Genomic DNA, 71586 nt, shown 5'->3' with positions numbered 1-71586 from the left:
TAGCCACGTGCGGTTTTCTCTACATTTTGACTATAACCTAGAAGATCAATTGAAGTAAAATAGACTAATTTGATGATGAGGATCCTCCTTCTCCTACAGACTATGAAGTGGTTAATGAATAATTCAGACCTGTTCCTAGTTTAAGGTTCTTCTGCCCTCTCCCTTATAATGGATAGGCTTATTTATCAACATTTTAAAATATAGATACACTTTTTTTCCCTTCATTTATTTTCTGAGGGTACATGTCAACTGCTGGCCAGCGATCTGTTCACCTTGAAATGCCCTCTGATGTGATTTTGAGTGAGCTGATTAGCCAGAGTGGAGAGTTGGCTGGTCAAGTGCTTGAACTGGTCCCAGAGGGATTGGGGGGGGGTGACAGAATTTGGGGGCTTAGACCTTTGCAGGTGAAAGAATTTAATTTTGTCAGCTCCCCCTCAGAGTTAATAAGCCCTGGGGGTTTGGTTAATAGTAAGCAAATCATAAAAGACTCATTTTAAAACTATAATACCAATTTAATTAGTAGTCCTATGATTGCTGAGTAAACAAGAAATGAGAGCAAAGGGATTTGGCGAACTTTTTGAATTTTCACTTCACCATAGAGTATGTTTTTCTTGTGCTTGGAGTGCTTGGGTCTGCTTTAGCTAGCGCGTCTTTTTTGCAGGGATTGTGGAATCAACACTAATGCTATTTCCTTTGTCTCCCCTTCTTTCATTCTCTATTTGGACAACCATCCAAGTAAAGGCAAACACTATCTAGAATATGTTATTAGATTGCATTGTATTTTTCACTAATTGTCATGTTAGTTTCAAGGTTAAATCTTAGCGGCCAACCTAGTTGGGAACAACAGTTGGGACCTGCCTCGTGTAAGAACCTGCACAGCTTTTACTCTGCCTGCTGCCGTATTTGGGGCCTTCGCAATCAGGAGCAGCCACCCCAGCCCCACCTCAGCTTAACAGCCCACCCTGTCTCTACCTGGGGGACTTCAATGTGCCTTGTAACAGTAGCTCAGATGATTGGAAGTCAAGACATCTATCTATTCATTGGTCTGAATTTATATCTGTCTCAGTCTTCACAGATGTGTTAAGGATTTTTTATATTTTTATATTTTTTATTTTTGATCAAACATTATTTTTTAATTATAGCTGACATACAGTATCATATTAGTTTTGGGTACACAGCATAGTGATTGGATATTTATATAACTTATGAAGTGATCACCCCGATAACTCTAGTACCCACCTGATAACATATATAGTTACTACAATAGTATTAACTATATTTTCTATGCTGTACTTTAGATCCCCATGACTATTTTTATTTATTTATTTTTTTAACTTTTTTTAAATTAATTTCTTTATTGATTAAGGTATCACATATTTGTTCTCATCTCCCCATTCCCATCCCAAACCCCTCCCCACGCATGCCCCCACCCCCCCCGTTGTCCGTGACCACTGGTTAGGCTTATATGCATGCATACAAGTCCTTTGGTTGATCTCTCCCCCTTACCCCCACCCTCCCCTACCTTCCCTCTGAGGTTTGACAGTCTGATTGATGCTTCCCTGTCTCTGGGTCTGTTATTGTTCATCAGTTTATGTTGTTCATTATTTCCCCTAGATGAGTGAGATCATGTGATACTAGAAATACACTTATAAGAACCGAAAATGAGACAAACAATAATGGTTATGCTGAGAGGCAAATGAATCAGTCTGTAGTGAGTTTCTTTCTGGGCCAACAGTTCTTTTGAGTCCCAAATTCAATGTCAAACAGTTCCTTGTGTGTACATGTCAGCAATGATATTTCAGTTCTGGATGGTGGACAAATGGTGGTAATGCAGGTCCGACCCTCTCTGGTTTGGTCCTGGGCAACCTGCAGCGACACACAGCTGCTGACTGCTAGTATGGCAAGGCATCGTCAGCATCTTCCATCTCTGGACTGTTTCTCTTCTGTCTTCATGGCTGGAGCAGTCCTGTCAATTCCTCTCTGTTGCAGGAATCCACATGGTCTTAGAGTTGTTTCCTGAAAATATACAAACATATTCTCGACCAAAAGTTAATAAAGGAATCTTTTCTATAAATTTGACTTGGGATCCTTTTTCATTTTTTGCCCAAACGATTTTCCTTTGGCTTATTTTGACACCGTGTGTGTTTTTCATGGGTGTCTTGCTGTTAGCATTACCAATGAAAGTTAATTTTCTAAAGTAAAAATTTTCTAGATGTAATTTACTTACAGGATATTTTTCCTTACATGATATTCTTCTACTGCCCCCCCTTTTTTTATTTAAATATTAGGAGGCTTTTGGAAATTTTATAATGTAGTCTTGATAGCTTTTAAATTTTAATTTTTTGCACTAAAATATGACCGCTTTAGGTTCATTACATGTTACACAATTTTACCATGAGATGAACTACCAATAAAAATTTTAGTTAACACTTTAGGAACAGCTTTTTGTCTAGTACCATTAATTTTTCTAGAATATTCGCTTATTTCACTTAGCCAATTTAAATTATTCTGAGAACTTGACTACTATTTTACTGTCAAATTTAATACTCTAACAACAATCGTATTTTACCCTGTAAATATTAGTGGAAAGGATTATTTGCCTTCTTGAGTAGGCCCTGAGCATTCCTGGTGCTAGGTTGGATTTAGATATCAAAAACCCACTTCCCCATACCATCTAGAATTGGCCATTAGGTGAAGTTAGAGTTTTGGCTTCTAGAGTCGCACAAAGCTCACCCATCCCCACCTACGAGGGGGAGAAATGCAAACAAGAGAAAATGGAAGGCTCTTTTATCCAGTTGGCAGGTTTTTTTTGGGTTTCCCTCTGTCCCCTGCAGCCCTCATACAACTTGAGTGGCAACGGGTATGAGGTTGCAGGCCACTTGGGTGGGCCTGTGTGGCCATGCCTGTGAAGGATAAGCAGGGACCAGGGAATGGCCTGGTAGAAGGTGATGTTGGACAGACTCTGAGAGAGTAATCGAGACACTGAAGCAAGTTAGTAGGGGTAAGAGGCATTGTAGAGCCTGAGTTCTAATGGGAACTGGGCCCTGGAGGGTTCCAGATGCCTTGCTTTCCCCAAATCCCCCCCCCCCCCCACACACAAGAAGGATGAGATATACAGTAGTTCTCAGGGGAAATAGAAGAAGCTGCTCAATTTGGAGGTGATGAGCCCAGGGAATCCAGCTTTTTCAAGCCCTACCTGGCAACTGCAAGGGCATTGGGAGCCATCCCTACATATCTTATATATCCTGTTTGTTTCACATGGCCTGGGAATTTCCGCCATCTCGCGCTGAGGCCCAGCTAAAAGTGTTTGGTTATATTTGTTGTTGCTACTGTTGATTTTATTGGGTCCTTGGTACCTCTTCAGGGAAGGATGAGAGAGCTCTCTGGGCACTAAGCCCTCAGGGCAGGATTGTCTGTTTTGACAATGTGTGAAAACCAGAGTGAGCAAAGGTGAAAGGGGACCGAGCACGGCCTGAGAGCAGGAGTAGAGCAGTGTCTACTGCGTGGATTAGCTCACGAAGATGAGCCAAAACACAGCGTGGGGTTAGATTGTGGAGGCTCTTGAATGCTCTCCTGAGAAGCGTGAGTTTTCCTGTAACAAGGACATAAACCTTTCTGGTAATTTATGGCTGTGACTCATGGAGTTCTCTGCTTCATGAGGTGGGTAAACCCATTGCCACTAGGGTGTCCATGTGAAAGCTCACTGACCATCAGTGAGGTTGTATTGGGGGGGCGGGGCTTCATAGTGGGTTTGAGATGGGAATGCATGGCCTTCGAAGTCCGTTCTAATAACAAGTCTATGTGAAGGAATTAGTGAGAGTTCTGAGTGATAGAGTGACAGGATGAAAAGGTATACACTGGAGGAGGAAAATCCACAGGCTTAGAGACTACTTAGAAAGTTAGTGTTGTTGTCCAGTCAGTAGGGTAAAGGTTACCTGTGTCTGTCCTTCTGTAGTTATTGCAGATCTTTGAGTCTGTATGCACACATGTATTTATTAACCTAGGATCCATAAACTGTTGGCGTCTATGAGGAAAATTCAGAAAAAGTGTGATATTGGCTAGAAAAAATTGAAACCTTATTTATATAAATTTCTGATTGAAATTTAGTATTTCTTTAAATCACAAATGTAGTTATTAATAGTACCTATGACTTTGCCACCAATAGAAATCAGAGGTATTTTCATATACATCTTATTGATGAATATATTCTTTATGCTCATCACTACTTTAAAGTTATGGTAGTTATTAGATTCAGTGCTAGATTTTGTAATTAACAAGGATGCACACATACTACTGTACTGCAATTTAAAAAATGTTTTAATAGTTGTCATTTCAATGTAATTGACTTTCTTTGTAATCTTATGTATTTAATTTTGTGCACAGTGAAGTTAAGAACCTGGGTAAAGTGACAGAATAGCCCCCAGGCCAGCATGGATTGGCTGCAATCTAATGGAATAAAGAAAGAAAACAGTAGCCATCCCTGAGATTGGTTAGCAGTGGACGGAATTAAAAAGGAAGTTGTAGTGTTGGCCGTTCGGATTGAAGACTTACAGTCGTATGGACAGGACTTTCCTTGGAGTAGGAAAGAGTGTTGCAAAGACTTACCCTGGAGACAGAGAGCATATGGGTCACTCTGACCCAGGTGACACTGGATTTCTGGTGGAGTTCATCACTACACTGAAATTACTATTTATACTTAGGTGTTTGTCCCCTTGGTTCCTGAGAGTCCATCTCTGAGCTTCTAGACCAGCCGTGGGCAAACTTTTTGAGGGCCACAATGGGTTCTTAAACTGGACGGAGGGCCGGAACAAAAGCATGGATGGAGTGTTTGTGTGAACTAATATAAATTCAAAGTAAAGGAGCAGAGGGGAGAGCAAGAGAACCCAAAAGAACAGCTGGATCCGGCCTTCGGGCCGTAGTTTGCCCACGGCTGTTCTAGACGAAACAATGGGTCTGAGCCTCCACAGTTGACTTTGGACATTGGTCGGCCTGTGTGAATTGGTGAATTCACCTAGGGAACGCCTCTAAGGGTGAGGGCCAGCTGGCTCCACCTGGCGACACTGACCTCAGCAACCATACAGTGTCAACAGTAGCCCTGAGCTGGCGCGGTGCTGCTGGTTTAGGAGTGAGATAGGAATGCAACAGACAATGGCAAGCAGGTGGATGCCAGAGGGACTGTCATCACTGCTGTGCATACGAAAAAGAAGTGGCAAGTCAACTACTCTTCAGCAGTGATCAGAACCAGAGAAGTGGAATCACAGTTAAAGTTGGGAGGCAGATGTCAACCAGGGTGACATGAATTAATTTCCAGGCACAGAGGAAGGAAGCAGGTGGGGAGAAAGCCAGTGAAAGCACAATAAAGGGCACTTATAAATAATCTTAGGGGAAGACAAATAAATTAAGATCAAGGTCATATAGAAACATTAGTTTAGGAAGATGAAAAATACAGGGGTAATCCAGAAGAAATAATGTCCTATCTTCTGAACAGGAAGGTGAAAGCAGGAGGGCCAGGAATAAATAGTTCACAAAAGAAATGAAAGTTAAATATTTAACTCAGGTCTCTAAGCATAAGTAGAAAATGAAACAAGGAGTCAGTAAGGTGTGAATATGGATATACAAATATTCAAGCTATAATGAGGGTTACGCAAGAATTAAATGAAATTTTAAGGGCACAATTAAGATAATTCTGTTACTTTAAAACCAGTGATATAAATTCTATTTCTAAAACATTTCCCCCATTTCTTATTTTCTGTTTCCACAGCTACCAACTGAATTAAAACCTTCACTGCTAATTATGCAGCCTTTTGCGAATATGTCCTAGCTGGTCTCCTTTTTGTTAATCCATTTTCCATATAATCTTTTTCATGAATTACTGCCAAATTAATCTTCTTAATGCATACCTCTGATTACATCACATCCCTCTTCAAAAGCTTTCCCTCACTAACCATGGCCGGTCCAATAAAATTGAATGTCCTTTACCTGACATTCAGAGATGGCCAAGAATTGGTTCCACGCCATCTTCTTATTGCTGTGGTCCTTCAAACATCAGCTGACGTCTGGACAGATCCTGGACATGCCACCCCTGGTCCTTACCCCTTCCTCATTTCTTCTCCCTCACACAGCTTCCCAGAGGCCTTTTAGGGTGTGAAAGACAACGTCCAATCAAGGGGTGAGACTTCAGAGAGGAGGATGTTTTGGGCACCTTGCCAAGTGGTGAGGTAGGCCGGGATCACAGAGGGAAAAGGCCACGTGAGAGACAGTTTTGTAGGCAGATGGTGACATTAGGAATGGAAAGTGAGTGAGAGAGAAGAACCGAGATTGAGCCGAGAATTTCCGGCTGGGAGGTTGCTACATGATAAAATAATTCACTTGTGCAGTTAGAAATATGAGCACAAGTGACTAATAGCCATGCGCCCATGTCCAGATGGCAGCTGGGAATGAGAGTGGGGAGATGGCGCTTGGGAGAAATCAGGCTGGAGACAGAGATTCTGGGTCCCGAGCACGCAGGTCGGATCCGAGCATTTGGAGGACACCAGCTGACATGAGCAAGTCTGAGGCTAGAACTCTGGGCAAACTAAGGTTTAGTGGATGATAAAGCAAGAGGCGACCTCCCGGCAGGTGGCCATCTCCTCCAAAGGGCTTGGTGCCTGTCGCATCACCTCTGCTGGCATCTGAGTTGCTTGCACTCACCCTGTCTTTCCTGGAGCCAGTAGTGCCTGGAGAGCAGAGGCAACGCCAGCTGACTGTGTGCATCCCCCGTCCCTCGTGCAGGGCCTGGCACAGAGGATGCCCCCACAGCAGTGAGTGAAGGATTCAATAACCGAATGACGAGTCACCTCCCGTTGCAGCGAAGTCTTGCTTTTTCTCAGTGAATCGACTCTTGCGTCGTCTTCTACACTCGACTCTCAGTGTTCCTGATCGCAGCGCAGCAGACTGACGCCGTCTTCCTGTGCTCTCCATTGCTTGTGTCAGACTAAACCAGACCGCGTCTGCGCGCCAATGTCCTTGCTCACCCCTGGCCAGTACCTTTGTTCTGCTGCCCACGGGCCTGGGCTTACCTTCCGTCTGGCCCCTGGTGTGTTCCGTGGGCCTCTGTCTGGCCATGAGGACTTATTTGCCTGAGGATTTATTTCTGCATCTTTGAGTTGAGACGGAAATCCAGAACTCTTTACCTGGGATTCAGCAGGATGGGCAGCGAAGCCTCCCTCTGGACATTTAATCGCCTCCATAATGTGCATTCCAGGGACAATCTCGCCTGCCGCACGTGGCCCAGGACAGATTTGGCAACTGGAACAAACGGTTGTCTTTTTTCTTTTTTGTGAAAAAAATGTTTTACTTGGAATTTTTAGACGAATCTTTGTGTCTTCAGCATCAGAAGAACAATTTCTTCTTCCTGATCACACACCCTGGATCAGTGTGGGTCACAGACTAAGAGATTCTCATTCCCTAGGAGCTTATCAGAAATGGAAATGGGAGGGCCCCACCCAGACATACTAAGTCTGTAATTCTTGTGGTGGCCGATAATCCGTGTTTTAACAAGGCCTCCGGGGATTCTGATGTGCTGTCAAGTCTGAAAACCATTGTCTTAGATGCATCGCATGCTCAGGAGTGAGGCTGGCCGAGGAGTCCAGGGGCCTGGATTCTTTAGCAGCTCTGCCACGTCCTGGCTGGACAACTTACTTAACCGCCCTGGACCTTAACCTCTTTTCTCTATAAGAAACTTTTTGAGTCATTCGATCACACATTGGAGTCATGGTATTCCGTGGCTCTGGGGACACTTGGGAAGACAACAGTTCCCATTTCCGTGGTGTCAGTTTACAAGGCAGCGCTCCAGGGCTGGTTCGGCACATGAAAAGGCGAGGCCTGCTGGTGGCCAGGCGCGGGGCTCTCTGTAGGTCCCGCTAACCTTGCTCAGAAACAGTCCATTTGACCAGGTGTCTGTGAGGCAGATGACAACCTCCCAGCCTCCTCGCCAAAGTTCTGTGTGGCCAGACGCTAAGCAAATGACCTGTGACCTGCGGGTTCTCCTGAACCCGTATAGAAAGAACTGTTTGCAGGTATTAGCAGCTTAGCAAGACTGATACCCAAACAATGATCAGCCCAGATTTCAACAGGCAAAAGCATTGCCCAAACAGTGGCTTCGCGCTGGTGTGTTTTAGTTACTTATGAGTTCAGCCGAGGAGCTTGCTGGTTGTATTCTCAATTTGAAGAGTTTACACGACAAGGTCATGCTGACGAGTGCTGATTCTTCCAGGGAAGGAAATTTGCCCTTAGCTGCCTGCACAGACAAGGCATTCCCTCGGAACACGGCTCAGCTTCTGTTCTCTCCGTGTGCACTCAGACCAGCATGACAGTTCTTCAGTTGGGAGAAATGTTTGCATCAGAAACAGTATTTTAAAAATATATTTTTATTGATGTCAGAGAGAAAGGAAGAGGGAGAGAGAGAAACATCAATGATGAGAGTCATTGATTGGCTTCACTCTAGTAGATGAGTCATGCGTAACCCCACTCGGCCTTCTTCCCACTGCTCAGTCTGAAACTGCTCCAGAGTCCCCGTGAAGACCAGCGGTGTTGCTGTGGCATTCAGTTCCGGAGCAGTTGTCCTGATGGCACAGCTGCGGTCGGCCCTCACCGTGTGCAGTTTCTCACCCCCGTTCTTGTGGGTGCTGTGGGGCTGAAGCCAGTGCAACGAGACGGCCAAGCTGTTTCATCTTGCGTCAGGCCCTCGCCCCAGAGTTCCTCACTGACTCCGCTTCATCTAGAGACCTCAAGGGTATCGACTTGGCACCTGTCCTTGGATCTCCATAGGGGTCTCTCTGCCCATTTTTAAAAAATGAATTTTTCTTGATTTCAGAGAGGAAGGGAGATGGAGAGAGAGATATCAACATCAATGATGAAAGAGAATCATTGATTGGCTGCCTCCTGCACGCCCCCTACTGGGGATCGAGCCCACAACCCGGGCATGTGCCCTGACCAGAATCGAACTGTGACCTGGTTCATAGGTGCTGCTCAACTGCTGAGCCACACTGTCTGGGCTCACTGCACATTTTTCAAAGAACGTTACAAATATGAGTCAGGGGACATGTCTGCTCATACTGGCCTTTTGAAATCTCTTCGTTCGCAGGGCCAGTTGAGGGAATATTGATGAAAAACTTAGGCTGGGTCTCTTGTGTGAAGGAGTTTGAATTGTTGGTGCCACCACTTTTTTAAGCCTTCCATGCACCTGCCACTTGCTTACATTGGGGCATAGCCAGATCTGTCTGCCCCTACCTGTGAGGGCTCTTAAGCAGAGAAATAACATCTCTTCGGAGAGACAAGGTGGCATGGGGGAATGCATGGAGCTGGAATCAGAAAGCACAGTTGGAGTCCAACTGTGCGGTGCACCAGCTGTTTCACCTGGATTTTCTTCCGCACCCACCCTGGGAGGCTTACGGTCCTTACCTGCTGATCAGCAACAAGAAGAGCACCTGCCTGTTAGGGAGTATAGGGCGCACTGATGGATAAGAAGCACAGTGCTTGATTGGATCCGTAACTCATCAGTGTTGGTCTAGTCCAGTGGTCGGCAAACTCCTTAGTCAACAGAGCCAAATATCAACAGTACGATTGAAATTTCTTTGGAGAGCCAAATTTTTTAAACTTAAACTTCTTCTAACGCCACTTCTTCCAAATAGACTCGCCCAGGCTGTGGTATTTTGTGGAAGAGCCACACTCAAGGGGCCAAAGAGCCGCATGTGGCTCGCGAGCTGCAGTTTGCCAACCACTGGTCTAGTCAGTGGAGATGGATGGGGAGGTTGGCAGGCCTGCCTTATTTTTTGTTCAAGCAATTTAATCTTTGGCTCTGTTTGTTGTGGATACTCTACAAATAAAATTGCAAACCCCTGGCTGTCTCTTTCCACATCCCAGCTTTTAGGATAGGAATCACCATATCAGTTTAACAGGTGTCCTCAAACTACGGCCCGCGGGCCACATGCGGCCCGCCGAGGACATTTATCCAGCCCGCCGGGTGCCGCTGCCTGTCCTGCTTAGCAGCCGACTCGTCCCGGGCCCGCAGTGCGCATAGGAATTTGTTCATAGTTTTTTTTTTAAACTATAGTCCGGCCCTCCAATGGTCTGAGGGACAGTGAACTGGCCCCCTGTTTAAAAAGTTTGAGGACCCCTGGTTTAAGATCTATTTCATTTTTACCCTGAATGCAAACATGAACATTGTCATAAAATATGGGAGTCCTGTCAAAATTTGGATATTTATTAGTTGCCTCTTGGATTATGAAACAGGTAGAAAGAAGTGTGATTATCAGGGCATTCGGCGACGTCCATTCATTTAAGTGGAACCCACTGTGTCAAAGGGCCAGACAGTGTGTGGAAAGAGAGGCAGTTAGGGAATTAGGTCAAGGAGACAGAGGAGCCCTGTTGCTTCTGTTAAGCCAGGAAACATGATGGGACGTGGTGGCCCCCTCCTCCTGGCCACGTAACAGCGGGCCTTTGAATACTCGGCACGGGGGCGGGAGGGCTGGAACTGGGCCTTGCGGCCTCTTGTGAGCGACAGTGTTGTAAACTGCTTCACTCACATCTCCGGCCTGCACACGCTGTCGCTCCCAGTAACTAGGCCAAGGTGATGGTTGCGTCAGTGGCATGTAAACTCTGCCCTGGGCTGTGAGTGTCTGTGAACCCAGAAACTCACTTTTGGTGCAGACAGCGTTGTTCAAAGGAACGCGATCTCTGGCAGGTTGAGTTCATAGTGGAGACTCTGGACCCCGGGCTCCGGGGACCGAGGCGGGAGATGGCGGCATTTGGTATGTGGCTCAGTGGGTGCAACCTTTTCTAATATGATGTAGAAATTCTTTTTTTAAATGTAAAAATATTTCTTGGGCCAGAACTCCTAATATTTACCTGTTTAGAAAAAAACATGGCAAAAACATGCATAAAAAGTCAGCAATGCCTTGAAATGATTTTGTATTTCATAAATCAAATGTGTGTGTATGTGTTTGAAAAATAGTAAGTGGATGAGTAACTGATGAAACCATAGTAACGGATGAGACATCAACTTCAATCGCTTTCAGTGGCTGGGCCAAGGATGCACAGGTCCTTTGCCATCTCTACCACAGCTGGTGGTCCTGCAGGGGGCGCTCTTGAGGGTCCTGCCAGTGCCCATGTCTTGGGCAGCATGCTGGCGGGAGGCGGTTCATCAGTGAGTGAATGCACGTCTTATGTCTTACGGCGAAGGGCATTACTAGGTCTTAGCTGCGAGGAAATATTAAAGCATAAACTTGTCCTCAAACAACTAAACCCTTTTGCTGGGAGGATGGGTGAGGATTGTACATTTGAAGCCAGAGGCCTGTCATAAGAAGCTTAGCAGAGGTGAGGAGGAGATAGAGCAGGGAACTCCTCCCGAAAGGCATGCTGAGTCACCGCTCTGTGCTGGGCTTCAGCTGGCCACCAGACTGAGGCGGGGCCTGCCCAGGGCCTGGGAGCCGTCCCAGCTCGCTGCTGTGTTTAGGACCCTCAGGCACATTCACTCCGGAAACCCACTCTCCCTCTTTCTTTTTTTCAAAAATTTTTATTTATTTTTATTTATTGATTTCAGAGAGGAAGGGAGGCGGGGGGGTGGGGTGGGGGAGAAACATCAATGATAAGAGAGAATCACTGATTGGCTGCCTCCTGCATGCCCCCTACTGGGGATGGAGCCTGCAGCCTGGCATGTGCCCTTGACCGGGAATCAAACCGTGACCTCCTGGTTCATAGGTCAACGCTCCACCACTGAGCCAGGCCCCTGGGCTCCCTCTTTCTTGGAGCTGCCTCCTGGCTGTGCCCTGCAGTCCTGCGCTGGATGCTTTGCCCTGAGCAGCTTTTAGAACCAAATCAGAGCTGAGGATCCAAACCTCTGGGGCAGCCTGTGCTGGGACCGGGCTCACGGGATGGGGCTGGTGCTTTGCCTTCACTTCCTCCAGCCCAGGGGGCTTCTTGCTGCATCTGGCGTGGGTGTGCACCGGCTCACGGCTGTGAAGAGAAATGGTATTGGGAGTTGGGAGCTAGTGGGGAGTGAGGGGAGGGGGGCATCCTTGGGGCCCAGGTACTACGTTTGGTTGGAGTCCTGGCTGAGATTTGACACTTAAACCCTCAACTTGCTTGTTCTTTTGATTAAGAGCTTGGACTTTCTGGGAAAGCAGTATTAAAAACATGGTGCCAACCAGGTTGGGGGCTTTTCCGGGGATTTCACCAATAGATGAGTCCCTTTGAGAAGGATAAGCTGGCACTTGAATGCAGGAGGGTTGCAGTTTCAAGCCTCCCAGGGGCTGCAGGGGGCCCAGCGGGGTGAGCGAGAGCCGCGAGCACAGGAATGAGGTCTACGCACAGGAGCCCTGTCTCCCTCCATCAGGGCTCCGGGAACGGCTTCCTCTTAGCTCTGGGGCTGGCGTTGCTGGGTCAGCAGGCAATGGGGTGAGAGGCTCTTGGAAAACGCTCCTCTTCTCAGCAGCACTGACAACAGGACACAAAAGGCGCGTCCAGCGCTGCTGTCTCGCTGGCGCGTCCCCGGCTGGGAACCGTGTTGGGTGCTGTGGGTGTTTCTCGGGGATGCTCCCGCTCATTAGCAGGTGTGTGATGTGCTGTTTGGCGAGGACATCTCTGGCAGTCACGGCATAGTGTCAGGATGTTCCCAGTGTTTCCCGGCCTCCTTCCCCCTCCCACCCCTCACTCAGCGCCCCGTCCCCAGGGGAAGACAAGTTGGGGGTCTCCCAGAGGTGGGTGAGGGCAGCATGAAGCAGAGGAAAGAACATGGCTGTGGGGCAGGCAGACCTGAGTTCAGATCCTCCCGTACCAGCCTCGGGGTGAGTGGAGGAGCTTCCGGTTCCTCTTGGATACAACAGAGATGACAGCCCGTGCATCCGGGCTGGTGCCGAGCTCCTCCCACACCTGTGTCCGGTCTGTGACACTAAAGCTGATCCCACGGTGCTCACGCGGTGCTGCTTTGCTGAGCGCAGCTCACTGAGACACGTGGCCGCTCAGGTGCACAGACAGCTGGCCTTCGTGTATGTTCTCTCTCCGTGTTTGGAGCCCCCGTTTCTGCCCGTGACAGGAGGGGGTGGGGCAGGCTGAAACTTGCCAAAGGAAGGAAACTCTGTCTCAGAGTTGGAATCGGTAATTTCTGGGTTAACTTCCACCGCTTTGCCTTCTCTCCCTCTTTGTTTTTCCTAGGGGCAGTGTCCCTGGGCTCCACGGAGAGGTGCCACCGCCCTGTGGGTGGTCCCCTCGGGCGTGCTGGTTTCTGCTGGGCACACCCAGGTCCCCGACGCCCTGCACTGCTCTCCCCGGAGAGGCGGCCCGCTCTCACCCTTTGGGTCCATGTGCTGCACCTGCCGCGGAAGGCCGAGGCCCCTGACATCTGCCTCCACAGCGAGGTGGCCACCGCCTCTGGCCTCACCTCCTGACGGCCACGCCAAGGCTGTGGGACAACCAACGTGCTCCTCCCGAACCATTCAGGGGGCTCCTGCATGTTGCTGGGGAATCCACACGCAGGGAGGAGAGATTTCCAGAAGTCTCCAGAAGGTGGAAGGGCAGATGGAGTGGGAATGAAGACATACACTGGCTAAGCGGGGTGTGAGATAGAGGTTTCTGAGCTGGACCAGTCTCGGAGCTGACGGCCGGGGACATCCCCGGGGAGGGGCAGGGAAAGCCTAATATCAGAGAAATCCTGCCGGTTAGGTGCTGGGAGGGCTGGCGAGGCCAGCCGGGAGGCCTGGCGTGCAGGGGACCTGCAGAGGAAGCTCAGGGGCGTGGAGCCATCGGGGTCTTGGTAAGTCGACCTCCTGAGTGGAAATCCTGAGCCAAAGGTCAGAGTTAGATCTTTTCTTGGAGCCTCGCTTTCCCCAGTGCTGAGTGAGGACGGCGACACCGTTTCTGCAGGACAAGGGGAGACCCCACGGGTACTTGGTGCAGTGGGACCCGTGGTCAGCGAGCTCACCTCTCGTCACTCGCTGTCACCGGTGAGAAGGAACTAGTGCAGTCTGCTTGGGGGAGGCTGTGGCTTTGCCTTGCACTCCTAGCATCCGGAGCATGGAGATATTTACTGGACTCAGCCCCACTTCTCGCGTTTTCTTCTCTTACGAAACCACTGATGCATCTGACAACTACGGTACCTCGAATCCAGGAAACACGTTATTTATTTCCCCTTCACGTAGGTACAAGGCTACGAGATACACTTTGGTGTTCCGTTCTATCTCATTTTGCTGCTAGACGGCATGTCCATTCTGTTACTGCCCTCCCCCCACCCCCCATATTCTTCTTCCAGTGAAAATTGAGAAATAGTTGAATTTTAGTGATAAAAATGGAGCTGAAACTTTGAAATGAAGAAACTAAGGTAGTTTTGGATGGGCAATCACCAAATACGTAAACTTTCAAAACAGAGCGCCTGCGTGCCACCCAACACACTCTCCTGCCGTGTTCTCTTTAAATAGTCACCCTCTGGAGCCATGAGCTCCGTGCAGGCAGGGACCGTGTAGGAATCACGTTCTCTGTCCAGGCCGTCGCCTGGCGCCAGGCCCAGTGGAAGTCTTTCTAACGAGGGATCTGAAGGTTGGACTTGGAGAAGAGAGAAGCCCACTGAATTCACCGTGCATGTCAAGCAAATAAAAGACTAAGGGAAGTCTTAAGAAAGGTAGACGGCTCCATTGTGAAGAGCACAAGAAGGGATGAACTTGGAACAGCAGCACGAAGGATTCCAGCGAGACCTGAGGAAGGACTTCCTGGTACAGAAGCTGTGACCGGGAGTGGGTAGGAAGAACCACAGTGGCCCCTCCCTACTGTCACTGCTGGGGACTGTTCCTCTGCCCAGGAGTACGGAGCTGACCTTCAGGGGGTTTCAGTTCTCTTTACGAGTGAATGTGTTTTCCTTCGGCAAATCTTCGCTCTTCTCCCCACTCAGAGCGTGAGCCTCAGGTGAGACCTCACAGCATGCCACAGTTGATGGCTGTTCTCACGGTGGGTACCTGGAAAGCTGGGAGGCTGGAGGCTGAGTCATGGGCTTGAGCTCCCCACTCCCCGGGGCTCAGAGACTGAGCGAGCTGGGGACCTACCCTACAGTCCACAATCTGGTCTCTTTCAAAGACCGTCTGAGTGTTACAAACCCAGAGAGCAAAGAAACTTGCTTTGCACCGAAGGAAAAAGCGCACACACCAACAGCAGCTTTGCTGACCTGTAAACCCTGTGAGCCTCCGTGCTGGCTGCGCCTTGTAATAACGGATCTTTAGACAAAGAAGAATGCTAATCAGCCGGGCTTTGCCAGCCTCTGTTTGTTGCCCGTTGCTAGGTGACCGCTAAAGATTAGCCCATCATAGATCATAGGTGAGTGGAAATTTCTGTCCTGTGCTTTGTTACTAGTGATGGAAAATAGCTTAGGGCATGTGAGGTGGGGGGCGGGGCTGGGATAATCCTCTTCTACGTCTTCGGCTTTGGATGGTTTTTAAAGAGCCCCTGTCTGTCCCAACCACCCACAGACTGGGAGAGGCACTCGATGGCTCTTTGCTGTCCCGAAGTGCCCTCGCTCTTGGTCCTTCTCCTCCTGCTGTCCTCATTTCCTCAGCGAGGGCTGCATGTCTGACGACGTAGAAAGCACAAGCCAGGTCACCCAGCTGTCCCTGTGGCATAACTGCTGTAGGCCGCAGCTTACTCATCCAGACCGCGGGAGAAATAATCGGGGGTGTTTCTAGGGTGGTTGTGAGGATAAAGACAGATAACAGGATGAGAAGTGCTTAGTTAGCAGAGGGCCTGCCCACAGAAAGTGCCCAGGATGCATTGCATGCTATCGTCATCACCACCACGATCCTATGTCATGTCTCCCTGCTGTTTCGAGCATTATTATTCCAAAGGGACATGCACATTGATTTCCCTCCCTTCCAGACTGACGACAGGTCCAGCAGTTTTGGGCGGGTGCGGAGCCCTGAGGAAGGAAGGCGCAGGGCCCGGAAGCTTCACTAGCAGCGCCTGCTCCTGCGCCCACACCTGCGTGCCCACCTGCGCCCCGCCGTGGCTGGCCGGGAAGGCGGGCCACTCAGCCAGTCAGATGGGGAGGTGGACAGATCTCTTCCATGTTCCCTTGTGGCCACCCAATTTTTTGTTGTTGTTAATCCTCATCCAAGGATTTTTTTCCCCATTGATTTTTTTAAAGAGCGAGAGAGGAACATCACATGAGAGACACATCAATTGCATGCCTCGTGCATGCACCCTTACCGGGGCTGGGGATCGAACCTGCAACCCAGGCACGAGCCCTTGACCAGGAATCAAACCCTCGACGCTTGGGTGCACGGGTCGACGCTGCAGCCACTGAGCCACACTGGCCAGGGTTATCGACGCAATTATTAAACACAGTTTAGGGGGCTCGCCGTCTTGTGGCTTTAAGCGCGTCATCGATCCCCGTGTAGTGCTGCACAGAGCTGCGTTTTGATGGAGTCGACAGCGACCTGCTGCTTGCGGTTTTCACAGGGTAAACAGCGCTGTGATGAACACCCACTAGCGAACACGCGTCTTGTCACAACTGTGACGTTATCGCTGGAGGTGAAATCTTAGAAGGCGAGCCGCAGAATCGGGGTGTTGTTTGGGGAGCCGTCAGAATTGTCATCGGGTGCACCTGGTGGCAGGCGCCCCACCGCACCCCTTACCAGGGCCACGTCAGGGTTGGGGGATAAGAACTGCAGAATTTATTTCTCTCACGTTCCTTCTTCTTCTTTTATAGTTTTCCTGAGCTCACTCTGCTTCTTTCCTACCCCCTGATTTTGACTGATGGCTAAATATTTCCGGAGTGTGAGAGGGATCGGGGGGCGGGGGGGAGAAACTCCTTTTTATCCTGTCTTTATTTCTGTTTCATCCCAGTGTATGTGTGCTTCAGGCTACAATTTAATTCACATTCATAAAAAATCAGATGGATTGATGAATGGCTAGAGAAGTGGGTGGGTAGATAGAAACGTGGTAAGTGGTAAAATGAGGTGGTGGAATGTAGGTGATAGGAATATGGGTGTCCACTAAGCATTCGTTCAGATTTGCTCTATGAGGTTTCCCAGTAGAATGGGGGGGGGGGACGCCCAGTGTCACAAGATGTGCCATTCGATTAATTTCAGCAGCACTGCCTGACTTAAGGGCAATCCACCAGCAAAACGTCGGCCACACACAAAGCTGTTTAATGCACTGAGCACCCAGGACGAATGCAGCTCATGTTCTTGGTCAGAAAGCTCACACTTTCGTCCGGGAGACCAAAGTGAAGTCAGACTTTGATGGCAACAAACTTCTGCCAGTGGTTTTCTGGAAGAGTCTATTTCAAGTGCCTTTATTGTTTTTAAATGTAAGGGACTCAGAGAAAATAGCTCAATGCTGTTTTGGTTGCTTAACGTAGTGACCCTTTTTAGACACATAACTTAACCGTCAGGAGAAGGGTCTTGTCCAGTGCTGTCTCCAGCGTGGCTTAGGGAAGCGTGTGCTGGGCTGTCGCTACCCCCCGGTGGTCCCGTGTCCTTGTGGACATACATTTAACATTTACTTTACGGCCAGGAAGGAGGCACGGGCGCGTGAAAAAATCAATTTAAAGCCAGAGGAAAAAAGAAGAGGTTAATAGTTAACATTCACGGGGGTTGGCCTTATCTTCAACATTTCCCCTCTCCCCCCCTCCAGAATTTCCCGCCTGCCGCCTGCCCCCCACTGCAGCCGGGGTGGGGGTGGGCGTGGGGGGCACCCTCTGAAAACCTGGTCCTCGGGTCCTGCTGGCTCAGTGGGCTCCACTGACTAGATTCTGCTCCCACAGCCTTAGCCTGTGGCCCGTACCCGCCTCTCCACCCGCACCCTGTGCTGCGTCCAGTGCGTCATTTCCCAAACACTGGTACCCCCATCTGTGTGAGTCTCTGTCAGCTGATCCATGTTGACTTCACGTTCACGTTCATGGAATGCCCTCCCCTCGAGCACTGCTCAGGTCTCCCAGCCCTGACCCCATGTAGGTGCCCATCTCCCAGTCAGCCTTGGCATCTTCTGTCTTGGATGGCTTGTGTGTTACAGGCTGTGTTGGTTTTAGATTCAAGTGTTTGTCACGACCACCCCCACGGCCACATAGGCCCCAGGAGAGGCACACACGTTCTCCTCACTGAATCTGGGTTGGCAGAAAAAGTCAACATCTCTTCTAAGGTCAGCCCACGCCGGGCTGCGTGCGTTCTGGGTGAGCCCGTCGGCCAGGATCTCTCCTCCAAAGCGCAGCACTGTGTATAGGAGAGGCTCAGGATGGACGCAGAAGGTGTTTTCCCCCAGAGGAGCCTGCGGGTTTGTTAGACTTCCGGAGCCGGCGCATTCCCAGGCGGCCCTGCGGCATCGCACACTTACCTGCGAGAAGCCGTGAGCAAAGGGTTTGGCCTTCGCAAGTTTCTCTTGCATGCGAACTACTTCAAACTGCTTAGTTCTCTCTCCTGGCTTAGATACCTGGTTCTGGTGGACTTACTGTCTTCTGCTGCATGCATAATGCCATCTAGTGGCCGGAGAGCACATGACACTCACTCACCCCAATGCTCCTGAGGCCATGGATTTGGGGCGTGCACAGGGTTAGATACTGTGTTCTGTTACTCCATCCCCCCTGTAGTATTGCCTGAATATAGTATCCATTTGAATGTTGCATAGGAGGGGGGTCCTGGGCTCTCAGTCTGGCTAATGAGGAGGGGAACCAGCAAACACTGCGGCCACCTGTTACCAGGCGGATGTAAGGTGAGCTACGGTGCAGGCACGTCTTGCTTGAGGACAAGTTCTCCTTGACCTTGTGAACATGGAAGTAATGGGTGGTGTCTGCCTGGCTGTAGAGAAAGGCGAGGTTTTTGTCTGTGCGACTTCTTTATGGGTGGCCAGTGATGCAGGTATCATTCTGGCTTGATGTTTATTCAGTGATAGCATTGTTTTCTTTCTCTTCGACCTTTGTGTAGTTTTTCTAAGTGGGCAGGAGGTTTTGTTCTTGATTGCGTTTCCATAACCAGAGCAACCGGTCAAAAGAATACACACCAGGAGGTATAGTTTAAAGGTCAGTAGGGGAGGCACCGGGGAACCCTAGCACACACCACACCCAAAGGGAGGCAGGAGAGAAGCAGAGAAATGGGGAACCAATGGGACCGAGAGGAAACAAACACCAAGAGCGCAGGCTTAAACTCACCCACGTGAGTCACTGCTGCACGCAGACTGAAACCTCCACTAAATGTCAGACATGGTTAAAAGGGACCATAAACGCATGGAAAGGCATAGGCAGGCTGAGAGTAAAAGGACCAAAGACACACTGTGCAAACACTAAGTATAAGAAAGCTGGTGTGGCGATAGTAATGTTTAAGCGAAGTAGATTTCAATACAAGGAATATAACCAGAGATAGAGACATTACATAATGATAAAAGGGTCCATTTTTTTGGGGGGGGCACAATAATCCTAAATGTGTTTGTAGCTAATAAACACGTATGACAAGTTTCAAAGTATGGGGAGCAGAGGGAATTAAAAGGGAAATGGGCAAGCACAGCAGTTGGATTTTAACATCCCTCTTTAATAAAAAGGCAGACCAGAAAAAATCAGTAACGAAAGAGAGGATTTGAGCACCTAAAATAGTGAAACCAAGGAATTTTGGTATGTTTAAAGAAGTAAGATTTAAAGATCTGGTAGTTGTTATCTGAACCCTCACTTCTGAGTGATACTTGATAAGCAACGTTTTCTTGTACACATTTTGATGTGGTGTTGATTGAAATGTGTCTGTAGATTCGCGAAATCAACCAGAAGTTGCTCCCGTGTGCCACCTGGGGTGGGAGCCCTGGGGTCCAGCCATAGAACCCAGTCTTCATGCTTTAGGGTGTCTCAGCCGGTGTGGTAAAATATTACTGATGTGACAATATAGCACAGGCAGAACCTGTGATCTTCCCCTGTAAACTACGCTAAGCCACGCAAACAGCCTCTCAGCATTGGCCGGATGTCATGATTTCATCTCTCTGGGTCAGGGGTGCAAGCTTCCGTCAGCCACCCCGCAGGCTCCCCGTCACCTTCCGGACCGAAAGCCAGCGGCAGTTCTGTAGGGAGAGTTGGCAGACGTGGCAAACAGAAACGGAGTGCCCAGTTCCACCTGGATTTCAGATAACAGGTGGTTCTTGACCAAGGGCCATGCCTACACTAAAATCTATGGGCCTGGCCGGGTAGTTTAGTTGGTGAGTGTTGTCCCTAGATGCCAAGGTTTCGGGTTTGGTCTTTGGTTGGGCACATGCAAGAATCAACCAATGGGCCTGGCTGGTGTTGCTCAGTGGATAGTGTCAGCCTGCGGACTGAAGGGTCCAGGGTTTCGGGCTCGATCCCCAGTAAGGGGGCGTGCAGGAGGCAGCCGATGGATGATTCTCTCTCATCATTGATGTTTCTATTTCTCTCCCTCTCCCTTCTTCTGTGAAATCAATATAAACATATATTTAAAAAAATCAACCAGTGAATGTATAAGTGGGACAACAAATCAATGTGTCTCTCTCTCTGTCTCAAAATCAATAAATAAAAGCACACAAACAACACCCCCCCCCCCATTCATTACTGATCTGAAATTCAGATTTAACGGGGCCTTCTTGTGTTCTGTGCTACTTTGGAAGGGAAATGTGCTCTTCCGAGGGGCTGCTGAGCTGGATGGAAGCAGTTTAAATGCCAAACAGGCGCCTGCCTTCAGGGTGCCACCTCCCCCTCTAACCTCCAGCGACATCCCCTGTCCAATATGCCGGAGCAGTGAAAAGATACGGGCCAAGAGCTGCTCTAAAGGCCATTCTTTATTTAAATATTTTGATGACATGAATACAAACAGAGTCTCCCAAGGAACAAATGTGAAAACTGATACAAGTCCCCCTTTTGGGAACAGAGAAAGCCACTTAGAAAATGTGATTTACAGGGTTCCCACACCTGCCCTAGGGGGCGGGGCAAGTTTAAGACCAAGTTTTGTTTGTTCCAAGTAGTTAGATCATTTTTACATTCCACACGGTAGTGCTATTCCTGCCGCATACTTGACAAAATATAACTACTAACTCTATAATAATAAAAAGAAGCAACAATACGAAGTAGAGAGTAAAAAATTTAGATAATGGAAGAATGACCTTCACTTTGGTCATGCACTTATGGTGTCTAAACATATTTGCCTTTTACTCATAGTCAGTGGGAGCAAAAAGTATCAGTCTTGTGCATAACACAATTCAAGTCAAAATTTCTATAAATGTGCTACAAAAATAGTATGTTTAAAGATTCATTTCCCTAAGCAAAATATCTTGAACAATCACAAAATTACATATTATTTAAAATTTCTGAAAATGATTGTTTGTTGTGGAGAATATTTATATAAATTGTTGCTGATATGAACATATACTTTGAAACCTGAAATGGATTTTTTTTTTTCAAGGAGCAATAAAAATACAATCTATTTATTTGGTCAAAACACCCAAATAACTTTACAAAAAAGGGCAAGGGTGTTACCCAAATTCATGTCAGTTACATATTTAATATGTAGTAAGTCATGATTGGCTAGTCAATGACTTTGAGACCTAGAATAAAATATTAACTTCAAACTCTTATTCTATAAATTATAAGGCCTTTCGATTTTTTGAAATTAAAGAGAGTGGCTTGTAAAACCTAGTTTATGCCACAAATATTGATTTGGCACCCAGGTTAGGCACTGAGGATAAATATGAGCCCCCAAACAGGCAGTTCTTTCTATACTGTATCTGGATAGCACGGTGGTGAATTTAGCTGAACAGAGTTAGAAGATAATAGAGCCTGAGGTTTTAGAAATAGTGTATTATTACTATCAAAAGTAAAGTGATTTTATAGTTACGAATTTCCCCTGGATAACTCCACTGAATTGGAAGTATTCAATATCGTCCTGATTACTGAGACAAAGGGGAAGGAGAGTGCTATTTTTAAGGTCATACAACACACACACACACACACACACACACACACACAATCATACGCAGTTATATGCACAGAAACATGTAATGTGTTCTTAGCATGTCAGTGCTCCAGAATTCAGTCCCCTAACACAGACGGGAAGACCTCTGGTCTTCGCTGGTCGCCCAGCCTGTGTGCACCTTGGCAGAGTGAGTGTGGACCGCGTGGAAAGCAGGGAGGACAGGCTGTGGAACAGGCTGTGCAGAGGCCGACGGCTTCCGGGCTCTGCTGTGTGCTGCTGACCTGGGGGCTCCAGTGGGAATCTGGTAAGTCCCCAGAAGCCAGGTTCCTCGCTCCTCAACTTGCTTTGTGACTGTTGTGTGGCCACAACTCACTAAATCCCAGAGCATTCCTGAAGGGCCCTCCTGGACGCTGAGCCAGCCAGGGCCGCTGTCTGTCAGTGACTGCGACACTTTAACTTTGTGTACGTGCTTCTCGTCTGTGAGGCTCAGGAAAGGCAGGTCCCCTGGAACGGGAGAGTTACTGCTGCTGCTGACCTCTGGGAGACTGTGCAGGCTTCTCAGGCGTAGGGTGAGGGGTGCGCTGTGCTGACTGCCAGGCGTAGGGGTGAGGGGTGCGCTGTGCTGACTGCCCAGGCGTAGGGGTGAGGGGTGCGCTGTGCTGACTGCCCAGGTGTAGGGGTGAGGGCGGCAGGTGCCGGCTGCCCAGGCGTAGGGGTGAGGGCGGCAGGTGCCGGCTGCCCAGGCGTAGGGGTGAGGGCGGCAGGTGCCGGCTGCCCAGGCGTAGGGGTGAGGGCGGCAGGTGCTGGCTGCCCAGGCGTAGGGGTGAGGGCGGCAGGTGCTGGCTGCTCAGGCGTAGGGGTGAGGGCAGCAGGTGCTGGCTGCTCAGGCGTAGGGGTGCTGCACGGTGCTGGCTGCTCAGGTGTAGGGGTGAGGGCGGCAGGTGCTGGCTGCCCAGGCGTAGGGGTGAGGGCAGCAGGTGCCGGCTGCTCAGGCGTAGGGGTGAGGGCGGCAGGTGCTGGCTGCCCAGGCGTAGGGGTGAGGGCGGCAGGTGCTGGCTGCCCAGGCGTAGGGGTGAGGGCGGCAGGTGCCGGCTGCCCAGGCGTAGGGGTGGGGGCGGCAGGTGCTGGCTGCCCAGGCGTAGGGGTGAGGGTGGCAGGTGCTGGCTGCTCAGGCGTAGGGGTGGGGGCGGCAGGTGCCGGCTGCCCAGGCGTAGGGGTGAGGGCGGCAGGTGCCGGCTGCTCAGGCGTAGGGGTGAGGGCGGCAGGTGCCGGCTGCTCAGGCGTAGGGGTGAGGGCGGCAGGTGCCGGCTGCTCAGGCGTAGGGGTGAGGGCGGCAGGTGCTGGCTGCTCAGGCGTAGGAGTGCTGCACGGTGCTGCGCTTGGAGACCCTGGTGGACGCGGTGGTTACAGTGCAGCCAGACTCCTCGGAGCTGAAACTGGGCGGAGGGCCTGGGATTCCAGCTCCAGAAACGACAGTCCTGGCCGTCACGGCCGTTTCGGCGGCCACCGGGGCGCTGGACTGCAGGGTGGAAGCGGGTGTCAGCACCCTCTCGGTCACGGTCACACTCCGCCCGCCTGCTGTGCTGGCCTGGGCCCGAGCAGGCTGCGCGCCCGAGCTGGGGGCCAGGAAGCTCTCTCGCTCACTCACCATCACGTAGTGTCCATCTGGCAGGTGCGGGGTGCCTTCTAGGGCACCGGACAGGCCCCTGCTAGGCTGTATGACCCTCTCCGTGACCGTGATGTTACCTTCATTAGCATAGTGCTGATTAGCATAGTGCTGATTAGCATAGTGCTGATCCACCACGGCAGAGGCTGGTGCGTACACCCGCTCGGTCACAATGAGGCCCTGAGGCTGTCGGGGACCCAGGACCACCGCCGGGGGCGGCCCACTGGGGCCTGTGGCAAAGGACGTTTCTGTCACGATGACATTTCCGGCAGCCAACGCGTCAGGGAGCTGGGCAGCTGCCTTCTGACCCTGCTTAGCAGACACAGACTTCTCGGTGACTATTTCCTGAGTGATTTCCTCTGCATTTGCTCCGAGCAAAGGTGTGGGAACTTGAAAGCTACCACCCGAGGAGGAGAAGGAACTCTCTGAATGAACCCTCGTTTGCTCGGAGAGTGAGTGGGAAGCGGTTTCTCTCCCGGGTGTCGGCCTCTGCTCCACTTCCAGGTCCACATCTATTTGTCGGCCCAAGCAAACTTCAGCCAGGGTCTTGAATTTTAATCCTAAGTCATCCAAGAAGTGGTCGTCCAGCTCTCCTTCAATAAAACTGCAACAGCCAATGGAACCGTGGAGCGATTCCGTGTCTTCCTGAGAATACATCAGGAGGCAGTCTTTGCCTATGTGACTGTCATCTTCCTCAGTGTAACAGGCGGCTTTCTAAAAGGGAAATAGAAACAGGCGTAGGATTAGTGACACCACCTCATGTAAGGACAAGACTATCTATATTCCTGCCCAAAATACGTAACTGGAGCGAATTGCAAGGAAGCATTAGATACCCACACTGAAGGACATCCGACAACACGTTGGCCTGTATTCTTAAAAAATATTAGTATTGTGAGCCCAGTCGCCATGGCTCAGTGATGGAGTGTTGACACATGAACCAGGAGGTCGTGATTCAATTCCCAGTCAGGGCACCTGCCTGGGTTGCAGGCTCGATCCCCAGTAGGGGGCGTGCAGGAGGCAGCTGATCAATGATTCTTTCATCATTAATGTTTCTATCTCTCCATCCCTCTCCTTTCCTCTCTGAAATCAATAAAAAAATATATTAAAACAATATATTGAAAAAAAAAAAAAAAGACTGGGGTCATTGGTGATCACTATGTAAGTCAGCTGACGGACTGGTTCAGTGGGTTGCATCTCTCTTCCCTCGTTACCTGTCTGCAATCTCTTTAAAAAAAGAAACGACAAAGTGCCATCCAGATCCAAGGCAATAATTAGCCTAATCACACGTTTTTCTCTCCTACCTACCTCAGTGAAATAGCTTCCTAAGAATTCCTCACTCACTGCACCGGCAGCCGCGCGAGCTCCGGCCATGTCTCTGAAAGTCCCCGTGGCCCTGGTGGTCCTGATGGTTTCGCCGCCTTGGAGGGCTCCTGCTGTCCCGGTGACCTGGGTGGTGCCCCCGGAGAGATGGCTCCTGTGTTCCTCCCACCGTCCGTCCATCTCGGACATGTCATGCTGCACTCTGGTGAAGGAAGCGGAGCTGCCTCCTTTCACGGTGGTCTCCTTGGCTGCCAGGCCTCCCGCTCCGCTGCCCACGGCCATACTCTCTCTGTGATCCGCTGTCAGCAGCGATGGCACCACCTGTGAGGGCCAATGCAGTTGAGAACTGAGTCGGAGGGGTGAAGGGTCTGTCCGGGTGGTAGGATCTGAGCTACATGGGCACACACAATAAGCTCTTTCCACAGAAACGAATTCGGAAAACGATTTTGGGTTGAATAACTTTTCTTTGAGTCTTCTGAAGACCCCCCTTCTACCTTCCTATTTTTTTAGATGATTATAATCCAAGGAGAAAACAAAAGTTACTTAAATACTAGAGGACCGGTGCACGAAATTCATGCATGGGTAGGGTCCCTAGGCCTGGCCGGCGATCAGGGCCGATCGGGGCCTTCCAGCTACTGGCCGGGGCCTCCCTTCCCTGGCTGCTGGCTGCTGGCCAGGGTCTTCCTTTGTTCCTTTGTTCCATGCCACCCCCTGGTGGTCAGTGCATGTCACAGCGAGTGGTCGAACTCCTGAGGGGACACTGCATATTATATAGTCATGGCTCATTTACTCGGTTGGCACCAGTTGCATTCCAACTTTCCTCGAGTTTAAAGCCTTCTTTATGATGATAGAACGGTTATTTTTCGTCTAGCTGGACACATGGTCATCGCAAATACAGATTCTATTTAAGCCTCCATTGCTGGTAGAGAGTGCCACCCGACTACGGCTGGTGAATGGGAGTTCAGGCAGATACGGAGGATGTGTCTTATGGGAATGTTTTTCAGGGGCAGGTCTTCACCTTTCTCCTGTCTGCTTTTGGGAATGTGGGGACAGCAGTTAGTGTCTGGAGCATGGACGGCAGGGGATGGAGCGCGTCTGTGGAGGGACAATAAGGAAAAAGGAGCCGGCCGCCACATGGGATCAACATGTTGGTCCTGGACCGCCCACATGTATACTTAAGCCACTGTTCTGAGTTCTCGGACACTTGATGCTAAATCATATCCTATTAGACATGAAGCTCACTGCAGACGGTGATGAGACTCAGGGTGAAGAAGACTCAATGAAGAGATAACAGGAGATGCTATTAAGTAGGTAGAATAGTGGGTTTCGCAATCTTTTACAACTGTAATGGGTTCCTCTGCCCACCCTACGTACTGAGGAAATGAAAATGCAGGAACATCTGGTTGTGAAAACGGCCCGTTTAATACTAGTAGTAAGAAATATTTTCATCCTAAATCTCTACACACTCTTGTTCTCTCTAACCTTTGTTCTGCATTCCCCGTGTCACGACCTGACCCCTTTTCGACATTCTCTGTAACCCAGGAGCTGCCACAGTACAGCAAAGCCCCCTCAACTCTGCCCTGGCAACGAACACAAGTAGGTTTCATTCAAAGGCATGCGAATGAAAGCTGTGAGGACCGCGTTACTCTCTCGTGACCTAACAAGTTAGAAACACTTCCCAACGGCCCTTTAAATCGGAAAAGACAAGTTTCATGCTTATCCCAGGATCTGACCTTGTCTTCGGGTGGTGCCCCTTCGTTATTCCAAGGGTGCAGCATCTCTACAGTGCCAGGGATGGGCGCAAAGCCTTTGGCGCCTTCCCCACAGTGCCACATCAGCAGCAGAAGCGGCACGACTGCACAGAAACAAAATCAAGCACAAAAACGTTAGCCCCACCTTAATTTCAAACGTGTCATATAATTTTGGAATTTGCATATATCACTTCCTGGAATTCAGTCTTCACTTATTTACAGCCCTACTGTTTCTTTTTCTTTTTTCACCCTGATCCAATCTCGCCGAGCTTGTGGTGGGAGAGGCACACCACGGTCTACAGGTGGGACGTGGGGTCCTGCAGACTCAGGGGCCTTGTCCATCAGGAGGCGGCTGTGTCTGGTTACTGAGTGGAACACCAAGACTGAATACAATAGTATCTAAATCATCAAAACCAACTTAAAGACTTCAATTTTTTAACCATTTTCATCTCTATTTTTATTTATTTTTATTTTTATTAAGTCCTCACTCAAGGATATTTTTCCATTGATTTTTTAGAGAGAGTGGAAGAGAGAGGGAGACAGAGAAACATTGATGTGAGAGAAACACATGGATTGGTTGCCTTCTGCACGTGCCCTGACCAGGGCCTGGGCCGGGGAGGATCCTGTAACAGAGGTATATGCCCTTGACCAGAATCGAACCCAAGACCCTTTGGTTCTCAAGCCAACGCTCTATCTACTGAGCCAAACTGGTTAGGCCACTTTCATTTCTAATATGAGAATATCCACTATGCAAAAAAAAAGTGTTAAAAAAATCAAAAGCTCCCAAGGGTAGAAACATTTTAACATGCTCAAATATTCTAGCACAGTGGTCAGCAAACTCATTAGTCAACAGCGCCAAATACCAACAGTACAACGATTGAAATTTATTTTGAGAGCCAAATTTTTTAAACTTCTAACGCCACATCTTCAAAATAGACTCGCCCAGGCCATAGTATTTTGTGGAAGAGCCACACTCAAGGGGCCAAAGAGCCGCATGTGGCTCGAGAGCCGCAGTTTGCCGACCACGGTTCTAGCACATTGGAATTTCTATAGTACTTCACCACTTCCTCCTAGAGTAGAATTGGGCAAAAGGCAGACTCAAAAGGGATTGGAGGTTCAAATCTACCTTTGGGTTACCCGAGTACTACTTTCAAAAACAATTCTGCATTAAAACCTTTAGGATAGATCTAGAACTCAGTACAATTTCAGAGCTCCCCCCTTAAATCTCATTCTACCTCCAGGAGGAAGCGAAGGCCAATGTTGGCCTCTCGATCAAGGTAGTGAAGACTTCACACCTGTGCACAGTACACCAGAACTGGGTGTTACTGCCACTCCCATTTGGCAGCTTCCAATGACGAAATGACGACTCCCTAGACATTTTTTATGTTAACAGTTGACAGCACAGTCACTGTAGCTACTGTGAGCAATAAAAAGAGTGAAATCAGCCAGGGGCAGTTCCAACATTTGTGCGAATTCAACAAATATTTGTCAAGGGTGTACCGGGTGCCAAGTGCCACAGTAGGCCCCTGGGAATGTGAGAGGCGGTGCAGGGAATCCCCAGCTCCAGTACCTCCCTCCCGGCTTGGGGCACTGCGGGAAGTCACTGTTACGTGTCTGTACCATAAAGCAGAGACGACGGTACGAAGCACACTGTAAACTGTTGAGTGATGTGCACCTACTGATGGCTTCGCCAAGCTCTCCCTGTCACTGAAATAGCGGGGCTGCCTCGGAGATGACCCTCTGCCCACATTCAGGGGTCAAGGGTAGTCGTCTTCCACGTGACCCGAGACTGCAGCCCTTTGTTCTCTCATGAAAGAAACCCTGAGGTCTTGGAGGACATGCAAGGCAGGCAGGACGGGTCCTCACTGTTGGGAGGCACAGAAGTCTCAGTTCTGTAGGCCCTGGTGAAGGGCAGGCCACCCAGAGGGTGTGGGGGGGTGAAGGGTAAGCCACCCAGAGGGTGTGGGAGGTGAAGGGTAAGCCACCCAGAGGGTGTGGGGGGGTGAAGGGCAAGCCACCCAGAGGGTGTAGGGAGATGAAGGGTAAGCCACCCAGAGGGTGTGAGAGGTGAAGGGTAAGCCACCCAGAGGGTGTGGGGGGGTGAAGGGTAAGCCACCCAGAGGGTGTGGGGAGATGAAGGGAAAGCCACCCAGAGGGTGTGGGGGGTGAAGGGTAAGCCACCCAGAGGGTGTGGGGGGTGAAGGGTAAGCCACCCAGAGGGTGTGGGGAGATGAAGGGTAAGCCACCCAGAGGGTGTGGGGAGATGAAGGGTAAGCCACCCAGAGGGTGTGGGAGGTGAAGGGTAAGCCACCCAGAGGGTGTGGGAGGTGAAGGGTAAGCCACCCGGAGGGTGTGGGGGGTGAAGGGTAAGCCACCTGGAGGGTGTGGGAGATGGAGGGTAAGCCACCCGGAGGGTGTGGGGAGGTGAAGGGTAAGCCACCCAGAGGGTGTGGGAGGTGAAGGGTAAGCCACCCAGAGGGTGTGGGAGGTGAAGGGTAAGCCACCCAGAGGGTGTGGGAGATGGAGGGTAAGCCACCCAGAGGGTGTGGGAGATGGAGGGTAAGCCACCCAGAGGGTGTGGGAGATGAAGGGTAAGCCACCCAGAGGGTGTGGGGAGGTGAAGGGTAAGCCACCCAGAGGGTGTGGGAGGTGAAGGGTAAGCCACCCAGAGGGTGTGGGAGATGAAGGGTAAGCCACCCAGAGGGTGTGGGAGATGGAGTGTAAGCCACCCAGAGGGTGTGGGAGATGGAGGGTAAGCCACCCAGAGGGTGTGGGAGGTGAAGGGTAAGCCACCCAGAGGGTGTGGGAGATGGAGGGTAAGCCACCCAGAGGGTGTGGGAGATGGAGGGTAAGCCACCCAGAGGGTGTGGGGGGTGAAGGGTAAGCCACCCAGAGGGTGTGGGAGGTGAAGGGTAAGCCACCCAGAGGGTGTGGGAGATGGAGGGTAAGCCACCCAGAGGGTGTGGGGGGTGAAGGGTAAGCCACCCAGAGGGTGTGGGAGATGGAGGGTAAGCCACCCAGAGGGTGTGGGAGATGGAGGGTAAGCCACCCAGAGGGTGTGGGAGATGGAGGGTAAGCCACCCAGAGGGTGTGGGAGGTGAAGGGTAAGCCACCCAGAGGGTGTGGGGGGTGAAGGGTAAGCCACCCAGAGGGTGTGGGAGATGGAGGGTAAGCCACCCAGAGGGTGTGGGAGATGAAGGGTAAGCCACCCAGAGGGTGTGGGAGATGGAGGGTAAGCCACCCAGAGGGTGTGGGAGGTGAAGGGTAAGCCACCCAGAGGGTGTGGGGGGTGAAGGGTAAGCCACCCAGAGGGTGTGGGAGATGGAGGGTAAGCCACCCAGAGGGTGTGGGAGATGGAGGGTAAGCCACCCAGAGGGTGTGGGAGATGGAGGGTAAGCCACCCAGAGGGTGTGGGAGGTGAAGGGTAAGCCACCCAGAGGGTGTGGGGGGTGAAGGGTAAGCCACCCAGAGGGTGTGGGAGGTGAAGGGAAAGCCACCCGGAGGGTGTGGGAGATGGAGGGTAAGCCACCCAGAGGGTGTGGGAGATGGAGGATAAGCCACCCAGAGGGTGTGGGAGGTGGGCTCTGACCAGGTGAATGTGCAAAGCGAAGATGAATGAGAATAAGATGAGCTTGTGAAAGTACCTTGTATCCATAATGCAAATTCAGACAACCAATCTGTGTGAGTGCCCTCTGTGGGCAGGGCGCTGTCCTAGGTACTGGGCAGCGAAGAAGAGACCAGGCCCTTGCCTCACAGAGCTTCTCACACGGGGACACCCAACTACGCAAAGTAAGTCAGAGAAAGGCAGATGCCAGAGGATTTCACTCACATGGAATCTAAAGAACAACACAAATACACAAAACAGAAACAGACTCACAGACACAGAGACCAGCCTGCGGGTTCCCAGAGGGGAGGGAGGTTGGGGGACCTGGTGCAAAAGGTGAAGGGATTAAGAAGGACAAGTTGGTAGTCACAAAGCAGTCACAGTGATACACAGTACAGCACAGGGAATGTGGGCAATAATATCGTAATAACTGTGTGGTGCGGTGGGTACTGGAAAAATCAGGGGGAACGAGTAGTGAAGTATATGATTGTCTCCAGCCATGGGCAAACTACGGCCCGCAGGCCGGATCCGGCTGTTCTGTCCGGTTCTCTTGCTCTCCCCTCCACTCCTTTACTTTGAATTTATATTAGTTCACACAAACACTCCATCCATGCTTTTGTTCCGGCCCTCCGGTCCAGTTTAAGAACCCATTGTGGCCCTCGAGTCAGAAAGTTTGCCCACCCCTGAACCATTATGCTGTACACCTGAAGCTAATACAAAATAATTTAAACATTTAAAAAATGTTGTTTTTTTTTTTTTAAGTGGGGACCCCAACGATGTCTATGTTAAAAGTTTGCCGAAGATCATGCTCGGTAGCCTTGGTGATTTAAATCAGAAAATGATACATTTGTATACAACCAAGTTCTGAGGCGTGCCCTAATAACCTTTGGTGAATTCACCAGTGATCAATTCTTGTTTCCCTCCTCCCCCTCAGTGTTCAGTGGGGTGAGGATAACTGTAAAGGAACCCATGACTACTGTGGTAACAACTCCAGGAAAGCCCTTAATGACCGAAGGAGCCAAACGAAATACTCACGCAGCAAGAGCAGAAGAGCTAAGATGATGAGCGCGATGGCGGCGGGCCCCAGGCCCACGTAGGCGCCGCGCAGCGCTTCCACGCAGCCGCTGCCATCCAGGCACTTGCACACGGTGAGCGTCAGCACCTGCTTTTCGGAGCAGCTGAAGCCCTGATTGTCTGAGATCAGGAGCTGGATGTCACTTCGCCCGGGCTTTTGCTCGCGTTGCTGCAGCAGCACGCTGGTGCCTGTGGGGGAAGAGGCAAGAGGGCACGAAAAGGAGTGATTACCAAGGAAGGGCAAGAGGGAATTATGGAAACATTTTATTTTTAAAGTAAGTTTTTACTGATTTTAGGGAGAGAGGAAAGGAGAGAGAGATATAAACATTGATGAGAAACATCAACATTGATTGGCTGCCTCCTGCCACCCCCTGCTGGGGATTGAGCCGGCAACCTGGGCATGTGCCCTTGACGGGGTATGGAACTGGTGACTTCCTGGTGCCTGCGTTGATGCTCAACCACTGAGCCACACCGGCTGGGCTAGAAACAGTTTTTAGTGGCCAGTAATACTTAGCACCAGTTAGAAGCGTCATCCTTTCTTCATGGCTCTATTTCTTTTTACCTTTTCGGGGGAGGGAAGGTGAAACTATCCACTTTTGGAGACACCCCAGAGGTGGGCTGGCATGTTGGTATGAAAAGGGTTTCGTCTAATTTCTTGCTTAGTCCAGACACTCCGAATACGTGGGTGAAGAGCAAAGAATAGGAGTTAGACCTGCCTTACCTTTACGATGATTAGCCTTCACAAATGTGTGTGGTTTGCCAAATACTATAAACTATTTTATGTACTGGGAACATAGTGACACCCAAGTGGTGAGTTAAGTGGTACTTCTATTGAATGACCTTTATTTTAGCATTTCATAAAAAAAAAAAAAATTATCCAGGCAATTTCAAACAACTGAAAAAAGAGTGTAATTAACCCCATGGCACCTGTTACCAGCTTTAACGTTACTGAAAGCTTTGTAAAGTGATTGTGAAGAGCTGTTAAACTTTAAATGTTTACATTAGACCTGTAAATTAGGAAAAACGTGGGTATGACATTTGAAACTTTTCGAGAACGAACACTAATTGTCTAGGAAAAGTCTTCTGGGTAGGTCTCTACATTCAGAACCACCTGAAGGGCACCGGAGGCTCACGTCAAGAAGGCGGACTTACCTTCTGAGAGAGCTATGTCCAGGGTGTGGCCATAGCATAAGGCTGTCTGGCATGGAGGGTCACAGAGACCCTCCGTAGTGGGTGTCCATCATTCACCCACTTCGTGACCTTGAGCAAGCTACTGAACTTTAGTTAAATCAAGGTTTCCTCAGCTAGAACGAAGGAATAATGTTATGGAGAAAGGGTTAAATGAGAGCATGCGTCTGAAGGGCCAGCCGAGTGCCTGGCACGTGGTAAGGGATCAATCAATGTTACTTGTTTGCTCAGACGGGCAAGGCGCTCCGCAGCTGGTGAGACACAGCACATCTTCAGGAGCAATTGAGAGAACACCCCGCTATCATTAGGGCCCTCCTCTGTTGTTCCGAACGGGATACTGGACTTGAGCCAGATAAAGGACACTGTGCCCAAGGTGTGAAACCTCATTTTATAACCCTTTGAAAACTGTATTGGAAATCCTATATAATAAAAGGATAATATGCAGATTGTCCCCCCCACCGGCAGTTCGACCTGAGTTCAACCAGGGGGTGGGGCTGGCCCACCAACCGCCTGCATCCCCTCCCCCTGCCCTGCCCGGCCCAATTGCCTGATGGGGGTGGGCCGGCCAGACCACACCTGTGCACGAATTCGTGCACCAGGCCTCTAGTATAATTGATAAAAGAAACCCAGCCTCTAGCATAAAGGCTTTCCATTTGTCCTGTGTAATATTTTGATCTGTCAGCCAGCGACTGGGCTTACTTTCTTTGTGTATGATTTTCCATTCCTCTGCCATGCCAGCTGGTTTGTCAATGACGACGAAAGTGAAAGGGTCACTGTTTGGGTACCCGTCCAGGTCCCTCGCGGTCACGTTCACATACTGCACGTCATCACAGACATTCAGCACCGGGTCCACCAGCGTGGGGCAATTGTCGTTGATGTCTTCCACCGTGATCACGACAGTGCCAGTGATGGTTTTTCTAGGAGAATCTTAAAGAAAGGGAAGAAAAAAATATGTATATTCTGATTCTATTGCTGTTAACAAGCATAGTTTGAATTTTCTTGCCATTTTCATAAGAAGGTCCTAACAAATGAGGACACTTCCTATCCTAGATATTTTTCATAGTCAGATCACGTACTATCTTTTAATCCATTAAATAAGTAGAAATGTGAAGATTTCTCCACTGGAGAGATTTGGTTTTTCTGTAAGATCAAAAGAAAGGAAGGTCTGTGATGTTGGAAAATAACATCAAACCTTATATAACCAAGAAAATATCTATTTAATAACTTACCTTCTGAGATAGCTAAAATCTTTACAGTGTATGTACCATTTTGGACATATCTGGATTCAAAATCGGGATATTTTACAAGTTTAATCTCAGATGTGACAGAATCCACAGAGACCCAGTTGTCTATATCTTCCAATTTGGTATATCTGTTTAAAACAAACACAAAATCAATTTTGAATTCTGGAGAAACTGTGACTCTAATATTTACAAACTCAAGTTTAACTTTTGCTTCATTGTATAAGTTCTTGTTACAGGCATTAATTTGAACTGTTTTTAATTTCCTGAAACTATCCTAAAAGCCCCTCTCTTTACTGCATAGACCACTTCTTTTGGAACCTTCCTTGTTCCTGTAACTCAAGACATACACACGAGGGCGCCATCCTCTGCCTGCTCGGCGGGGGGTCACGATCCTGTCTCCTAGCTCTCAGTCTGCCCTCCCTGAAGTTCGGGGTAAACCTTTGGAGAATGACGTTGTTACCCAACGAGACCTGGCGGAGAAAAGTAGTCTCACATGCTATTGTTTATTGGCATCATACTGTTTATTATCAATGTTTAAATAGACCAATTTTAAACATCAGTGACTGCTTTATTTTTTTTAAAATAAATTTTCTCTTTTTTTAAAAAAATATAGTTTATTGATATTTTACAGAGAGGAAGGGAGAGGGATAGAGAGCTAGAAACATCGATGAGAGAGAAACATCGATCAGCCGCCTCCTGCACACCCCCTACTGGGGATGTGCCCGCAACCAAGGTACATGCCCTTGACCGGAATCGAACCCAGGACCCTTCAGTCCGCAGGCCGACGCTCTATCCACTGAGCCAAACTGGTTTCGGCAGTGACTACTTTAAATGGAGTACTTTAACATTTGGAATATTGTTGATTGCTAAGAGCAATAAGGCTTCTTTCAGTGAGAAATGGTTCAGAGTGAAAACATGAAGTGATTCTGGGTTTCCTCCCTCAAAGCCAGGACAATTAGTGTGGAAAGAGGTAACTTTGGGAAAGGCGAGGAGAACTTTCCTGTCATGTCTTCAGAAATGTATGTACTTTAATACCATTGAGTTTGCAAATAACTGAATCCAAACATAAGCCAATGAGTATTTGGTTCAATTAACCAGACTGATAATTTATTTCCTGTTAAGTGGCTGTTTGCTAATTTATAGCAATACTTGTTTACATTGCTATTTAAAAATTCCAATTATACACTTTAACCTGCATTTCTGCTTTTTAATATTTCTACCAGTAGGGGATGATACATTTGGATTTTCACAAGTATTTCTGAATTTCATGTCCAGAATTTTAAAGCCTGGACTTAACTGATGTCAGTGGTTTCCCACATCCATAGTTATAATAATACAGGCAGAGTCTTAGTAAGAAGGATCCCATTTCCCATGTATGTGATCTCATTTATGGAATTTTCTCTCTTCTCTGTGGTAGAAATGATAGACACCAAAGCAGGATGGCGGCTCACATGTTATGCCAAATATCGATAAACAGTGGATGCATATGGATAATCAGTAAAACAGCAAATTATGACAAAGTTAAAGAATTAATTCTGTCCCTGTCAGCATTTCTAAATAGCAACCACTAATTAGTTAGGGAAATATTAGAAAATTGTTTAATTTAGTTGTGCATTCCATCCCTTATCTGTAAAATAGTAGGTCTGAATCCATCTTTAAGCTTTTTCTCATACTGAAGTTCTGTAAGTGCATGCTAAAGAATAAAAGAAAATCCATTTGAGAAATAAGGAACGTGGTTCATTATTTTTTCCAGGCAGAACATATATTTTGACATATTTATCACCTTTAATAAAAACAGCAGCCAAAGTTAAATAGGTGGGAAATAGAAGTTCCAATACATAGCCCAGTATGATTGCAGGATAATGAACTAGAACGTGTAAGCCTCTCAGTGGGCAGCAGTGAGAAATGGTCACAGAGAGCATGCGTCCTCAGGGCTGGGGATCCCGGTAGGAACGGCCTCGTTAGGGTTGGAGCTGTGGAAATAAAGACTAGACCGCAAAACTCCCACGAAGCAGGGTGGTTCCTGCAAGTATGGTGGGCAAAACAGGGTCACCAAGGCATGGCAGAAAACACAGCGGAGGCCGTTTGTTAATATTATTTTGGGAAAAGGCAATTTGCTACTCTTGGATGATGAATTCTATTAGAAGAAGTCACCAATCTCAGCTAGTGTGGCTCAGTGGTTCGACATCGACCTATGAACCAGGAGGTCACGGATTAATCCCCGTCAGGGCACATGCCAAGGTTTCAGGTTCAATCCCCAGAGTGGGGCGTGCGGGAGGCAGCCGATCCATGATTCTCTCTCATCATTGATGTTGGTGTCTCTCCTTTTCCCTTCCTCTCTGAAATCAATAAAAATACATTTTTTAAAAAAGAAGTCACCCAAAGGAAAGAGATTGTTGCAGGGCACTCAGCATTCCTGCTGTGGCTGACCACGCACGCTGACACACTACTTTATAAAGTGCTGGTACCAGGGGCGCTAAGGTCAGATTTCCCGGCGCAAGGACAGCTCAGCAACCAAACAACCCTGCTGACAGCAGGGCCGGGTGGCAGGCGGCTTCTTTAAGTTCCACCCGAGTAACTCTACCTGGCTCCGTAGTAACCGTCCTGTAGACCCGTCTCCATGGCATGGACCTGCGGTCTAAGATGTACATTTACTCTGAACATTTTAACCTATCGTGCAAACCTAAGGTGCTGCTCTAAGGGGGCCCAGCCCAGTCCCTTCCGGAGGGCACAGTGGTGCCATCTGGTGGGCTCTCAATCCAAGTATCTGAGTAAAAGCCACCAGGACCGAGACCTACGTCAAAGGCTCCGCCATCCCTGCACCAAACAGCGTGGTTTCAATGAAGAGTCACTTCCAGGATTGACGTGCAAATGAAACTGGTTTCTCCACATTAAAATACACGCGGCAACTATTTCTTTTAACCAACCCGGTATCAAGTGGAATTTGCAATACAATTTGCTGCTTTCTTGGCTGTTTTTCAGCCTTGCTAGCCAGAACTCTCTGAGGCGAGGGACCCAGCCCTGCCTCACACTCGGGGGGGAGGGAACAGGCCAGTTGTACCTCTCAGTTGCAGGTACAACTCTGGGAAAGTTAATCTATAGGCCGTTGGGGAATTACAATGCTGGGTGGGAAGAAATGAACTGTTCACCCTTCAGTGTGATTTTGTTGTAAACAGGCATTGAGAGTGGTTTACAATGAGCACCTCTGTTCGTCACTATCTCTTACTTTACGCGGGCCACTTGTCCAGTGTCTTCGTCAAAAGCTTGAAATTTCCCAATTACTCGGCTCAGGCTTGTTTTTTCCATGCTCTCGCTGGTGCGAATGGAGATTGTGCTGCTTCTAAAGTGAATGCCTTCTTTCACATTCTTCACCTTTACTTTGATGGGGATGGATGTCGGCTTATATTTACCCTTAACTGACTTGTGGAAAGGGGCTTTATTAGTGATAATAACGCTGAAGTCAAGATGCTTCATTTCTTCATAATCTAATGCCTAGAAAGGCGAAATCAAAGGGAACTGTTCAAAAGAGAGAACTAGAACACACACACACACACACACACACACACACACACACACGCGCGCGCGCGCAGCCACGTGTGATTTTAATGTTGGATAGGACAGTTTAACACAGCAGCACTGAGTATTCCAACTCATATTGATAACATGCATTTAAAAACCTGCCAACGTGGATATTCGTAACTGTGAAGGATGATTATGAAACATCCCCAATTAATTTTTTTAAAGGTCAAGGTCATTTAAAAAACATATTAATTCTGAACAATTTGAAGTGATTTCTTTCCTTAAGGAAGTTAATGGACATTCCATATCAGTTAATATTCCTTAAACTGGTTCCATGGGTTGGTTCTGGGGAAAGGGCTACAGACATAGCACTTACCTTAATAAGGACCACAATTCCTTCATTAGTTTGATTGTCAGTTTCTATGCGGAAATAACCCCTTTCATTTCCTGACACAAATGTAAAATTTGCCAACCAATTATCCGAGCCTCTCTCATCTCCGTCGAGCACTTTTATGCGCATCACTTCTACGTTGGCTCGGTTTTCTTCAACCATCCCTTCATACTGCAAGTCAGGAACACAGGATTTTCATGTTAATACCACACACACACACACACAAGTCATACATTTTTAGGTAAAACTAACATATGAATAAGTGGATACATTGGTTATAAAAGTAGTAGTTACCCTTTGACTCTCCACCACGGGTATATTGTCATTGACATCCAAAATACGGATCTGAACTTGAGCTTGCTTGACAGGCTTATCTGTTATTTCTCCGTTGCCGTCTCTGGCTTCCACCGTCAGAGTGTAGCTGCTGTGTTTCTGCAGGGCAATGCAAATATCCCCTGGTGAGCATCAACCCTCCAAACCTGTCTTCCTGGTTTTATTCACATCGCCATCAAGGAAATGCACCACAGTGCAGTGTACTCATAAGTAAGTTTCATGATCTGCTGTTATTCATGTGAAGATGTTTATTTGCTGTCAGTGATTTTCCAGAAGGGGCATAGAAGCCTGGAGGAGTTGCTGATAGTCAGTTTCTTAAAGATGTCCTTGGTGATATTAGTCAATTTCTTAAATATGTCCTTGGTGATATTAGTCAATTTTTAAAACATGTTTGTTGGTGATATAAGTCAACTTCTTTAATATGTCATTGGAGATATTAGTCAATTTCTTAAATATGTCTGGTGATATTAGTCAATTTCTTGAAGATGTCATTGGTGATATTACTCAATTTCTTAAAGATGTCATTGGTGATATTAGTCTATTTCTTAAACATGTCATTGGTGATAGCAGTCTATTTCTTAAACATGTCATTGGTGATAGCAGTCAATTTCTTAAACATGTCATTGGTGATATTAGTCTATTTCTTAAACATGTCATTGGTGATAGCAGTCTGTTTCTTAAACATGTCATTGGTGATAGCAGTCAATTTCTTAAACATGTCATTGGTGATAGCAGTCTATTTCTTAAACATGTCATTGGTGATATTAGTCTATTTCTTAAACATGTCATTGGTGATATTAGTCTATTTCTTAAACATGTCATTGGTGATATTAGTCAATTTTTTAAACACGTTCATTGGTGATAGCAGTCAATTTCTTAAACATGTCATTGGTGATGTTATCAGGAGATGAGTCTCTCCTTAAACCAGTTTGTGCCCAGAGTGCTGTTCACAGTGCAGTTTCTCTACCTTGGAAGTGATGGTGAGAATCCAGGGACCGGTTCTTTCTACCTTACACTTCCTTGTCAGCTCATAGTTAAGCCAGAGAGACCTAGTCTCCAGGAAAAGCTGGCCAGTGAAGGCAAAACTTGGTGACCTTGACCTTTGTCCGGACATCCCGAGGGATCTGATTCTTAGAGAAGGCGCCCTAGAGAACGACATCTCAGATGTGCACCCCAAATGAACCCTGCTCTTCCCCATGGCCCCACAGCATCTCCTTCCGTGCGGCGGGGTGGAGGTCACAGGGTGGGAGCCAGCACCGTGCGTGGGGCGGCTGTGCGGGGCAGAACTTCTCAGTGGCAGGAGGACGGCAGAGGCTGCCAGCGCCTGGCTCCAGTGCTGGCGCTGTCACTTACTGTGTTGGACCCCTCACTTCCTTTGACCCCCAGCGTCCTTCTGTGTAACGTGGGGATGGGTAGTGTATGGATCTGCCTCACAGGGTTTCTAGGTGGATTAAATGGGTTCATCCTGGCCTATGTAAATGCCCGGTAAGGAACATGATGGGCTAGCCTTCCCCTACTTCAGGGACAGCAGCTTATTAAAAAGTCACACTACTCCACAATAATACTTCTCCATCCTAATTTTAGTGAAAGGTATAGAGTAGAAGTTTAAGAGTAATAAAATTCTTGAATTCTACCAAGATCTCAGGAGGAACATTGGGCACAACCCTGTCCCTCTCTGGGCAGAGTGAAATCATCTTCTAAGAGATACAAAATAGACTGACTGCACTTGGGGGATGCTTTATAGTTGATGACAACTCAGTGTTCTTAGGATCGTCACCATTTCACTCACGCACACTGTTAAAATCTTCATGTACGCAGCACTTGTAAAATCTTCCATAGCCCTTCTTTCTTTTAAAACTTTTCCTTTCGGTTAGAAATAAAAATGTGAAATGTTTGAGAGAACAGCCTTTCTAGGAAACCTACTCAGATTTTCTTCCACTTTGGGATTTACAGTAATTCTTCCCTTTACAAACAGTTCCGTACCAGGGCCGCCACCTCTACCTGTGGCCTTCCGAGGCCTATCTCTGAGTAGTGGAGGAGACCCTGGTGTTTGATTACGGAGCCGCAAACTTAGGAAGCTCTCTAGCAAACAGAACCCGGGCTGGAGAGAATCCAGAGCAGTGCTATTCTTGACAATTTTAAATGTTCTAGCAGCCACATTCAAAAAAGTGAAAAAAAAAAAAATCCTGATGTTGATATTAAAATATATTTTATCTAACCTATGGTATCCCAAATATTATTTCAAAATGTAATCAACAAAAAATTACTAAGATGGCATTTTACATTCTTTTCTTTCTTCATACTAAGTATTCCCAATTTGGTGCATCTTATATTTGTAGCACAACTCAATTTGGACCAGTCACATTTCAAGTGCCCAATGGCCACATATGACTAGTGGCTACCATATTGGACAGCACATCCCTAGGAGGGGATAATCCCAAGAGTTAGCCTATGAACTAGAAGTATACAACAAAGTAAGAAAGCTGAAAAGAGAAAGAGAGGAGAACCTGAAAGAATAAAGGAGAGTTTAAAAGATGAGCAACATAATATTCATGTACCTCTCTGTCCAAGGTGCTACTGACTGTATAAATCTCTCCCGTGTCTTTATTCAGGTAGAACATTGCGGGGTTAGCAGGCTCCTGAGATACGATTTTGTAGGAAATTTTAGAATTCATGGAATTGGGCTCATCTGCGTCCGTCGCGTTGATTTTCATCACAAGGGTATCTGGCATTAGAAACAAAGGCATCCAGAATGAAACTCAACCTTGACCACACGTGCACATATGTTATTTTAAGTATCATTTCAGCTTGTTCCAAGAAGGATTTCAGGTGCTTATCAAAACCTCAGTTTATTACCAAGATCAAAAAGCTGAACTGGACGAGGAAGTAAGTGTGAATGGATTATAGGAGTAAGAAAAACAAGGAAAGGGCAGGACCAACGTTAGTACATACAGTTCTTAGGGTGAAGTCCCCAACACTTGCCACAGGAGGGCCACAGATTTATTTATAACAGTTCTAATAAAAAAGGAGAATGAACAGGTACAAACATATGCTTATTAAAATACAGACAATTAGGAGAAGCACAGCTTCAGACTACGATCGAAGAGAAATGTCTTGCCTGGCTGGTGTGGCTCAGTGATTGAGCATGGCCCTAGGACCCATGACCCATGAGGTCACGGTTTGATTCCTGGTCAGGGCACACGCCTGGGTTGCAGGCTTGATCCCCAGTAGGGGGCATGCAGGAGGCAGCTGATTGATGATTTTCTCTCATTATTGGTATTTCTATCTCTCTGAAATCATAAAAATATATTTTTTTAAAAAAGAGAAATCTCTCCTATAAGCGTTCTGTAGAGCCTAAGACCATCGGAAAACACAGATATTTACATTATGATTCACAACAGTAGCAAAATTACAGTTATGAAGTAGCAACGAAAATAATTTTATGGTTGGGGGTCACCACAACATGAGGAACTGTATTAAAGGGTCTCGGCATTAGGAAGGTTGAGAACCACTGCCTTAACTCTTAATTTAATCACTCTATTGAATGATACTAATAAACCTGACAGTAGAAATAACATGAGTCAAAGGTCAGCAAACTACTGCCAGCAGGCAAGACCAGCCAGCCACCAGTTTTGTAAATAAAGTTTTATTGGAACACAGCCATGCCCATTTGTTTACATACTTTCTATGGCTGCTTTTCTGCTACAAGGCAGAATAGCTGATACAGAGATCCAACATGTCACATCCATCCACCATATCTGTTCTGCAGGTATAAAACATGTCATGTAAAGTCTTTTGAATGTATGACAAGAAAGCCAGTTCTAAACATAGAGCAATAGGCTTGTTACTCTTTGTCCTGTGGCTAATCCTCAGCCTCACGGAGTCACAGGAGGTCGTGTTCAGTCCCTCAGCGGGCTACAATGCCTTTGGCTATCCTATCTAATAATCTAATAAAAGAGTAATATGCAAATTGACCATCACTTCAACACACAAGATGGCTGCCCACATGTGGTCAAAGATGGCTGCCCCCATGTGGACACAAGATGGCCATGACAAGATGGCCAGCAGGGGAAGGCAGTTAGGGGTGACCAGGCCTGCAGGGGAGGGCAGTTAGGGGCAAACAGGCTGGCAGGGGAGCAGTTAGACATCAATCAGGCTGGCAGGGGAGCGGTTAGGGGGTGATCAGGCTGGCAGGCAGAAGTGGTTAGGGGCAATCAGGAAGGCAGGCAGGTGAGCAGTTGGGAGCCAGCAGTCCTGGATTGTGAGAGGGATGTAGGATCGAGCCTAAACGGGCAGTCGGACATCCCTCGAGGGGTCCCAGATTGGAGAGGGTGCAGGCTGGGCTGAGGGACACACACCTCTGTGCACGAATTTCGTGCACCGGGCCTCTAGTTCATTCATAAAAACAGTGGCCACTTACGTGCTGCGCTCAGTTCTTCAACAGACCCAACAAAGACGTCCTGGGTAAACACGGGCTCGTTGTCATTGATATCCAGAACTTTAATGCGCAGTTCTAATGGCTTCTCTAGATTGTTGCCTTTTTCATCCAAAGCATAACCAATTAGCTGAAATCATAGCACAAATAACAGAAGAGGTTAGATTTAAGCTGAGGTAATGACCTGCCATGGTATAAAATAATAATAAAACAAATCATGACAGTTACCAAAGATAAAACTTCAAACTAATAAATGTGAAATTGTTCTTACCACGAAATATGGCGTTTCTTCTCGATCAAGAATGCTGGTAACGTTCAGTTCTCCCGTGTTTTTATCGAAGGCAAACACACCATAAGGTGGCTCTGTGATGCCTTTTCCAGTGTATTTGTATGTAATTTTTATTCTTTTTTCTTCTGCAATATCAGAATGTATCTAGCATAAAAATAACAAGGGGATATTATCTCTAGATAGAGAATTTGGAAAGTTGGGGAAATTTAATAAGATTTTTTCCTTTTTTATGTACATTTTATTCTTAACGACTTCGATAATTAAAATTAGTAAGAAGAAGAGTTATTGCATATTGAACCCCAAAGAATCAATGTATTTTAGGGAAACATAACGAGAGAATGTGCGAATGACTCAGATATCTCAGAAAACCAAACCAAACCAAACCAAACCGAAAAACTCAATTGCTCACACACATACTGAGAAGTGACGCCTGGATTACAAGTCTGGATTTTAGAAGGCTTTCTCCAGACGACCTGTTGACAGGGATGGGACAGAGGGACAGGGTGAGGCAGGGACAGGGTGAGGCAGGGACAGGAACCCTTAGGACCCGACACTGCAGATATTCGTGGGGCGGGGCTCCCAGCAGAGGGAGCAGGAAGGGCGAAGGGGCGGGGCTGGAATGTGGGATGAGTTAGATCACTTAGGGATGTAGCAGAGTGGTGGATGCGGCTGATAGGAGCTGAGGTCAGTGAGGAGGTCAAGGCCAATAAATCCCAAGGGAAGCAGTTGAAAGGGTCTCACGAAGTGGGGGAACATGCTTTGATTTATCTTTTCAACCCATCACTCTGGCTGCTTTTGGGAAAATGAACTGTGGTGGGGGTCAGGGGTTGGCATGGGGGTGGCAGAGAGAGAGCAGGGACACAAGGTCAAGACTCTTTCGGGAACACAGGTCAGAGATGACACTGACTTGGACTGGGGGGTGGCAGTGGAGAGAAGTGGGCAGATCCGGGATATATTCCAGGGGTAAAACTCCTAATACTTGCTACATTTTTAAAAAGCTGGATGGAATTATGGTGCCATTTACTGAAATGGGTAGAACTTAGAGCACCTTTAGGGGGAAAAAATCAGGGGCTCAGGTTCGCACATGAGACATAACCATAAAAAAATAGGACAGTGAGAGTGCAAAGGGAGCTATTAGCTACTGGGCCAGGACGACGACATTAACGGAGACTGTCTCCAGCTGGATGGACGGGCACCTTATCTATTCGGTCTCAGCTTTTCATTTTGGAAAGTACTCCTCATGGGCAGGGGAGCAGAAAATGCCACTCCCATATGCCGCCTTGGTACAGGGTTGTTTTGAGCTGAAGGCAATTGAGAAGAAGCGGATATAAAAAAGCTCTCTGCCCTCCCCCTGTTTGTCTAAACCAGGGGTGGGCAAACTTTTTGACTCGAGGGCCACAATGGGTTCTTAAACTGGACCGGAGGGCCGGAACAAAAGCATGGATGGAGTGTTTGTGTGAACTAATATAAATTCAAAGTAAAGGAGCGGAGGGGAGAGCATGAGAACCCTCCGCTCTTTCGGCTCCGCGGGCCGGATAGAACAGCCGAACGGGCCGGATCCGGCCCGCGGGCCGTAGTTTGCCCATAGCTGGAACGCAGGACATCAATTTATAAAGGTGATCTCTCTCTCTCTCTCTCCTCTCTACCAAGGACAAAAGTTAATCGTCACTGACAACTTCAGATCCTTTTCCGTACTGAGATGGCCCAAGGACTCCACATAACAAACTTTACAACGAGTCTTTCTGCCATCCGTTTACCATGTATCTGTCTTCCCACCATTTGCTGCCCCTGCAGATTCGAGGTCCTTTCCCTTTGCCTTGTCACTTCCTAAGAATTTATTGTTCCTTTCCTAAGACGCCCAAATTCTAACCAAACCTTTGAGTTACTCATCTCTGGATACTCCCACGTATTACAGGCATAATACACACGTTAATAAACTTGTTTACTTTTCTCCTGTTAATTTTTCTTTTGTCAGTTCAACGAGTTCCCAGTCAGAGATCCTAGGAGGGTAGCAGGAAAAAGAAAATTTCCTCCCGAGCATATGAGACTTCTTTTGATTATTGTAACCTGTTACACAGAGATTCAACTGGTGCTAGGTCCCTTAACTCTTAATTTAATCAAAGCCCCAAATTATACATATCCTGGTATCTTCACCAATGACGGTGCATCTTCCAGAATGGGAAAGAGGAAGTTTTTTTAAAAAAATTAAATTTGTTGGTGATGCGATCATATAGACTTCAGGTGTGGGTTTCTATTTTTTTAAGTTAAATTTATTGGGGTGACATTGGTCAATATGGTAAGAAAGAAGATCGCAAAACTAGAGGTTCCTGCTAAAAATTAAGCTTTGCTAATTTTCAAATACATCTGCAATATTACAAACCTCATTAGGTACATTATAGAATTTTCCTGAAATTTAAAAGTAGACATACAAGTCTTCTTCCACCACATTTCCGTAATATGCATGTATTTTCTGTTCCTCTTTAGAAAGTACCTTGGCGATCGGATTCTTTTTGGACAGATCCTCTCCTTCCCGCAGACTCACGGGGGCGGTGATCCAGGCTCTCTTCTGCCGCACCAAGTGAGTATGTTTAGGAAGCGGCTCCTGTTCGTTTCTGGGGTGTGAGGTCTACAACACATTGCCAAAAAGCGAGTAAGTACCTAAGGCGTCAGGATGGTATCATGGAATTCACTAGAACTATAAGGAAACCTGTGTACATTTCAAGGCATAAATTTCCTATTTATTAACAGACTTCCTTTTTGTGGAGGAAATGTGTATGTACTTTAGCAAATTCTACAGGAGTTCAACAGATTGTCTCCAAACCAGTATAGCATCTGGGGTTTCGTTTTTATCAGAAAGAAAAGATTTCCCGGAGTGAAGAGTTTAAAAGGTTAAAGAATAATGTAGTGACCTTACAGATAAGCAAATTAAAATTAACATGAATTTTTCTTACTAATGGGAAATGAAGTTCAGTTTTTCTGTGGTAGCTTATATTTTAAAAATAAATTACTAAATGTTTTAAGACTATATATAAGTAACCTATTGATCTCAATTTGACTAAAAGTAGTGAAAGTGTCAATTAATGAATTTATTGTTTTAATGATGGGGTCAAAGTTTAAATTGCCCATATTTTGTTTTTAGAACTTTTACGTGGAAAACGATTGTATAAATTTTCAATTGTTCTTTAACAGATAATATAGGTTTTATCCAAGGAAAATTTCAATACAACTGACCTAGTGTCTTAAGATCAGAAATGATTATTCTACTAGCTTTCTCATTTTCCTAATTTTGTAGTTCTACAGAACAGGTATTTTATTTAGAAATATTTACACTGCTTATCTCTAGGTCATTAAGTTTTTCTTTGCTTTTAGTTGAAAAATTCTTCTATAACTTAAAAAATTATGTAACAAAACATTAAATAACACTGAAGTTAATAATGTAAAAGTATAAAATTTCCCTCTACATTTTCACTCACGCTTCAGAGTAGTCACTGTTAACAGCTGGATGAATGAGTATCTTCAGTGGTCTTTTCTTATGACCACAGAGTTGCACATGTATAAAGGTCTTTTCCTATAAAAATGCAGTGTACTCTGCATGGTTCCTTACCTCCAAGTGGAGTGCATTTCCAAAGGTAAAGCAGATCTGAAAAATAAAATTATTTATTTATTGTTTAATATAATCTATTACTCCAGTTTAAATATCTTTTAAATGAATAACTAGGATATTACAGACATTGACAGGAAGAAAATAGGTTTAACACCACCACTATTCTCCTCTGTCAAAGGGAAACCATTTATTTTCTCCCCTTTGCCTCCCTGCCATGTCCAGGGCTAGAGAGAGGAATCTGCACTCTTTTTGGTCCACAATGTCTTCTCCAGGAAACTCAGTGCACAACGAATATCTGAAAACCAACCCCAAACTCTCCTGCGATTTTCAGCTCTTGTTCTTGGGGAACCCATTTACCTTTCCCCAAGGCCTTTAGTGTGCAATGCCCCCAGCACACCCACTCCCATCATCCCCCCTGGGTCATACCCACGGCTACCCATATTCAGACTTCATTCCTCACCTTCCTGGGCCCCACCGACTCTTTTCTCTGGTTCTGATCCCTCACTGTCACATTTTGAACTTCATCATTTACAGAACTACACACAGCATGTTTACCCTAACATCTGGACAATGACTCCTATCCTGCCTTTTGATGTTTGCTTCACCTTTCTCCTGGCTTAATCCAAACCAGCACTTTTTTAAAAATTATTTTTTTTTATTGATTAAGGTATCACATATTTGTCCTCATCCCCCCATTCCCATCCCAAACCCCTCCCCACGCATGCCCCCACCCCCCTATTGTCCGTGACCACTGGTTAGGCTTATATGCATGCATACAAGTCTTTTGGTTGATCTCTCCCCCTTTCCCCCACCCTCCCCTACCTTCCCTCTGAGGTTTGACAGTCTGATCAATGCTTCCCTGTCTCCGGGTCTGTTTTTGTTCATCAGTTTATGTTATTCATTATTTCCCCTAGATGAGTGAGATCATGTGATACTAGAAATACACTTCTAAGAACCGAAAATGAGACCAGCAATAATGGTTATGCTGAGAGGCAAATGAATCAGCACTTTCTAATGCGGTCGCCACATGTGGCTATTTACACTTGAACTTAAATTACTTTTGATTAATAATTCATTTGCTCAACAGCCACGTGAGGTAAGTGGCTTGAGACATCACAGACACCCATCACTGCCGACCACTCGATTGGACAGCGCTGGTAGATTCCTACCAGCCATCCCAGAGACACTGTCCGTGACCAGCCAGCCCTTCTCCTTTTGATCTGCTAATATTGCTGCCTCACTTTCCCCACCTCTGTGTGCCCAGCTGTTACTCTCTTGGATCCTGACCCTGTACTGACAGCAGTGCTTGGCAGGGCCCAGGGGCCGGTCGGGTCCATCACACACCCATGCTAACACCTGCTCCTCCCAGAGGGCTGGTGTTGGTTTCCAGGGCGACGGTATATTCATGTTTTCCTCCAGAGTCCGGATGACACCCATGGTGCAGGTATTCCCTCTGTTAGCAGCCCTTTTATTCTCAAAAGTGTGCTCCTTCAGACCACCAGGTACACAGCCCTTATCTTAGTGTCTCTTATTGTATCCCTGTCATGCATATGACTCCGAACTTCATGACCTCATCTAAGCCCAGTTACCTCCAAAGGCCCCACCTCCAAAGGCCATCACTTTGGGAGTTAAGGCTTCTACATAGGAATTGGGGGGAGCACATTCAGTCCGTAACCATGAATGAGAGAATTCAGTCAGTGAGATAGCAGGAGGGTCTGGAAAAATGCCCCGCACCGATGAGAAGAGAAGCACGTGCCCAGCCTCTCTGCTCACCTGCCCCGGAGAGGGGTGAGTGAGGATGAGACTCTTGGAAAGGCTGCAGCCAGCTGTGACCACGAGGAGGAAGTTAATACAGTGGCAGAGAAGCCAAACTGAACCCGTGGCATCTCGGAGTTACAGAACTGGTCAAGTATGGAGCCGCCCCATCTCTGACCCACTTCTTAAATACTCTTTCCATTTCAATCCACTTTCAACTTTTTAAAATCTGTTTTTATTGATTTCAGAGAGGAATTGAGAAGGAAAGATGGAAACATTAATGATGAGAATCATGGATCAGCTGCCTCCTGCACGCCCCCTACTGGGGATTGAGCCCGTAACCTGGGCATGTGCCCTGACTGGGAATCAAACTGTGACCTCCTAGTTCATGGGTCGATGCTGAACCACTGAGCCACACCGGCTGGGCTATTTAATCCACCTTTAGTTGGGTCTTGTTACTTATATCTGAAAGCAATCCACCTCACAAGCCCACTTGGCATGGTTATTACACAAATTAAAAGAAATAGTACATAAATATTTTTATTGCAAATGACTGGCATGTAGCAGGCACTCAGTCAATAGAATTATGATGGTATTTCCTCCATTCCAAGACGTATTTTTCTCACCTTAAAATTTCTGAAATTTGGATTCAGTCATTCAGGCCTTTACTTTCCTGAGCTTCTACAATATGCTAAGTAATAGAATGTTCTTAGATGTTGGGGAGATAGACAAAAGTAGATAGTGATGAGAGCTGTAAAGAAAGTTAAAGCGGGGGCAGGGTGGTAGGCAGTAATGCAGGACTGAGAGGCGGCTCCCGGAAGAGGAGCGAGAGGGGTGCCAGGCAGTGCCCTGCCGGGGGCTAGCCAGGCCGCGGAGTGGGACTGATGGCAGCGCCATCGAGGTGGGTGCTGCTGGAGGAGAGTGAGTCGGGGGATGATGGCTGGGCTTTGGGGTGCTGGTGATCTTGATTCTTAACCCTTTGTAGGCCCTAAGCGTCTATAGACGCAAGCAGCAGGCCTTTGAATTAAATTCAAAATATTGTGGCCTGTGGGGATGGTTTCCGTTTTGGACGCGTGGCAATTAACTGGCTAATCTAGTCGCCGGTTACCGGGTGTGTGCCGTTTGAGAGAGTCCAGTAATTCAGTACACTTGTAATACGTGCACTTTTCTGTCGGTTATACTAACGAGCTACAAAGATTTGTGTGCGTCTTGAAGCTGAGGGGGTCTGGGGATCGACAGGATAGGTCTGCTGTTTGCTTCTTACAGCACCTGTCGCAGCAGCTTGTTTTCAGACCTTAACAAGGCAGGATGGACTGAAATATCTGCTCTGCACTCACTGCACAAAACCCGAGAGAATCGTACGAACGTTCTGGCAGCTGTGGAACTGTTTACGCCAGTGCTCGCCAGCCGGGGTCCGCGGACCGCTGGTGGTCCGGGAGGTCTGGAAGGTTGGCGACCGCTGGTTTATTGGATTGAAACCAGTTAAGATCTTAACTACTCTTTTCTAAAGTGTATATGTAATTTGGATGTGTCCTTGGAACTCTGTACCGTGCACAACACATTCTTCATTTAGAAAAGTGGTTCCTAACTGGAGATGTTGTACCCCCCCCCCCCCACCCCACACTCAGGATATTTGGTAATGTCTAGAGACATTTCTGGTTATCTGATCGGGTTGGGGGTGGGGAGGTGAGTGCCACTGGCATCGAGTGGGTAGCGACCAGAGAAGCTACAGGTCTACAATGCACAAGGCAGCTCCCCCTCCCCCCGACCCGGCCCTCTCACCCCCAAAGCATTATCTGGCTCCAAAGGGCCAAGTGCCAAGGTCGAGGAGCCCTGATTTAGACCATGGTTCTCTGGGTGGGAATGACTGCAGTAACTAGGGCCCTGATGGTGCTCCCAGCCCCGCAGGACCGTGAGGATTTATGTCAATTTCCAAGTTGGTAGCGCATTGCAGGCGATATAAACGGAACAGCTAACGCCTCCACTCCACTCCTTCCCACTTCCCTGGGGGAGATGTTCAGCTCTGTCTGCAGGACCTCCTACAGGTCACTCAAGGTGTCAAACACTGGGAGGGTGGCTGCACAGGAGGCCGCTATGGTTTCTCCCGAGTGTGAAATCTGTAACTCTCTTCTCACAAGAAACTTGGTGATGGAAAAATACCCTGTGCAGCATGCCTTTAAGACTGAAGAGGAGCCGCCGAAACCGGTTTGGCTCAGTGGATAGAGCGTCGGCCTGCGGACTGAAAGGTCCCGGGTTCGATTCCGGTCAAGGGCATGTACCTTGGTTGCGGGCACATCCTCAGTGGGAGGTGTGCAGGAGGCAGCTGATCGATGTTTCTCTCTCATCGATGTTTCTAGCTCTCCCTCTCCCTTCCTCTCTGTGAAATATCAATAAAATATATTTAAAAAAAAAAAAAAAAAGACTGAAGAGGAGCCCTGGGCGGTGTGGCTCAGTGGATAGAGCGTCGGCCTGAGGACCAAAGGGTCCTGGGTTCGATTCCGGTCAAGGGCGTGTACCTTGGTTGCAGGCTCCTCCCTGGCCCGGGCCCTGGTCAGGGCTTGTGCAGGAGGCAACCAATCGATGTGCGTCTCTCACATTGATACTTCTGTCTTTCCCTCTCTCTCCCACTCTCCCTAAAAGTCTATGGAAAAATATCCTGGGTGAGGATTAACAACAACAAGAAAACCACCAACCAAACCAAAAGACTGAAGAGGAAAAGTAATCTCTGGTCTCTGTGTCCAAAGACTGGAAGATGGATTAGATAAATCCTTCAAAAGCGTCCCCAATTTACTCAAGTTTAAAACCAGTTTCTATCCTTGAATGCTGCGTATCTTGTAAAAACTGGTTTTCCTGGTAACTGGCAAGAAAATAATTTGGTTTTGGCAGAGGCACCAGGGAAGGTCAGGCACCGCTGCCAAAATACAAGCAAGCAATGCTCTCTTTGTTCTCAAGGTCGGCACCTTTCAACGCTGCTTCCTGCTCAAAAGGCACCGTGCTGAGCGTAACACGCAGAACCCAGGAGCTCAGGAGGCAGTGGCTGCAGTTCCCCCTGGCCGGCAGACTCCGGGGAGGTTGTCTGTAAAACTTCCTGTTTTATGGCTGAACATCACAGCTCATTTAGAAAATCGCAACTTAAAAATCCACCTGATAAATGACCCACACCGAAGTAGAATTCAGACCGCAGCCACACTCAACGGCTAATTTAAACAAGTACATTTTTGTTTTCCCAGCTGCCACTTTAGGAAAGACTCAGCCAAGAAAAGCAGTGTTTTGAACTTCCAGGGTTGAACCCTGAATTTGAACTTTAGACAGCAAAACTTTAGGCGCACTGCGATAAATTACATGACTTACCACAACCTTTCGCCGGCTCTTCTGGTGCCTGGGACAATCTTAATGTGACAGCTATGACTGTGGGTGACGCATACCTCCTTTAGAATAAAGGAAATATTTCCTTTGGTAGCACTTACTGACTGAATGGATTTTAAAATACGGATTTAGCAATGCTGTGATACAGATGAGTTGTTAGATCGTGCACATTCTAACTTCAGGTTGAGTTTTGTGCAATCACGGATAGCTCCTCTTTTGTCCTGGGTATAAGGACAAAGACAAATACCGGTAAGCCAAAGGCCCAGTTTAAGGAACAGAGCTTCAGATTGTCCTTTTCACCACTAGATGGCGCTGGTCTACCAAGAAGGCAAACTCCGGGAGCTACCAGACAGTGGCCAAGAGTGGATGGACTCCCAGGTCCTCAGTGGAAACAGGCATTTTCCATTGGCCTCAAGTGAGGGGGTGGCCAAACTGAAGATGGTGAAGCCAATGGCTTTTTGACAGTGGTATGAATACTTCTGCAGGACAAACCTTCGTTTATGTTTCTTCTCTCTCTTCCTTTCTAGCATTCTAACTTGTAATGAAACTAAACTAACGATCAGGTCCCAGAAGGTCAGGCTGTAACTGATGACAAACCACTGCTGTAAACCGAGGTCACAGTGAGCTGTGATGTTCAGTGGGGGGAGGGCAAGAGACATGGTGTTGGGGGACCTGGTCTCTCTCCGGCTTGGCCCATTAATAACGTTCACTAAATCCAGTAACTGGTACACTGTGGGTGCTCACAAAATGTCAAGCCCTCTTCCCCGTACCCCTGTTCCTTCCCTTAAGCTCCCAGCCCAGGAGCCAGGTCCACCGGTTCCCTGACTATAAGCTCCCAGCCCAGGAGCCAAGTCCACGGGTTCCCTGACTGTAAGCTCCCTGCCCACGAGTCAAGTCCCGAGCACCCAGGAGTCTGGCACCTGGAGGAAGCACAGAAGCAGCTGATGGAGGTGTTAACATCAGACAAACACTTACCACCCAACCCACCCGGACGTTACGTATTTCTTGTAAACACATGAAATTCAGATGATGATTCCAGCTTTTCTAATCATACATACATGAGCTCTTACATTTTTAGAGAATACATCTGTGTCCAAGGCACTTAGCTAGTTTGGCTGTGACAAGTGGGCCCTGCGCTGGAGCCGCTGACATGAGTCGGAGAACAAGTGCACCTACATTACTCTAAGACAGTGGTCGGCAAACTCATTAGTCTGCAGAGCCAAATATCAACCGGCAAACATCAACAGGACAACGATTGAAATTTCTTTGGAGAGCCGAAAACCGACTTCTGCGCATGGGCCACGAAGTTTCAATTGCACTGTACGTGCGCGCCCGCACGTGGTGTTTTGTGGAAGAGCCACACTCAAAGGGCCAAAGAGCCACATGTGGCTCGCGAGCCGCAGTTTGCTGACCACTGCTCTAAGATGAGGAGGAAGCACTTGACTGTGTGAATGACAGCTGCCAAGACAGTTCTGGGGACCTTGGAAAGGGCAGATGCTACTTCCTGCCAGGGAAGTGAGGACAGGGTTAGGGCAGGGGCTGGCCAGAGCTTGGCCTCGGAGAGCAGGATCTGCGGCTGCACCCAAGGGAGGCTGCCACGGGGGGAGGCGGAGGGAAAGGATGGGGACTTGGAGCCTGAGGGCAGAGAACAGGAAGTCGTGTGATCTGGCTCCTAGAGCAGGCGATGGCAGCAAGTAGAAAATAAAGACAAATGGCTGGGCTAGGGATCTTCACGGATCCTGCATGGCGTGGGGAGCCACTGGCAGCTTCTGGCAGGGAATACTCGACCTTCAGCTCTAGACCCGCAGAAAGATTTCTGGCAGAGCTGGCTCAGATGGAAGGCAGGGGACAGTAGTAAGCCAGAGGGGTAACGAGGCCGGCGGTAGAGGACTGGCACCAGGATGGGTGGGTGGGTGGAGGCAAGCCTTTATGGGGCCCAGTTCAGTCCTTGGCAGTGCCCTGTGTGTAGAAGACAGAAGGGGTCAGAGGGCATATGATGCTAAGTCTGATGGCTGGAAGGATGTGATTCTCAGAGTTCAGATTATAGAAATGTTAAGCTTAGACCCTGGGGAAACCCTCTGAGTAGGAGGAGAGGCACTACAATCCCGAATAGGGGGTGTGGCCCAAAGTGGGCAAGGGCAGCGCCTCTCAGCCACTGTTGCCACCCTCCATCGCCCACCCTGCTCCCACGCGTGTCTGATATGTCTCCTCATGATGTGTGTACAGCATACGCCCCTCCTGTGCTTTATTTTCTGGTGGGTTTTACTCATGTTAGCATTAGCGGATGGTATAAATCCTAATGGCAAGCTTTGCGTATGATAAAAATCTCAATACATGAAAGAAATAATTTGAAATAAACAAAAATAATCCAATGTTATATGTGGTATACATCTGATACTTTAAGATAAACTCAACTGAGAAAACAATCTTTCATTATATGTGAACTGTATGTTTGAAAGTGTGATTAGCCGTTAAATTTTGTGGTACGTTGAAAGGAAAAAAAAACAAGCTGTGATTAAGAAATGCTCACATTGATTTAAAGCTCATCTATGATTTCAATTGAGGTTTCTGATTTTCACTACAATTTGACAGTTTTAAAAATACTAATCCCTATTTAATGAGTACTTTCCATATCAATATTTGCATGCTTCATTCATGAATAAACTATTTTGCAAACTTTAGACTGATAATTGTCATTCTTAGACCTGTCTGATAATTAGATTAATGGGACGTTTCTATCAGTACATGTTTCTGGATCTCAGCTTTGAGGATTTTAATTTAGCTCATCAGATATTTCTAATGATCAGGGAGAATTTAGACTGAATGAAGATTCGTGTTTTTTTGTAAAGTCCTTTCTCTAAGTTTCTGTTGAGTTGCCATTTCCCTATTACTTATTAATTTTTAGAAACAAAACCAAGTGTAAGATTATGCATTTCTAAAATTTCTGGATAGAACTGATTGTTCTTACAGGCTTCAATACCATCTAAGTTAAACTTGAATTTATCCTGAAATCTGTTATCCAGTTGCATATTAGAATACAGTATAACTGATGGTACTGATAATATATGAGTTGCTTTGTGTTTCCCAACAGAAGGTAAGTTGAAGTCCTAACCCCTAGTGTCTGAGAATGTGACCTTTTTAGGAATCAGGGTCTTCGGAGATTTAACCAACTTGAGGTCATTGGTGTGAGCCCAACACGATCACTGTCTTTATAAAAAGGGGACAGTTGGCTGCAGACTCAGACCTGCACAGAAGCAGGGAATAGGAAGAGACACAGGAAGGATGCTGTGTGAGGGCAGAGGCCTGAAGTGATGCATCTACAAGCAAGGAACGCCGAGAAGCCCGGAAAACCGCCCAACACGAGGAAGAGGCACAGAAGGAACCTGCGGTATGTGCCAGAGGAAGCGTGCCCCCGCCAACACCTTGACTTCAGGCTGCTGGCGTCTAGAGCTGTAACACAAGCACTTGTGCTGGGCTGAGCCACCCATTTCCAGTTCTGTGTTACAGCAGCCCCAGCAAACCAGCAGCGGCAGACGCACCTGTTCACGGTACCCTGGGCTATCACTGAATCCTCAAAGTGCAGTTCGATTTTCAAGGCAAAATTGAGGCAACAATCAGAAAATCGCTTCCTTGAGTGCCCTCCTGAGCAGTTGGGGGAAGCCTATGGATCCCTTGTCAGAATAATGTTTTTAAATGTATTTTCAAAAAGTCGAATGACAAATGAACACAATTATATCAAAATAGTTATCAGAATTTTGAAAAACCCACCATTTGTGATGCAGTAATATTATGCATTTCATCACCAGTGCATTAAATAATAAGGTCTAGGAGAAAGTTTATTAGTGATGAGAATAAATGGTACTTTGAGATAACTACAGTATGATGTCAACATTTTTGTGAATGCTCAGGTACTGTTAATGCTATTGCAATGTCTTTCCTACATTCATAATTTAAAGAAAGTCTCAGTTAGCAGTTCGTGAAAATAGGTATGTAATTTATTCCCAGCCATGTCTAAGGACCCTCTGAATTTTACCTATGGACAGGAGTAGGTAGATCCCAGGTAAAGAACTCTTGAGAAGAAAAGGTTCTCTGCTTTTATTCACAAATTCTCTCATTTTTTCATTTAGATGGAGTTGGCCTAAATGATTGTAATAACTATGTGGGTATCACCCAACATCTCCTTCTGGTGTGTCTTTCTTTTTCTTTAAATATTTTATTTTATTTTTAAAAATATTTTTTATTGATTTCAGAGAGGAAGGGAGAGGAAGAGATAGAAACATCGATGAGAGAGAATCATTGATTGGCTGCCTCCTGCACTCCCCCTACTGGGGATCGAGCCTGCAACCCAGGCATATGCCCTTGGCCGGAATCGAACCTGGGACCCTTCAGTCCGCAGGCCGACGCTCTATCCACTGAGCCAAATCGGCTAGGGCTGGTGTGACTTCCTGAACTGCAGAGGAAAGCCAAAGCTCACACATCACAGGCTCCCTTGCAGCTAAGGTTCTGAATGTGATTATTTAGACTCAGCCAATCAATACTTACATGAGATGGGGGAGAAGGCAGTGAAGCTGGCAGGCATGGATGTGGATATATTAAGTTTTTGCAGCAGCCTCGGTGCCCACCCCTAGATTCCTGGGAGCCAAGAGACAGAGTGCAAGCACATGTAGTTGGTATGGATCCTGGCAGTTGTCACATGGTCTGAGAGCGGCAGCAGTAGCATCCTAGTCATGGAAGCTTCCAGATTGCCAGAGTGGCAGTGTTTCCTGTTCACAGGAGAGGCGGCCCCTCCCTGTGTGCTTGGATCTGGCTGTATGGCTTTGAAGTCTTTACTGATAACACAAACTGTGGTCTGTTTCCTCAATCTTTCCTACACTTACGTAATCAACTTTCTGTGCTGAAATAAACCTCTTCTTGCCTTAACTAGCTAGAGTGACTTCTGTTATCTGCAACTGAACTCTGACCCACACAGACTATCATTTCTATTCTCTCCTGTAAGAATCCTGTTTCCTTAAGAACTATGTGGATGAGTTGCTTCCCACTCTGTACCAAAGACTACCCAGATGGCCCCTGGCTCGCAATGTCGACTTAATGATGGTGCAAACGTGGTAAGCGCTCAGGAGAAACCATACGTCACATTCTGAATTTGGATCTCTTCCAGGCTAGCAACACGTGATAGATCCCCCCTTGTGAAGCTGGGTGGCAACCGTGAGCTGCATCGCCCCGTCAGCCACACAGTCACAAAGGTAACCAACCGATACTCTACACTCATGCGCCACATAACGCTTCCGTCAACAATGGGCCACATGTACGTGATGGTGGTTTCAATGGAGTATACGCAAAAAGCTTGTTTGCGATGTTGAAAGAAAAGCTGGAACTGACTTCCATGTTGAATTTCCGGCGAGCTCTGGGTGTGGAAGCGGAAGAGGAGGCTCAGCCTGCTGTCTCCCTGTGATGCGCACACGCACACACACACACACACGCACACACCGTGTGCACACACTCACTTCTCTCCCCTCCACTTCCCTTTCTCTCTCTTTCCTCTCGGTCTGTCCCTCCCTCTCTCTCCTCCCCCTCCCTTTTAAAGTTTCTCATCCCAGGCTTATTCTCTGGGTCTCTGCTCTCCCTTCCGTCCCTCCCCCCTCCTGATGTCTGTTTCCTCGCCAAAAGCCTCTGTTCGCAGCCCTCCTCCGACCCCCAAAGCGCGCACACACATTGTTCTTTGTACTGTATTTTTATTGCGTCCCTTTAAAAACACAGTACAACAAGTAGTGTGGCTGTGTCTTTCCCATGTTTACGTAGACAAATACCGTTGTATTACGTTGCTACAATATTCAGTACAGTGACGTGCTGGCCAGGTTTGTAGCCTTGGAGCAACAGACGATAGCAGTGATTTCCGCCTTTTTCATCGCGTGGCACATCAACTAATGACTGACGTTCTGCGGCACCCCAAAATATGTATTTTTTCGATTTGACACGCAAAAAAAAAAGTATAATTTTGATTCATGCACACCTGATGGCTATTGTGTTGGCCGTTGCCATTTTTTAAATTTGACAATCTAAGGGAACAGAGGTCAGTGCCCATGACTAAATAGTCAGGTATTGCATGTTTTATACATTCTCGCGGCACACCCATGCGCCTCTAGCGGCACCCACACCGGTGGAAAATTGCTGGGCCCTACCACAGACCCTAGGAGTGTAGTAGGCCGTACCTGCAGGTTTGTGGACGTGCATTCTGTGAAGTGTGCGCAGTGGTGATATTGCCTAACAACACATTTCTCGGAGCATACACCCGTCGGAAAGCGAAGCATGACTGTGTTAGCAGAAGTTAGGATACCGTGTTTTGTGTTGTTGTATCCCATAATGTCTATGAAATGCCCAGTTCTGTCTCATTCTGGAGAGAAGAAGGAACTCGAGATGAAACTCAAGATAATTGCCCAACGGGATGCTAATGTAGGTGTTCTGAGCGCATTAAAGGCAGGCGAGGCTAGAGGCTAACCTGGGACGTGCAGGAGGTCAGGGGTGGGAAGCGCATTTCCCACTTACGAGACTCGAAACATACGAGGAGGTCATCGCGACGGAACCCCACCAGGAGCCGAGGAGCGTTTACCTGTCCTTCCAACTTGAGATACATCGGGGGCAAAAGGCTAACCTGCCCACTTTGACCAAAAATGGGCATTCACATTCACATCACAAAATGTACTGTAGAAAATGCGAAGGCCTGTCAGAATTCTACTCTGCTATCATCACTTTCAAAGGATCATAATTATTGCCAAATTAAAAACACTAAATTGCTACCATAAAAAATACGTTATTTATTTCTCTGTCGCTGTTTGAATTGGCCTGCTTGTCACACCGTGGAGGACAGAGGTGGCTTCTTTCCCTGCCTGAAAGGGATTTAACAGTAACTCGCAAAGGGCGCGGGCGCTACGTTGCTTGGCATTTGTTCTCCTCTGCCCGGAAGCACCACCACGAGGGAATTACTTGCTCTGTTCTTCTGGGGGTCAAAACAGACCCTCAAAATTATGTCTTAGAAAAGCTTTATTGACAACGTGAACTTGAACTGAAAATTACTTCAATGACTTGGGCAAAACCAGATGGGTAATCGGAGCATGGAGGTAATCTGGAGCGCCCAGCTCAGGGGTCCTAGTGACCCCGCTGTGTGAGCTGACTGGAGGCCCTCGGCTCTGCATGTACTTGCTGTGGGTTATATGTCTGTCTACATTATCACTATACGAAAACCCATTTAGCGAAGTCCTAGAAACCAGACACATTTCTAAATTACGGGCAAGTCCATTAACAAAGAAGCGCATGTAGTTTAAAATCCAATTGGCACATTGAAACCAAGCATGACATGTAGACGTAGCACTGAACACGTTTCCCAACGGCTGAAACCTTCCTTTAACCACTAAGCCCCGGCCGGTGTGGCTCAGTGGATGGCGCATGGGCAGCGGATCCCGGGTTCCATGCCAGTCAAGGGAACGTATCTTGGTTGCAGGCTCATCCCGGGCCCTGGGTGGGATGTAGGGGGTGGGGGGGTGGGGGGGTGAGGGGGAGGGAAGCAATCAACCAATGAGTCTCTCTTCTCGCTCTCTCATCCATGTTTCTCTCCTTCCCTTCCACTCGCTGAAAATCAAGGCGGAAATACCCTGGGGGAGGCCTAACAACAAGAAATGATTAACCTCTGAAGACCCCATCTGGCTGTGGCTCGACCCCCAATTTTCTGTGACCCTTTAAAATGACACAAATCTTAACACTATGACATATATGATTGTTCATACTAGGAAATGGTTTTAAAACACCAACTTGGCGACCTTCAGTTAGAGAAGTTAAAACTGTCTTTGTGCGGTGGTTTTAAAAGTGTGGGTTCGTCAACAAAAGCTTGTAGGAAACGTTCATGGAGTACCCTTGGCCTTTCCAGGAATTCAGGTGTCCCGGGCCTCCGCGCCCAGCGCGCCTGGGGGTCACCGGGCCGCCTCCCTCTGCCTCCCCCTCCCTCTGCCTCCGGTTCCCGCCGGAGACGCCGAACAAAGCGCAGCTCCCCGGCCAGGTGCGCCCCGCTCCAGGCCCTCTGCACCCACAGATCGCAGGACAAAGGGCGTGGGGCCGGGGCCGCGGCCAGCGCCCAGCGGCGGGCGGGTTGCAGCGCGTGTTCCCGCGGCCCCAGGGCCCGAGCTCGCCGCCGCCTGCCCGGCCTTCCCCACCTCCGGGCGCCCACAGGGAGCGCCGGGCGGGTCAGGGCCGAGCCCGCGCCCTCGGGTGCCCAGGCGTGCCCGGTGCCCTCGGGTGCCCAGGCCTGCCCTTGCCCAGCCGTAGGCGCACTTACCAGGAGGAGCAGCAGGGCGCCCTCCGCGCGCAGCGCCATCGCCCGGTTCCCTCCGCGCCCTCGCCTCGGGCCGCTGGTCCTGCTCTTCCGCCACCGGCTCGCTTGGTGTCCCGTTCGCCACTGGCTCCTCCTCGCCCCGCCCCCCTCTCTCCGCCCCCCAACCCCCACCCCCCGCGCCACCCCAGGTGCAGGCGCAGGGTCAGTGGAGCGGGTGGTCCCAGCTCCCCGCCCAGGTGGGGAGTTCTCGCAGGAGGAACTGGCGGTGACGTCTGCCTGTCGCTCACGCACCTGGGGCCCTGACGTCCCTGGTTGGGGACTTGGGCGGCAGGCCCCGCCCCGCTGTCCTCTCCTTCCCAACCCTCCTCCCAGGAGCGCTGGACGCAGGGCCACCCGGCAGACCCGCCGTGTCCAGGGAGGACCCGCCGTGTCCAGCGAGGACCCGCCTTGTCCAGCGAGGCCGCTCTGTGCATGTGTGTGGGGCCCCGAGCTCAGGTGGCAGGAAGGAAGAAGAGCGCCCGGGATCCCGGTCCTCACTGCACAGGAGTGCGAGGGGCCCAGCTGGGGGCCCAGGCCCTGGAGCAGGCCTTCAGGTGCATGGCTCCGCCAAGGCTTCTCTGCTCTCCCCAAGGCCCGGTAGTCGCTTCCCACAGGTTTGCAGGTTACCTGGCTCAGGGAGAAACAGCTATTAGCAGAATCGCGCGTGGTCTAAAGGGACAGTCCCGTGACCCCTGGTGAACGAGGTTCCGTTAGGAGAGAACTCTAGAGGTGACAAGGGGAAAGGTACACTCTTCCATCTGATTTACAAAACCCCTTACACAAAGTGTAACGAGAGGTCAGAATCCTCCGCCTGGACGTCCTTCTGTGCCTCAGTTCCCAGATCTGTCCAATTGGATTCACAGTGCCCAACACATAGGTTGTTCTAAAGATTAAATCAGAAAATCTGTGTGAAGCATTCATAAGGGTGCAATAAAGGGCGATATATTATGACAATAGTTATTATTGCAAGCGTACATGTTAACTTGAACTCTTCCTGAAAAACAGAAATACTAGCATCAGCAACAGATTAGGAAACTTCTAAGAAAGATTAACTATTGGTGTTGGAGTAACGGAAGAGCCCATAAAAGTATAAAGGGTTGATTTGCTACTAGAAAATTTGGCCAAAATGGCCGAGTTCCTTCTCTGGTCGGAAGTGCCTTCATCTCCCCTCCCCCGAACCCCTCCCTCTCTCCCCGGTTCTGATTTTGCCAGTTTGCCAGATCCAGTGCAGTTGCCTCTCCTCTTTCGTCCCTTTCACCATTTAGTTTGTTCTGGTCACTGAGCATTTCCCTTCATTGGAGATGCAAACGTAAGTGTTTCTTCATTCAAAGAAACAAAAATAGATCTTTATGAAATGGACCTGGTATTGTGAACGAATGTAACTGTAACTACTATAAACTATTATAAATGCAGTGGTAGAAATATATGCAGGGTGTAATATAATCATAGAGAAGGGAGTCCCTAACCACACTTGGAGCCACGAGTTAGAGAAATCTCTTTAAAAAGTGTGTGTGCAGGGAGCTGATTCTTAAAAGAATAATTGTGAAGGAGATGTTGGGCCTGCCAGGACAGAGTAACTCAAAGCATAGACGCAGTTGGTGAAGAGTCGGGGGGTTTCAGATTTATCCGTAACAAAAGCATGGTTTTCATCCTATGGACACAGAAAGGGAAGCCAGAAGTGAAAGCTTGTGTGTGTGTGTGTGTGTGTGTGTGTGTGTGAAAATGGAATTTGAGATATTAGAGCAATATCCAAGTAGAAAAGCCTAGAAGTAGTTTGAATTGAGAAGAAGACAATTGCAGATCAATTTAGGAGGCAGAAACCTAATTTTCTACTTTTCTGGCTGTTCTTTCTCAATTCATTTCTTACTCTCTGCCCACCTGTTAAATGCTTACGCCTTTTGAGTTCTTTCTTTCCTCCTTGGCACCAAGCATGAGTCTGTAGCCACGCCCATTGTGCAGAGCTAGCACAGCTTCCTCTCCCAAGCCCCAAACATGGGGCACTACCATTTGGATATTTCATAGGGGCCTCAAATGACCTACCCAATTCGCAGGGTTATCAAACTCAGCATACCGATAAAAAGGTTTCCCCGCCCCTCCGCACTGCTCCAGCCCGCTCTTCCCACCTCCTCCTCTGCCTGAGAGTCATCCTCAGCCCTCCTTTCCCATGCTCTCCGCATCCAGTGACCTCCCTTCCCCTCCATTCCTTCCCTCGGTGACTGCTCCCGATGACTCACACACCTGCCTCGTAGCTGTCGCCCTGTGGCTGTGGTTATTTCATCCACGTCCGCTACTCCACCCACCCCTTGTTCTCAGGATTGTTCGTACTTTGAAAGCACAGGTCATTGCACATTCATAGTGGGTCCAACCCATTGTATCCAGCACGTATTAGACAATCCATAAAAACTTGTCCAAACCGATTGTAGGGAAAGGTGTCTGGAATATTCACTGTGGATAAGTTAATCGTGGCTCTGGTCAGACAGTGTAGGTCTGCGATTGTGTGTGTGCGTGTGTGTACAAGCATAGGTGCCCACACACGTGCATGTGCTGGTTTGTATGTGTGTGTTTTCGCCAGCCACACTGCAGCAGGAGCAGGAGCAGGAGCAGGAGAGCAGATGGTGGAGGTGAGTCAGGGCTGCAGAGTGGCCTGGCTGACAGGTGAGAGGTATCAGCACAGGATGTGCATGGCGCTGAGTGCGGCAGGAGAGACAGACAGGGCAAAGGTGGAGGAGTTCAGGGGCCGGCTGAGGACACTGTATTCCATCAGGTGGGGAAATGGGGGAGGATCGGTCTTCTCTGTAACCAGGAGAAGGAGCCGAGGTCCCTGCCTGCGTTACCAAGGCGTTAGGTGGCCGGATGTTGAAATTGCCATGCCTCTCCAGTGAGATGGACCAAGAGCGGCCTCCCCCTCAGGCCGTGAGAGAGGAGCACTGGCCAGCTTGGGGGTGAGGGGTGGCCTCTGGTAATAACAGGGTGGGGAAACGTTGTTGCTGTCCTGAGCTGGAATTCACAGAGAAGTACTGAGAGCCCAGCAGACAGCAAGCCCCAGGGTCTCACAGAGATGCCAGCACCTCTTAGCGCACTTCGGGGGCAACATCCGTCTGAGCACAGCCACAGAGCCGATGCCCTGAGGGAGGGAGGGCCGAGGCGGTGAGTCACCCCATGTGTCTGAGCCCGTCCCCGCAGGCCGCAGGCCGTGTGAGTCAGTGTATGACAAGCGGCTGCTGGGGGGCGAAGTCCCTGAATCCAAATCCCTGAAGGACATTGTTGACTTGGTTCATGGGGCATGGGAGAAGAAGATGGGGCAGGGGAGAAGAAGATGGGGCAGGGGGGAAGAAGATGGGGCAAGGGGGAAGAAGATGGGGCAGGGGAGAAGAAGATGGGGCAGGGGAGAAGAAGATGGGGCAGGGGGTAAGAAGATGGGGCAGGGGGGAAGAAGATGGGGGAGGGGGGAAGAAGATGGGGCAGGGGGGAAGAAGATGGGGGAGGGGGGAAGAAGATGGGGTAGGGGGGAAGAAGATGGGGCAGGGGGGGAAGAAGATGGGGCAGGGGGGAAGAAGATGGGGCAGGGGGGAAGAAGAGGGGGCAGGGGGGAAGAAGAGGGGGCAGGGGGGAAGAAGAGGGGGCAGGGGGGAAGAAGATGGGGCAGGGGGGAAGAAGATGCGACAGCTGCAGAAGCGGGTTTGGCCCAGCAAGGAAAGCAAAGCTGTTGTTCCTGGACCTGAGCGGAGTGCTGAGCCCAGTTTAAGAGATTTTTTCCAAAACACATCATGCTGGTTTTACAGGTGATGAGATGATAGCCGTGCTGGATGGAGGTGTGTTCAAAGCAGCAGTCTCAAAGGAAACCTCCGCAGGGCCTCCAGGTCCCATCGAATGCCTCTCCCTCCCACTGACTCACGTTGCAATCCTTTAGCCCGGGGCCCCGTGTTGCGTGTGTATTGCTGGGAGGGGGCACGCTATCAGTCTTCACATCGCAGCAGGATGCAGCTAGCACCCGGCCTGCTCCCCCGCCCGCCGCCTTTGCACTCTCGGCTTCTTTCCCCTACCTTCTGTCCAGACGTGTACGCACTTGACTCCCTTGCTCTTAGCTTTTTTGCCCCTCAAATACCACCTTAGCAGTGAGGCCTTCTCTGGCCACCCCTTTAAATCCTGCGATTGCTCCCACCCCAGAGCTCCCCCCTCCATCCCTGCTTCCTGTTCTTCTTGCACATCACGGTCTCTAGGACTGTGCAGTTACCTCTGTATTGTCAGCTGCTGTTCACTAGAATGCCAGTCTCACGGGGGCTGGGGTTTCTCTCTGTGCACTGCTAGGCATGCAGCAGGACCTGACCCACTGGGGGTTTTCGGTGGCTATTATTTGGAAGTGTGAATGAGTGAACAGTGAATATGTTTTCAGGGTTATTTTGGAGGGTAGATTGTGTGTGTGTGTGTGTGTGTGTGTGTGTGTGTGTTTAAAATGAGGGTAAAGATCCAGAGACTGTTATATTCCTGGAAGGACGTGAGTAAATGTCCCCAAACTGAGTGGGGTGCGCTGGGAGGCCTGGTCCACTATGGACAACGCCCCCTGCCTCCCCACTTTGTCAGATGGGTTTCGCTAGGACCCCCTGCACAGCACAGGGCGGGGAGTTCAGAGAACAAGGGAGAACATTTCTGTGTCCCTCCTCTTCCTTAAGACTCCTTTCTTCCCAGGGGAGCCAAGTTCGAAACCATAAGCTCTACGGGTGCCGTTCCCTCCGCAGTGAACAGAGAGGGCATTCATGGAGGCAGCGTGACACTGGGGATGCGGACGTGGCTTCCCCAACTCCACTTTCTGAAAACCCTTCAGAATGCATCTCTGGCTTTGGTTTCACCCTCGGGTTTGTTTATGGAATTCCTGGGAAGATAAGGGACATAGCAGAGGCTGGGGACGGGGCTGGAATTCAGGGCCTGCAGGACAGGCTTTGTGGGCTGATGGCGGGAGAGTTTATGCAGAGTGTCAGACGGAATCTGCAGCCCTGACCCGGTGTGGCCCTGACCCGGTGTGGCCCTGACCCGGTGTGGCTGAGGACTTCAGGGAGACACAGAAAAGCCCCTTGGCAGTTACTTCATTTGCACGTAGACAAGTGACCTTTTTAAGGATAATGAAAAAGCGATGCCATAGCTTTGGAGAGCAACCTAGAAATACCAGCTCTAAAGATCCTTTCACAATGACCCGGACCAATGGCTTTCGCAGACAGAAGCAGAATCTCAAAAACAAATAATTTCTATTTTAAGGTAAAAACAAGGATTCAAAGATATGAAATCACTCATTTCAATTGACTTTCGAAATTAACCTTGTTGGTGGTGATTTTTCTTTCAGTACCACACCATGTCGTAATTCGTTAATCCATTTGTGAGTTATTTACGGTACTTGTTAAAATGATTAGAGCACGTTGAAGTACTTTAGTAAGATGTTACTTACTCACATGTTTGACATTTCCTCGGTGGAGATACAGGGTGGATTCTAGTTTGGAAGGGGAACAGAGCCCGAGAGTGAACTTGGCCATGGGGGGCATGGCCTTGGGCACGGGGAGGCATGGTCTTGTGGATGCGTCTGTCCCAGGTGTCCTGCACAAAACATATTGAGAATCACTACTCGGAAGGACACATTTGGAAGAGCCGTGCTGCCCCCAAATTACAATGTTGTTATTCTTGAACCCCAAGTGAGATATTATGCATGGCAAATTATCTCTATGTACTAGCTTTACCTTTGTTTCCAGAGTAACTGAAAATCTTTTCACATGACAAATAAGAATTAAAGGGCTCGGTGGCATCTACACACCCAGAGAATCGGAGAGCTGAGGCCATTTGCAGACATGAAGAAGAGAATCGAAATGTCTCTAGTATCTGAGCATTTCAGGAAAATGTCTGTTTTCAAACCTGCTTTGTTTGAACTGTAAATGTTTTATCTTTTTGTTTTTGCAGTGGGTCTACTTTGAGTTTCATTACCTCATCTAGTTCCTACTTAAAAAAGATATTTTATTATGTAGAAATATGTTCAAACATTAAGCAAACCAGTTAAGCAGAACTTTGATACATAGAAGGTTGTGGGGGGGGGGAGAAAAATGGTTTGCCTTCTAGCCTTCCAAGCTGGAAAATTCTTTTCTTCCTCCCTTAGACAGTGGGAAAAATTTCCCTGGGGAATTTAGTTTTAACGATCCCAGTGACTCTTACCAGCTTGCCCGAGGACAGCTGTGTTTACAGATTTTTTAAAAAACCATAATGATTATCACTCTATGCCTTGAAAGCAGACTTCTCCTTTCACTAGGCGATTTTCTGTCAATTTACTGTAACTTTTTTTCTCCCAGCTGGATCTGAATAACATCATACCTCTGGAGAGAGTCACACCCATTTCATGCAGAATCAGGACAATGAAGGTAAGTCAGTCAGTGGTGACTTCTTGTAACTAATTCTCACGGGTATGAAAGAGGAAGGGCGAGTATCATTGTGCGTCTGCCTTAGCTGTAGGATTAGAACACTCCGCTGAAGTCATCAGTAAATTTGATGAGCGCACAACACCTCAAGCAGAGCCGTGTTACTGGGAAGACAGCATTGAACAAGGCAAAATCCATGTGATGGTGCGTGTGGAGGATGGCTTCATGGTCCATGGAAGTGCATTGTGAGCCTTCACTGTTTGGCCCTGTAGGGAGGCTAAGACTCAGAATTTTCAATAGTTGGACTCTCACGTTCACAGAGTATGGTTTATTGTTCTCTGTACCTTAGATTTTCACCTCAGAGGTATGAATAAGCCATTTAAAACGAACAAAAAATTACAGGGAGATGGTGGCTTCTTGGCTTTCAGGGATAACAAGATGGTGGACGTTCTCTAGATTGCTTTACTTATTTTCACTTCTTAGAGACCAAGTACATTAGGAGATGTGGCCAGAATGGGAGCCCTGAGTCCCAGCTGAGCTCTGAGGTCCTACATGGTTTGAGGGACACCGGACAGTGTCTGTACACAAAGCACTCCGCCTCCTGACCCATGTCCTAACGACAGTACAATTTCACTTTGTTTTCTGAGTCAACAGGTATTTTGTAAGTTCTAAAGGTATTTACTCCTCGGAGGAGTAACGAAGTGCTTTGTGTGATTTATACTTTACCGTGAAATAATATAGTAAACAATTTAAAGATGCATCGGCTAGTCATGGGCAGATTTTTAAAGGAGGCAGGAGGTAATGGTTAGGAAAACATTAAGCACATCACGTTCTAGAAATACGATAAAAACACGTGCAAAGGTAAAGGCAAACTTCACTTGCTTCCCTTTTACGTTGGGTTAACTAGCTTTTGCAAATAAAACTCATTTCACTTGGCCAGAAACTTGGCACCACAAACCGTACAGAAACTGAACAGAAGCGTAGTCATTTTGTGTGTGTGTGTGCAGTAATTGCTATTCCAGGAGCGTTACCTAATGTACGTGTCCTCCTGGAGGTGGGGTCTGTAGCATCATTCCTTTCATGCTCATGTTCAACTAATCCCACCTGACCCCACCCCACCCCACCCCACCCACCCCCACCCCATCCCACCCCATCCCACCCCATCCCACCCCACCCCACCCCACCCCACCCCACCCATCCCCACCCCATCCCACCCTATTCCACCCCACCCCACCCACCCCACCCCACCCCATCCCACCCCACCCCACCCCACCCCATCCCACCCACCCCACCCCACCCCACCCACCTGGCTGCCCTAGTCTGCTTGGTGGAAAGAATATAATTGGAACTTTAGGGGAAAAGCCTCCCCTCTGCCCGTTTCCAGGGAAGCCCCACGGAAAACTGCAGTGGTGATTCTCATGGGCTTGGCTGTTGGTCTCTGTTTGCCTGTGTATTCAGAGGAATTTCCAGTGCAGGACGGACTAGACGGAACAAGCCTGTGGCTACAGCAAAAGATTAGCGCGAGAGAAATATTACAGCCAGAGTTTAGAGTTGCAGAACGAGAATTAGCGAAGCCAGTTCCTGACTCGGCCTTGGATCAGCAAGTTCCTTTTCAGCCTGTGTTTGAAGCATCTGTACAGTAAGACTCTGGATTAGATCATGTTTTGAGTTCCTATGGTCTCATTGGCTTGGCTGTCAGCACTCTTGAGTTGAGTTCATTTTGAAGATTTAAATTATAAATGACAAAAGCGTGCCAAGAGGTTAAGTTGCCCAAAGACACACAGCTAGTAAGTGCGGGAGCTGTGATTTGAACTCAAGTAGTTTGTCTCCAAAGCCTGAACACTTAGCCCTTAACTCAAAACACAGAATTAAAAAACCATACCAAACCCAACCCAAACCATTTCAAGTTTACCTTTTGTTAACCATTAAAATATGTATAACCTACCATTATTTTTGGTTGACTAATAGATGGGATGAGATTTAAAATTTTCTCTTAAGTCCCCCTGTAGTAGTTTTGATTTTCTGCAAACTTTAGCGGGTTTTCTTTGCCTGATAACTCACTGTTTCCTGTCAAAATATCCACCAGCATCTCCTGACTTGTTCTTTCCCTGGAAACATCCCAGGCTACCAGAGCTGGTTGGCTGAGTTAGCAACAGCATGCACTGGCTTGTCCTGGAGGCCCTGGGAGTCTTTGTTGCCCAGGGGAGAAGGCCTGTCATCTTGGCAGCAGAGGCCTTTGCTGTTGGTTTGCATCTTTAAAAGGATATTCAAAGGCCAGTACAAAGAAGGGCAGTTCTAGGGTCAAAGGAAGGTAAAAGGAAGAGTGGCAGGTTAAAAAATCAACTGAGAGTTGAGCTACGAGCAGCCACACAGTATCTTCTGAGGAAATTCCCCCAGCAATTCATAACAGCTGAGAAGCAGAGGGAAGATGCAAAAGAATAAATATAATCAGAACTTATTAGACTGAGGGTTTCTGACACATCAATTTGTTGACATACAGACAAAAAGTTGCAACTTGTATTCATGTAGGCAACTTGACGAGATTGGAGACAAGTATGTACCCAGAAATCATCACCACAATTCATGCCGTAAACCTACTCATCACCTCCAAGAGTTTCCTGACACCATCTTATTGTTATTATTCTTTTTATGAGAAGAGCGCTTAACATAAGATTTACCCTCTTAGCAAAATTTTAAGTATACAGTGTAATATGATTAACTGTAGGCTTGTACTATACAGTAGATCTCTGGGACTTACTCATCTTGTATAACCAAATCTTTGTACCCTTTGACTAATACTTCCATTTTCTGTTACGCATTTCATTTTTTTTTACTAATAAAAAGTTGATTAGTAAAAATATGGATGAGAATAAGTAAATTTGGTCAAACAAGACATCTTCATTCTGCTCTATCTAAGAAAGGTGACAAATCCAGGCGATTCTTTTCTTGTGAATAATAAATTGAGAGAGCCAACTTCGTGCATGTATGTTCAGTCCATGGAGTCAATGATCGAAAGACCCTGCTTCAGCTGAGCCAAGGACATGGTTGCCTGAGGTGAACGTGTGTGCGTGTGAGCTTGTGTGCGTTTTCCCTCCTGGCGAGGAACATACACATCTCACACTCAGAGCGAGTCAGTTGGACAGGGGGACACGGGAAGACGTAACTGGAGTCAATCTCACACTTTGTGTTGAGACACTCATTTTTGGCTTAGTAAAAATGCCGCCTTGCTGGAGCGAAAACCATGTCATTATGCCACCTAAGTAAATACGGGATTACCTGATTCTGTACCGCTTTATAATTAAGAAAGCTTTTTGCAATCTCCTCTTGATTGGGAAACCATATAAATGCTCCCTGTGCCTTCTGAGAAATGAGGACATATATCGGTGGTTTGCTTATATTATCATAATCTGGTGTTCTGTGTTTTCACATGAAATTTTCTGCTAGCTAACTTAATAATGAAAAATTCAGCACACAGAAAACAGCAGAGGTGTTCTAAGGCATAAAATTAACACTTTGTACGCCATAAGCATCGATAGATGCAATTAAATTCAAAATACTGTGGCGTGTGGGGATGGTTTCAGTTTGGACGCGTGGCAGTTAATTGGTTAAAAATACAATGGCCCCATATACTTCAAAGGAATAAAGGAAGAATGGAGATTGTTAGGTCGCCAAAGAAGGAACGCACGAGGCCAGAATGGTGAGGGATTACGAATTTATTCGATCACCCGCTGACCACCTGGTGTTCGGATGATGGAATAAATTCGTAATCCCTCACCATTCTGGCCTCGTGCGTTCCTCCTTCGGCGACCTAACAGAGTTGGCTTTAAGGAGTAAAATAATTGTGGCTGTTAAAAGGTGTGGTTTTTCACAAATATGGGAAAACTAAGATGAATGCACCCACTTAAAGTTATTACTTAAAAACAAAACAAAACAAAACAAAAAACAAGCTCATAGATGCAGAGGACAAATTGGTGGTGGACAAATTGGTGGTTGCCAGAGGCCAGGGGTGGTGGTGGTGGTGATGGGGTGGTGTTGGGCGGGGTTGGGGAGGGGTGGGAGAGGGTGAAGGGGGTTGAAAGGTACAAATTTATTATTCTAGTTATAAAAGAAATAAGCCCTGGGGATGCAGTGTACAGCGTGGTCACTATAGTTAATAATACCGAATTGCATATTTGAAAGTTGCTGAGAATAAATCGTAAAACTCATCACAAAAGAAAACATTTTTTTTGTAATTATGTAGAGTGACGGTTGTTAACTAGATTTATGGTGGTGATCATTTCACAATATTTACAAATACCAAATTTAAAAAAGTTATGCTTGTATCTAGACATTCATATAACCTCTTCTGAAAAGTGTACTGTCAAAATAATGCATAAGGAGTTTACTGAAAAAGATTACATGACTTCTACATAGCTTATTTTGTTGTTAAATATGGACGAGAACTAGACATTGTGCCCTGAAAAATAACCTCACACATACTTCAAAATAGCAGCAAATCATGTACTTGCATTATTTTAATCCATCTCTCTATCTCTACTTCTTTCTCTCTCTGTTTCTATCTCTCAATGTTAGATATACAGAGAGATATGTATAACTCTTTGTTCTCTATCTCTCTATGTACACACCCCCCCACCCACACACACACACACACGCGCACACACACACATACACACATGGGTGGACAAAAGTTGGTTTACAGTTGTAGTAATCCTATATAATAAAAGGCTAATATGCAAATCAACCGAACGGCAGAATGACCGGTCGCTATGATGCGCACTGACCACCAGGGGGCAGATGCTCAATGCAGGAGCTGCCCCCTGGTGGTCAGTGTGCTCCCACAGGGGGAGCGCCGCTCAGCCAGAAGCCCTGAGCCGAATGGCTGGTGAGCGCAGCGGTGGTGGCAGGATCCTCTCCTGCCTCCCGTCAGTCGGACATGCCCCCGAGGGCTCCTGGACACGAGAGGGCTCAGGCCGGGCTGGGGGACCCCCTGAGTGCACGAATTTCATGCACCGGGCCTCTAGTAATACATAATTAACAAATAATAATATGTGAAGAAACTGTTTCTTGTACTTAAACTGTAAACCTAATTTTGCCAACCCCTGTATATGTATGTATATGCCTACATTATATGGCTTCTTTAATCTTTAGAATTATATCTAGAGTTCTAATATTTTAAATTTTTTAAAAATAATTTTGACTGCTTTCTTTGTATTCTTCCCAAATTTTCCTGTTCTACTCCAATCTTAGAGCTGGAAATAGGTTATTCTGAGAGTAGTAATTGTCAGCAGGGCTGAGTAATTATAGTCAGACCTTTACATTTGTGTCACCGCACTGTACGACCTCGAGGAAGCCACTTTGCTTTTCCGGGGCCTCTGTTTCCATGGCTGCAAG

At 47.8% G+C, this 71586-nt stretch overlaps 1 protein-coding gene across 1 annotated transcript; it reads right to left on the bottom strand.

Annotated features, from left to right (window-relative positions):
- Positions 1-23130: 23130 nt before the first annotated feature.
- On the bottom strand, positions 23131-60124 carry DSG2 (desmoglein 2). The gene is made up of 15 exons (XM_080685955.1): positions 59771-60124; positions 46327-46362; positions 45214-45348; positions 42705-42866; positions 42419-42563; positions 40557-40723; positions 37960-38097; positions 37651-37836; positions 36982-37247; positions 33741-33883; positions 33211-33438; positions 31285-31512; positions 26628-26749; positions 24880-25215; positions 23131-24288 (listed from the first exon to the last, which is right to left on the bottom strand). The coding sequence occupies exons 1-15, from the start codon at positions 59807-59809 to the stop codon at positions 23257-23259; spliced, it is 3363 nt and encodes a 1120-aa protein (XP_080542081.1). The 5' UTR covers positions 59810-60124; the 3' UTR covers positions 23131-23256.
- Between the last annotated feature and the right edge of the window lie 11462 nt (positions 60125-71586).

The sequence above is a fragment of the Plecotus auritus genome, assembly GCF_963455305.1.
Source record: "Plecotus auritus genome assembly, chromosome: 8".
Taxonomy (NCBI): Eukaryota; Metazoa; Chordata; class Mammalia; order Chiroptera; family Vespertilionidae; genus Plecotus; species Plecotus auritus.
The sequence above is the reverse complement of the archived record's forward strand: the minus strand, read 5'-3'. Positions and strand labels throughout refer to the sequence as shown.

Coding starts and splice junctions, on each gene's coding strand:
- DSG2 (XM_080685955.1), bottom strand. CDS start 59,809: ATGGCGCTGCGCGCGGAGGGCGCCCTGCTGCTCCTCCTG. Junction 26,750..31,284: donor AGCTCTTCTGCTCTTGCTGC/GTGAGTATTTCG, acceptor GTTTCTGTGCAG/TCGTGCCGCTTCTGCTGCTG. Junction 25,216..26,627: donor GGGCACCACCCGAAGACAAG/GTCAGATCCTGG, acceptor TGGCCCTCACAG/GTGGTGCCATCGCTGCTGAC.